A 65,946-nucleotide genomic window follows, 5' to 3' on the forward strand; every position below is an offset into this window, starting at 1 on the left:
GCCTCCTCCGCCTCCTCCTCCTCCTCCTCTCCGGCTGCACAAAGAGCAACAGTGAAGGCCCTGGCTTGCCTTTAAAGGCAGCGGCTGGGAATTTAAGGTGGCCCAGAGCCATGTCTCTCCGCAGCGCTCCTCGCCGCCCTCCGTGGATAAATGGTTGTTGCAGTTCCTCACCTTGTTGGTCTCAGGCGGTTGGGGCGCCGTTAATTGCTCTTGGGTTTGTTTTGGGTAGGTACCTGGCTCTAGTTCTTCTTCGCTCTCCCCTTTTGCTCCTGTGCTCTCCTCTCTCTGCTCTTTAGGGAGGCAAGGGTTAAACTTTAGTTTTTAATATTTATTATGCCGTTCTTTTAAAGTAAGAAACATCTGGGTTACGAGGTGTTTTCTTCTGCTGGGGAGGGATGCTTAGCGCTCAGATTGCATGCCTGCATAGACTGCCAGCAGGCACAAGAAACTTGGTCTTGCAAGGAAGGTTGCTCCCATGGCAGTCTGCGAAATACATAGTTGCATGTAGCTTTATTGAGAACTTCATTAAAAAGTTATTGTGTTCTTGCACTGTGGATGTTTTCCATTAAATAAAATCGTCTTGTTTGTTTCAATATTTGTTTTCAAACCAGGGAACATCATTTACTGTGCCTTACAGTCCTCAAGACTGCAAAAAGTTCCTGGTAGGCTATGGCCTCTGAATCCTTTCCTGTAAAAGTAGGCAGGGGGTGCTAAGCATACTGCAATTTCTAGTTAGATGAAGGAAAATGTTTCCCTTGTGGGGCGAGCTGCTTTTTATAAATTTCTGGAATTAATTAGAATGAAGTGTTAAAAAAGAATGAAGAAAAAAAAAAACCCTCCTTGAAAAGCTTTTGTCTCCCATTTCTGTTGACAGGTTGTTTTCCAGACACTATCTTTTTTTTTTTTTTTTTTTTATTGCAAGTGCTTAGTGTCTTGCATTGGAAGACAACAGCTATGGACTGAATTCATTGCTCATCCAAGACACGTTCTTGTAACTAGAGTTTGGATTACTGCCCGAGCCTGGGCTTTGGAAGATTTGTTTTAAGTAAGTGCCACGCCTCCCAGAGAAGGAGGGAAAGCACTGTGAAGGGGAGTTGGGCTCCACATCAGAAGTTCTCAGGGAGCTTAAAACTTCAATTCCTACAAAGTATATTCAGTAAATTAGCAGACTTAAAGGTTTATGGAACAGACGTACTTGTTAATAAGTGCTGTATAGGGGAAATCAGTTGCACAGTCTGCAGATTTACTTTTCTTACATTTAGCGCTGCCGAACTTGGTGAATACCAGTCACTTGTATTCATTTTTTTGCTTTTCAGCTTAACCTCATAACGGCATGACCATCAGTATCAGATTTTGTCAGCGATGCTGCTGAACTCCATTCTTCTTGTTAGGCAGGATCCTTGCTTTCTAAGAAACTACCGCAGACAGGTCGTTTTTAGTAATTCCTGAAAACTTCTCTGAGAAAGATGAATTGCATTTTATCACAGCCGGTCCTGTTTAGAAGTCAGTGTCTCGGTTAGGCCTCTTATTAGTTTTGGAGTATGGTGTATGTGAGTCAGAGTGGAAAAACGTTCTAAAATTAGACGTGCATTGTTAAGAATTTTATTAAATGAGTTGCATCAGTGTCTTTTTACATTACCATTTTAATGGGCAATTCTCTGTATTCTCAGTATCGTTAGTTGACTAAAAAAGGGCTTGAGAGGCAAGAAACTCTTCTTTTCAACGTTTTTATGCCTGCGAACATACTAAAAGGTAAACTGGCATGTTTGTAGGTAAACCAGTCTGCTTAAATACAGCCTCTTTGTTCTTCTGTTACCTGTACTAACAGAACACCGGGCTTGCATTTTCCCCCAAGGAGAACAGGTGTATTATGGAGTTTTGGCTTCTTACATCAGAACTGAAGCGGAGCCATTATTTGAAAAGCGTCTTATTTTTGAGATTAATATGTTAATGGCTAAAATTATGACCCCGCACACTGAGTCAAGTACAAACAGATATGTCTTCTGAGCGTGTTGCAGGATCAGGGCCCAGGTTGCCTTTTGGAAATGGGCCTCAGTGCTCTGCAAACTATTATTTCTTTCATTACCTCTGTGTTAAATGAGGTTGGTAAGTGTGTTAGGTTCTTCTTTTTTTTAATGAAAAACTTATGCAGCATATCTGGAAAAGAAATTCATTCTCTGATTCGCCTGGCATAGTTACAGTTTTAAATGTTGGAAGTAAGAAGAGGAGTCATTCCTTTGCAGTCTTAGAGAAATGGGTCATGTGAGATGTGCCCACCTGTCTTAACAAGTGAAAGATGATGTTGAGTGCTTTCTCTTTCTTTTTAACTTGCTGTATGTGGAAAACCTGTTGTTTTGCATGTCCTAGGATTTTCTAATGTTTCCCCCCCCGTTTTTTTTTTTTTTGTTTTTTTTTGTTTTTTTTTTTTAAATTAGACTGATCAGCAGAGAAACTGATACCGTTGCTCTGGGGTGGGAAAGGCCAGCAGTCTGTGCGAGAGAACCATGTCTGTTCGGGAGTCGTTTAACCCAGAAAGTTATGAACTGGACGAGAGCTTCCGTCTGACCCGATTCACTGAACTGAAAGGCACAGGCTGCAAAGTGCCTCAGGATGTCTTGCAGAAACTGCTTGAATCTCTACAAGAAAACCATTTTCAGGAAGATGAACAGTTCCTGGGGGCAGTGATGCCCAGGTTGGGTAAGTAGTTGCTCCTCTAGACACATGTGATCTTTCTGTTTGTCTGCTTAGTGACGCGATCTCATTTGCAGTTTGTTTAATCAGTTTGAAAATTGTATGTTGTATAATGCATGCACAGCATCCAGAAATCTGAGTAATGAATCTCACGTTGTCATTTGTTGACATCTGGGATACAAGAATATTATTTTAATTATTTAACATCCTGCAGTGCGCTCAACTACAAAGAAGGAACGGTCAGAAATGGCCATTGTGATAGCCACATGCTTAGGAGTTAGTCTCCTCCTCCCTTTCCCCAGTAGGTGCTTTGCAAACTGAAGTCGTATCAATTAATTTCTGGACTTTTATATTAATACATTGCCTTTGGAAGTTTATGCAATGAATGCAATGAATTTTATGCAGTTAGATGACTCACAGGTGAAGTTCCCCTCTCCCTCCCCTACCCTCCGTTCCTGGGTCAGAGAAAGTGAGCAAGAGAAAACTTTCTCGCTTCAGCTGAGGCTGGGAGCGGATTGTTTCACAGTTGTCGTTTTTCCTTTCAGTCCTTTCGTTGTTCCCCACTCTAACTTTTTGGCTCACCTGTAGAAGCTGCCTGGGAAAGGCTGTCTTTCCAAGACCTCTGTGTTCTTGCCAGCTTCACTTTCTCTTTGGTATTTGCACAATGATGCAAGCAGTAAGGGAAAACCACCTGCACAAGCCACCTACGTGGGCAACAGGGCGAACATAGGTATTTTGATACCAGCTACTCTACCTAATATTGATATAGATAAATGAATGTAGATAATGTGTTTAATGACACTTTTAATTCTGTTTGTCTATTTACTCAGCCCTGCATATTCAATCTCTACTTTGCAGCACAGAACGATTTTTTTTTTTCCCTCAATTTAGGAATATCAACATAGTATTTATTCTGAAGTTATTTAATTATCAATTTAGTGTCCAATAACCTTATTTAAAATCATTTTAACATTGCTAATCATCTATTAGCAGGCTAACAGGTTGCAACCCCTTATTCTGGTAGAGATTGAATTCAGAGAGAGATTAGTAAGGAGCCCGTGTTCTTGCTTAAACAATGACAATCTTTGTGTGAAATATCTAAGCAGCAATTGTGTGTGGAGCTGGGGTGGCACTATAATTTAATATTCCCTAATGAAGGACACTTCCAGCTTCTTTTATGCCTAAATTGCTATTTATATGGGTTTTTTCTAAATTAAATAAGTTATTCGCAACGGCAGTTCAATTTGGCAGATTTCTAAAATCAGTAATAGTTTGGTTTAGATTTAATTATTTAGCTGTTGTGGTTTGGTTTTTTTCTCTTCTAAACTTACAGGCTCTAAACAGTAATGGAACTGCTAATAGATTTTTCTTCTCCAGCTATATGAAAAGGTAAAAAAGTAGACTAATGCCATCAATATGTAGGTGTGATATTATGTAACAGGAAATCTATTAGTAATAGAAGGTGGAGAGTTCAGGTCTCTTAAAAATATGCTTTTGTGGTGAGTATCCCTTTAACAAATGTGTCTTCAGATAAGTTTGGTGTTATTTGCCTCTGATGCCTGTGCTTTAAAAGGGATAGACAGGTAACTTTACAGCGTGTGCATATGCACCATGCTTTTGAGATGCAGTCAAGAGGGAAATTGCCAATAGCAGGCTAATCCTCACTCCTTTTTAGTTCTGCAAGTGGTGTTACCCAGAGCAATCTTAAATATGGCTGTGAGTATATCTGTGGGTAAGAAACTGCAAGTTTTATATTAATTCTTAGAGCTGTTACGGACCTTGAAATCACTGTTTTCAGTCACCTCTCTGAACAGATTCATTTATTTAGTCAGTCCTTTTTTGGTGGAACAGAAACATAGGCTCAGAAGGACCGTCATGGCCCCTTGGCCTGTCTGTCAAGCAGCACTTTTGCTGAAGCTGTGGAAAACCGCACAAATGATATCAGTCTTGCAGCATTACAGCATGAATAGGTGAACTGAGGGCAAAACAGCTCCTGTACATGAGCCTCTTCGCTGTAACTACTTATACGCACTTCCCTGGAGACACTAGACATCATGCAAACCAGCCTGGTAGCTTCTGCAGAGGGTGAGCAACCCTAAATTACTGCTCATGAGCTTCTGTCAGCATCCCTTCTCTTCCGAGGCAAGATCCGCCACCGTAGGCAGGAGAGAGGCAAAATCCTCTCCACCTATATACCTACTGCCTGGCAGACCTTCTGCTCTGTGTCCTCAGTAGGACCTCAGATGACAGCAGTTCGCTCCATCCCTGTACAGGACACTGCCAAATACTGGCTTGTAGCACTTGCTAGGTAGTGTGTTTCATTAATACATGGAGAAAAGTTGCAATGTGGCATCTGCTCCCTGAAAACTGGTTGTTTGAAGACTCTTGCCCTTTGGAGGTATGCAAAGTAATTCTAGGCAGCTTGCTGCCAGCCCAGGAAGGAGGTGAGCTACCTGCCGTTGCCACAAGGCACGAGGATATTGACAGGGAGCGCAGCTCAGCTAGCATGTTGTGATTTGTCACCTGCCACTTTTGTGCAGGCTCTTGCATCGCAGCAAATGCCTGGAGGTTTTAATATCGCTTATTCTGTTTGAAATACCCACCGTCAGGGAAAATGCTGCGCTTGGTATTGTGGTTTTCTCAAAGGAATTTCCCTATCTAGCAGGTCGTCTTGCCGCCTTTCAGCCTCATAGAAGTAAGGTGAGGTTAACACAGTTGCAGAAGCTCCAAGTGGGTGAATCATCTTTCACCAAGGGCCTAGGCTGTTACTTGCGGTGTCTTTTTGTTCTTCCTGAACTGAGAAAATGCCCTTTTTGAGAGGCTATGTCCTTTTAAAACTGTCATTATGTTTTTGTGGAGATGGTAGTGACAGGAAAACCTATTTGCTTTTGACAATATCAATTCACGTAGTTCCTCTTAACTTTAAATGTACATGCCTACAAGCACAGATGTTCTTAAAAGCAATGCACTATTATTATGCTGCAACAAACTAGAACATTGTAGTTTAGTTCTTGCTTTCAGACATTTACACTTCTGTTCTGCTGTAGTCAGGAGTTCTCATTCTTTGCTTGGTTTTCCTCTTTATTCATGCTACATGCTTTCTCTAAGGAAGCAATTTGCCGTGTCTGTTTAGGCAGTATTGTGAGTTGTATTTCACAGACATGTTTTATAAGCTCTCTTGTTAAGAGCAAAAGATAATTAAGGGCAAAGTTACTCACCTCACTGATGGATTTCTGTCTCTGCAGGAATTGGGATGGACACTTGTGTTATTCCATTAAGGCACGGAGGTTTGTCATTGGTCCAGACAACAGATTATATTTATCCTATTGTGGATGATCCTTATATGATGGTAAGTTGGCTAAACTTAATTGTTAGCTATATTGCTGATTTGATTTGTGCTTCTCACTTGCCAATCTGATGGCGATTTTGGCTGTTTCTTCTAGATGTGCAGTGCTAATTGTTTGATTGACTGCATTCAGAGTCTTTCCTAAATACACGTGAAGAGGGAAAGGCATAGTTTCATCCTGTAGTCTTTTCCATGTCAGCCAGGAATGCTGCAGTACTGCTTTCTATAGGTGAAAGTTGGGAGAACTGCCACCTTTAATTCAAATTTCCCTCCATCTGTTGTTCTGTGGGATTTGGCTTGAAAAGCCCAAAAGCAGGGAAGAAGAGCTGTCTGTGAAGCAGCAGATAGTAAACTCCACTTATGAGCAGAACCGCATTGTAATTGGCCTTTTTTGAGGTTCTGAAATAACCAGGTAACATGTTGGAACTGGAAATGCCTAAATGACAGTAGTTGGCAATAGCACCTGGCAACTTCAGAGTGCTTTGTCAACACCAGTTTTCCCGTTGTACTACCTCCGCTTGCAGATGAGTAAGTTGAAATGACTTGTTGGAAGTTGCGTGCGCTTTGACTTCGGCTCCTTCTGTGTCTGTATTTCATTTAGTCCGTCTCAGTAGAGATTCCTCTGTGATGTTAGGTGCGGCGGTGATCAGTATTGACTTGAACAGAAGGTCATGGGGAAACAAATTAACTTCAAAAAAGGACTTGGTAAAGCTGTAAGGACTTCTACAGGAGGTGTTCATTGAATGAAAGTTAAATGCTAGAATTCATGTTTCCTGTGATTTGAATGTGACTCCTTTGCTTTTACTCCTGTTTATATGATTGCATGCTTTATTTGCTCTTTTTGGTTCGTTGTTTGTTTGGTGAGACCTGTCAGGTAGGTTTTGGACATGCAGTTTGAGATTGGGACCGACTCTTTTTCTGTAGCATGTTTGACCAGGTGTTGTGCACATATGCAAGCCTAGCTCTTTTGATTTCTGTTCCAGAAGAGCTCTCTTTCTGCAAACTGAGCAGCCAAGATCTCAGGCTGGCCTCTGGAATACAGAGTTGTTGAGCTCTCCTGAGAAATTTGATTCAAGTGGCTTGCTTTAACAGCATGTGGGAACTTGTCAGGGACTGGGATAAAAAAAAAAATTAAAAAAACAATCTGTGTTGTTGGAGAGCTGTGTAGAACTTCATCAGCTGAGAAACTCTCTTGTCTCACCTTGTAACAAAAACTTGTGAGGGACAGCGTGAGAAGGCTGTGGTGAAGGAGGAAGGTTGTTTTGTTTGGAGATACAAAGGGTTTGAGATGCCGCAGGAGTGGGTAGATGAGCCTGTGCCCAGATGAGGTTTAGGGCAGTGTGGTAGGAATGGAATGTAAATTTGGCCTTAGTCCAGCTTCAGTGGTTGCATCCTAGTTACAGTCTATAGTGTGATCCACATGCACCAGCAGCTGTAACTTTGGTGTTTTCTAATTCTCAAGTCCTCCACTTTTCATTCTTGTCAACATTCATTTTAATGCAGTGGCTTGCCACTTCCTAATCTGTTTACAGATGTGTATTTCTTCTTAAAAGCTAACTGAGAACAGGGATTCTGTCACAAGCCTTCTTGATGATACCTGCAGTGATGATCCAGCAGGGTTGAACTCTTCTCTTGGGGACTGGAGTACCTGGGGGCAATATAGATTACCATTTTCTTGTGTGGACTAACATCAGTTGGAGAACAGTCAAATACAATTTGCCATGGGGTTTATGGATGGTTGTTAAGAGCAGAGGAATGGTGAGACTTAGGAATTTTGTGTCCAGGTTCTGTAAAGGAGTGTGTTCTGGGCTCCTCTGTTCAAGACAGACTGCTGCTGCCCTGTTTCTCCAATGTTTTTTTTCCCTGTTTTTAGTCTAGACTCCCCCTGACCCATGCCTGTTGTTACCAGTCTCTGTTTTTATTATCACTTACATGCAGTACACTCTCTGCTTCTTGCTCTTCTGCTCTGTCTCCTTACCTAGTCAATTCTAGCCTCGTTTTGGGTGGATGTTCCCTGATTTAGAGTCTCTTTGTTTCTCTGTGCACAGTGTCTACCTGCAGCTCCTTATCTGATCTCTCTTCCTAGCTGGGGCGAGAGAAAGCAAGGAGGGAAAGCCAAAAGTGCAAATGGACTCCAAGCTGGGTGCTGTCACAGGAGGGATTAGAAAACAGCTGAGGAAGGCAAAACTGCATGTGGACTCAGCTGAACTTCAGATTTTTGCTTCAGAAAACATCTTTCATTCTGTCATTGCCTATTTTAAAACAAAGTTCTGCAGTTATATGCAAAAAACCCTCTTCCTTCTTTTCCCCTTTCCCCTCCTCTTCGGCTTCGTTCTTGAAAACACTCAATCCATGTTGTCTGAAGTATCCCTAAGATGTACATCTGTAAAATCTATATCCAGCGTAGGACTATTCAACTTAAATGGTTTGATATTAGAAAAGTTACAAGCAATTGAAAATAGGTTTCATAATAAGTATCAAGCCACCAGTAATAGGACTGGTACTGGCCTCTGTTGTGGCCCTGTGGAGACATCTTTTTGAGCAGGAAACTGGCTGGTTTGAGAGTGGACTTCCTTCCCCCTCCATTCCAGGGACCTTTTTTGTGCCCTTTTAAGAAGAACCTTCACTCAAGACTGGGGACGGGGGTCTGATACTCCGTCCTTTGCCCTTATAAATAGTTCTTAGTATTGCACATAGATATTAGTGTTTCAGGGGGACTAAGCAAGCAGTCAGGTAGCATGCGGGACCCAGCTAGGATGACCCCTGTTTGTGAATCCTGTCATGTTTATTGGTGTTCACAAGCCATGTATTGTTCCGTTTGCTACTTCAGACTTGCACTCTGAATTTGTTTCCGTAGTGGTTTTGCCAGTTGGCAAAAGCGGTGTTAGACTGACCTCTGACTACTAGAATAGAGAGCTGTTGTGAGTGTGGTTTTAAAAACTTATCTGTCATTCCTAAGAGGGCATAAACCAGCAGTTTGCTTGGTAAATACTGAAGATAGTGGAGAATGGTTTGATAGTCCCCTTCCAGAAAAGGAAAGTGGCAGGCTTTAGTGTTCTTAAACATCTAGAAATTTAACAGCCAATATCCATCAAACCATGCAGTACACAGCTCATTTTTCTCTTAATAGTTTTAAGATTTAAATGATCAAAACATATTCCAGTTCCAAGTGTAAGGGATTCCCCTGATGCCACTGGAAGCTATTGAATTTATGAAAAACTGGATTATATTTAATTGTGATTTGGGGGTGTTGTTTCATGTCATCAGCAAGTAAGGTAACTGCCTGAAAATATTAATTTTTGCAAAAATCCCGGATGTGTGATTAGACTGTAAGGTTTTAGAGATGGTGGAAATGTGCTTAGATTCCTCCCCCCTCACCCCCCGCCAAATTTGTCTTCCAGCTAAAGCATCTTTCTGTAGTCCAAATTGTGTCAAATAAGCATGTTGTTTTTATCATGGTGGTGTTGCCTCTGAACTTTATGAAAAGCACAGATTTACAATCATAAAACCAGATGTTGGTTACAGTTCTGCAGCTGTAAACCTAAAGCAATTTTAATAAAATGCGTGCAGTCTTCCAGAGTAACAAAACAGAATTTGTCCTGTATTTTAAAATTATCTGGCCATCCCGTAGGGCACATCCTGTATCAAAGTTCTGCATCTTCATCAGGAAACTCGATGTCTCATCTGTGCTGGGTCCACATCCCAACAAACCCTCCCTCGGATCCATTAATTCAGCAAAATCAGAGTAGCTAAGCTCATATGACCCAGGTGATCCCTTCTCAGCCCTGTCAGCTTCTAGACTTCTTAGAGGAATCTTCAACAGAAGACTAGGTCTCATGGACAAATTTTTGTTAGTGGAGATGTTCACACACACAAAAGTCAATTAAAATGTATGTGCTGTAGGAAAATTCAGCCTTATCTTGTCATTTGAGCAAGTGATAGAGTAGGAACATATCCCTCACCATACAAGCGGTGGGGGACAGACATCTTCCCTCAGTAGCTGTGCATCCTCCTAAGCGGTGACAAGGCCAGCTTCTGGATGCCCTGAGCTCCTTAATCCCCAGCACATGCTGTCTTCTGCAGACAGCTTCTTATTGACTTCCTGACAGAAGAAGGACCCCAGTGTGGCTGTATGCTGCCAGCACAACTGTATCCTCCGGGAAGAAGAGTAGTCTCCTAAAAACTTAGGAGTGTAGACGTGGCTTCCAGGGTAGTGGAGAGGAACAAACGGCTTTCTCATCAAGGTCCCTGTCTCCTACATATTCCGATGAAGAAGAGGTACAGCAATATACACTTTTCGGATTAGCTTCCTAGCAGTTGTGAATTACATACGATGGTTGTCTTCATCAGTGTGTACAGTTTTGTGCTGGAATAAAGAGGATCATATCAGATTAAGTAAACTGAGCTTGTTATCAAAGCTAGACGTTGTTGAGCTTAACTGCAGCCTCTAAAATTAGGCGTCCAGTCTAAACTTAGTGTGGGATTCCTATGTAGTCAGTGAGAGAGTATGACCAAGTGACCAAGACAGCTGGGATGAATTCTCTCCTTACCTGTAAAAGGAACAGATATCTGCACTTCTAGATGTGCCTGTTGCACAAAATGGATCGATCATACCACATCTTGGCTGGGTTTCTTAATGCAGGAGCCTGTGGAATAAGCAACTGTCTCAGAGTGCAAACTCATGCTGGAAGTTTTGTTCATGGCTGGTGTTTGTCTGAACATTCACAAACAGTCCTGCAGATTTTTTTTTTGTCTGTCTTTCTTTTTCAGGGACGGATAGCGTGTGCCAATGTCCTAAGTGACCTTTATGCCATGGGGGTCACGGAATGCGACAACATGTTGATGCTCCTTGGAATCAGCAATAAAATGACAGATAGGGTAAGATTTTTGGTACTTGCTTTTGAAGGAAGACCCAAACAGCTAAACATGCTTAGAATGTATTTATCTTTAGTATATTTTCCCCTCAAAGTTTGAACCGTTTTAAAGAAGAGATGGTTTTATTGAATATCTCAGTTCATAGTATGGGTCTTGCCTCGTAAACATTCTGAGGTCACTTGTGCTAAAAGTTTAGTTTTCTGTGGCACTGTAATCTTCTGCTGCTAATACCTTCATCTCCACCAAATGGGGTCCCTGCTTCTGTCAATTCAGGACAATATTGCTCCAAGGCAGCATTTGGTTACCAATTCATTTATCAACCTGGATAGATACTACTGGTTTGCTTATGCCAGCTTTGTAACATCTCTCTGAAGCAGAAGAAACTGAAATAGATTGCTTTTCTTTTTCTTTTTTTTTTTTTTTTTTTTTTGTGGAAGTGACCAGCATGTTTGTTTGTTTGCTCTAGCAAAAAAGGCATGTTTATTCTTAGAAGGAAGTAAGTTGAAACTTTGCAGATTAGTGGAGGCCAAATGCAGCTTGATTTAACTTTGTCATATTGCACTGCACTGCTGTGGCTGTACCTGATTACAACAGCAGGATAGTTGTTCTGAGTTTCCAGAACTCTGATTTCTGTACTTTTATATGGCCTTTTGAAGAATGTTTCTTCAGCATAAAAATGTCTCTTCACCTCTTTTACAAAGATCTGTAAAACCGTAGCTCTGTGGGATAACATGCAATTTTCAGGAAGATAACCTCTTCCTAAGGCTGGCTTTTCTTTCATGAACTATTTGCCATGAGGGCATTTAGCTTGAGTGATTAAAAGCCCTGGACCAGTCTTGAAATGACTAGCTCTGCTGTGTATGGAACTCTGACTTCTGTTTTGATCTCTAGGAAAGAGACAAAGTGATGCCTCTAATTATCCAGGGTTTCAAAGATGCAGCAGAAGAGGCAGGAACATCTGTTACTGGTGGCCAAACAGTGTTAAATCCCTGGATTGTTTTAGGAGGAGTGGCCACGACAGTCTGTCAGCCTAATGAATTTATAATGTAAGTTTTAAATCGCTGAACAATCAAAGGCACTGGTCTGAAGGGATACAGTAAAAAATCCTTTAAATACCATGTTGTGATCTTGTGATCTGTCTCCTGATGGATAAAGCAGTACCTTCTCCTGCTTGCATTTGTCCTTAGCACTCAACAGATGGCACATATCTTTTGTACATACTTGCTTTTTTAAACAGGATGTCCTTTTACTTCTCCCCACCCCCCAGTATCTTTTAATCCTCTTCTCCTTTTGACAGGAGAGTTAAGCTTCTAACCTTTAAAGGTATTGTAGACTGTTTTGGGACATAAATTTCTGTCGTATTTATACATACATTTTAAACCATCTCCCAATTATTCTATTAATGGCTGTAGAGAACTACAGAATTGCTGTGTTTACAGCATTCTGTCCGTTTGACAGCTGATTTTGAATGTCCCACTGTGGCATGTTACACTATACAAATGAATTTGTTCATGATTCTAGTGATGGTTATCTTATGCCCTGAAGTAACAAAGGTGAATTTTTTTCCCTATCCTATCTTATGTCTCCAGTAAATTGAAAGAAAAGATGTAATTTTGTGTGTCTGACTGCAAGCATTGTTATATTCCAAGAAAGAAGGATTAGCACTTTTAAATAAGTTTGCAGCTTTTTGCTCAATAATATCCCGTGGCAATGGATCCCAAAGGGTAGTCTGCAATTAGTCAGTTCTTAACTGTGCAACAAGATACATGGGTCTGTGAAAACGTAATTATCAGCACTTATTCCTAATAACGTGTGTGAATCTCGCTATGTAATTAATATATGAATTCTTTGTTTTCAGGCCAGACAATGCAGTGCCAGGAGATGTGCTTGTATTAACTAAACCCTTGGGAACACAAGTGGCTGTAGCTGTCCACCAGTGGCTAGATATTGTGAGTACACTGCAAAAAAAGAAATAGGGAAGAGGGGTGTGAGTTAAAGGTGACCTTCCTCATTCCCTCAAAACCTCAAAATGACAAAGTTCAGCGGTGTAATAAGTACACTGAGGGCTTAGTTGGGAATGATCTACCACCTCTCTCTCCTCCTTCCTCCTTGGTGTGTCAGCCTTACCTGCTTATGTGCAAAACTTTTTTGGAATTGAGATAGTTTGCTATTTTGTGCTTAGTGAGCCCATCTTAATTGCATCTAATTCTTAGTTAGTTCTCAGGCACTGCTGTAATAAACAAAATTGTTTACTAACAAAACAACAGACTAGCACCCTGGGTAAAATTGTGCCCTACTCCACCTGCCAAAGTAATTGGCAAAAGCTTATTGATGGTAATTAGGCCAAGATTGCTGTCTGTGTTCATAGACTTTCTGCTTGTGTACATGGAAATATATCTACGTTTCACATGTATTACCCTGTGCATTCAATAAGACTATTTCCAGCAGCATTATGTGTGTAGACATACTTCCATCTGTTACTTCAGGCAAAAATGTAACTACTGAACTGAAAAGTGAGTGCAAAATTGGCATCTGCTTATGTTATCTGGTTCCCAGTATGTGTCTTCAGAATTATAACTGCTCAGTTTACACTTTAAAAAGATGCATCTTTTCTACTTTTGGGACTACTGAGCCAATAGACGGGCAGAGGAGTGAGCTGGAATCTACTTTGTCTTGGCTGTTGGCCACTACATTGTCAGATGAATTCTAATTACAAAGCCTGTGTTAGCAAAAGTGGGAGAGAACCAGCTTAAACCTTCATTGGAGTGTGAAGCATGAGCAACAAGAAAAAAATTTTTTTCTCCTTCTTCATAGGGTCTGGCCTAGCAATTTTGACCTCTGCAGAATCCTGCGTTTTCCCATCAGATATAAGGATCAGGGCCTCAGATAATCTTGATATGAAAATGAAGTGAAACAACAAGACACCAATTTTATAGTATGTTTTCTGGCCATAATCTTACTTCTTAACATATCTATTATTGTACTGACAAACAGACTTGCAAATTAAGGATATTCTGAATTACCACATATTTCAAGTACTTCTAATTTCCTTAACTGTCAACCAGAAACACCTTCTGGTCTGAAAAATGAGGACAGCAAGGAAATCAATCCTCCTGTTACGTGTAAACAGCATATATCTTTGATTGTGGTAGGAAAATTTCTGGGTAGCTGTGCTGCCTTTTCTTCAGCTTTGTTTTGTGAAAGAATGGGGAAAGTGAAACTAGAATTACCCATCACAAATCTACCCATAAATCAAATTTCGGTAGGGAATTTGACTTTGTATTGAAAAGTATGTGGGAAAAGGTACGTAAGTACAGCAAGTTTATGCATAGGCCAGAAAGGAAAACTGGAGTGTAGAGATACGTTACTGCAAAACAAATTAAAAAAAAAAAAAACCCAGCCTAAAAGCTGAGGTATTTAAACAGAGCAGTAGCAAATGAGTTCCTGGTGATAAGTGAAAGGAAGATCCAAATGGAGGCAAAATTTGTCCTCCTTGCTTGGTTGCTTCCAGCATTGTTGCAGCCAAGCCCCAGCTGTGTTGCTGGCAGCAGCTTCCACAGGGTGCAAAGGAAGAGACTGCAAAGAGTCCGCAGGGAGCTGGGCCCCATCGGGGCCCCAGGGGACCAGGTCAGGGATGTGCTGGGGGTGGTGAAGCTGTTTGCTGTGGCTTTGGCTGCCATGTGGACTGATTAGGTTGGTCCACAGCTGGGAACTGGCATCCCTTTGCCTTTTCCTCTTTCAGCTGAAAAGCATGAAAGGGGTTGCTGTGATGTGCCCCTTCAGAAGGGGTTTTCTAGCCCTTGCTGTTGTCTGCAGACCCTTCCTATTTGGAAATCTAAGCTTGCTTTTAAAAGTTGCTTGGGGACTTTTGTGAACTTTTCTGCCTTTGTTTCTTCTCTACTAACCCCAGGATCGGATTGCTATAGTGGAGAGGAATTTGCATCTAATTTGTATCCTACCTGTGTTTGTGGCTCTTCTAGCCTCAGCCTTGAGTTCTGCTTCCACCTCATTTGTGATTTCCATTCCCATCATCTGACTGGTTTCCATCCCATGATCAGCCTCAGAACCGTGTTTTTGAAAACTAAGGCAGAATGACTGCTCAGGTTTTTCAGTCATACCCGCAGCAAGAATAATCACTATTCTGTCCCCTCTCTAATAGCCTCTTTTTTTTTTTTTTTTTTTTTACTTGCTCTCTTACTTAATTGGTCAGCCCCAGTTCAACCTAATTTCAGAAGCTCTGATCTTACTGCTGTACTTCCTTGCTCTTTAACAAATGATTTGTTTTGGCTGACCAGTCTCTTTCCCCCTCTTGCCATTTCTGGATTCTCTCTTATACCCCTCAAAGTCAGAGCTCATTTGTTAAGGATAAGAGCCTCTTTGACAAGGTCCTTCCCCAGTGCAGCATCTTATACCAATTCTTAGTAGTTTTTTCACTTTTGATTTAGTAAGAAGTTTGTTCTGTGCATTTACTCTGTGGAATGGCAGTGTAGGCATTGTGGCGTCAAAAATCCTATTTTTGTTTACTTTCAGTTCTCTGTAATTTTATTTCCATTGCAAAAAAAGCAGAAAATTAAACCAGTTTGTAGTGTTGCTCTTAACAGCTAAATGGTTGCTTTGTTTCATTCTGGATCTGGAATTACTTCAGCTTTGAATGAAACAATTGCCCTTTATAAAGGTACCATTTCCTAAAATGTTCTGAGAGCCTTTTGGGATGAAAAGCATTTCTTAGTATGTGATGGAGGCATGAGTCCATATAAGACACTGGAGAATGGGTGGAAGGAGGTGCTTATGAAACTACCTTAATCCTAACTCACTATGGTGATTACATCCTGCCTTAGCATACATTCCTCAGACCTGAACTTGCGGATATCAGTGGCCTTTCTTGATCAAAAGTGTCCAGATATGAAATCAAGAATTTTCTTTTAAAAAACCAAGAAGCCAGAGATTACAAATCTCAACATCCAGCAACAAAGTTCTTTTCATTTGGCTGTGGAGTTCAACCCAGAGAGTTGCCTTGAAGGAGTTCTTTCAATAACCTTTGAAGGGTAGGTTATTCCACTCCACTCTGCTGCTGAAAGCAAGATTTGAGGTGCTTAGTGCCTAACAGATCTTTAAATGAACTTCACTCAGGTACAGCAGAGTAAGGCACACACCTCTGGCTGTTGAACCTTTTGCCTGTCTTTAATTGAGTCAAAAAAAAAAAAAAAAAAAAAAGTACATTTTGGATGAGGGATGTTTTTAAAGTGGTTAGGGTGTCCTTTAAAATATACAGCTGAAAATCTAAAAGAATTATCTTTATTTCATCCATTAGCCAGAAAAGTGGAATAAAATCAAACTAGTGGTAACGCAAGAAGATGTAGAACTAGCATACCAGGAAGCAATGATGAATATGGCACGACTGAACAGAACAGGTAAGAAGACGTGTGTGTTGGGGGGGTGGAGGGGAGGTTGTGGGTTTTCCTAATTCCATACTTAATTTCATTTCACTGCCGTGCAGAAATGTGAGACAGTTGCTTTATCCCTTCCTTCTCCCCATCTTTCTGCTGTTCAGTGTTTGTGAAGCAAGCAAATTAAAATCAAATGCCCCCTTTTAATTACACAGCAAAAACACAAATGCTGCTGGAGATGATTATGACTTGTGAGTGCTGCGAGTAACATCCCAGTGAGTTAGAGGATGTTTTAAAGGGAAATATATTGGATTTGTTCCTCATCTTCTGTGCCTAGAGAACTTGTGAGGGCCTGATTATAATAAGGTTAAAAGAATTCAAAACAGAATAAAAAAGGAAAATCTCTTTATTTTTCCATGCTTCAATTTAATTTTTTTTTTAATTTTGTCATGTTATGTGCTTCCCAAAGTGTGGAATATGTAGCACGTTATCTTTTTTTTTCCTGGTTTTGTGGTGGGTTGTTTTTTTTTTAATTTTAATTTTGGTAGGGGAAGGTTCTGCTTTTACCCTAGAAATTTTAATCCAGGATTTCCCTTCTTTGTTCAAAGTATCTTTGGAGAAGCAGAGAATTGAATGAGGTGTTTCCTTACTTCTCAGTTGAAGGAACAGGGATAGTTAAATATCTCTTCTCCCATTTATTCAGTTTTCATTTGGTATTTGTTATGTCATCCCACTGGATTTCATTCTTTCACAAAGTCTTCCAGGAAAAATAAATGACCAGGATTGTCTTATGGAAAAGAACTCAGGTCCTGCTCATGTATTGGGAAGCACCAAAGAAGGGCAAAGCATTCTTGGTTTTGTTTTTCTCCACTCACTTTTGTCAGGCACCTTTTAACAACACTTAAATATTCTTAACTGGAGCTATTGTCCTGCATGCAGGGGTGCCCTTTTCCCACCCAGGGCTCTGTAGTTGCAAATGCCCAAGAATTTCATGAGTGCATAGGTGGGGAGGCTGGGGCCCTTCCCCCACAACCTGCAGGCTTTGCTGTTAAGCTCTTAAACTTTAAGTTCTGATGTGATAGTTTTACGGAGTGGCAGGGGGAGGAAAAAAAAACTGACCCAGGATGAGTCTGGTCCTTGCCCTTAATGAAGCAAAACTGAGCTCAGAACCTCTCTGGCCCTCAACTTCGGGAAGTTTGAATCTGGAGCAAACCCCCGTTTCTTACACTGCTAATATAAATTAGTAGCACATGTCTAATAGAGCATGCTCATAAATACAACTTTGGTGCTGGATTTTCAGCATGATTTAATACCTTAAATACAAGTTGAATTTTTTAACAGTTACATGCAGTAGTAGTGAATTCCAGTTCCTTCAAGCATTTTTTTAAATTTAAACAGTAACGCAACCTGATTCAAATTAAAGGTATGCAACTTCATTCAAACTGTGCACAATATTGTTGAAGCATTGTTTTTCCTGATAGTGGGGTTTTTTTTTCTGATTTGTTGTTTTTTCTCTCCCTCTCTTGTAGCTGCTGGACTCATGCACACTTTCAATGCACATGCAGCTACAGATATCACAGGATTTGGAATCCTGGGGCATGCACAAAACCTTGCCAAGCAGCAGCGAAATGAGGTGTCCTTTGTTATTCATAACCTTCCTGTTCTTGCTAAGATGGCTGCTGTCAGTAAGGCTTGTGGCAATATGTTTGGCCTCATGCATGGAACTTGTCCGGAGACTTCAGGTAGGTGACAGTTGTACCAGCCTCTTCCTTCCTTGCACCTCCACGTTAAAATTTATTACCATTTCAAATGTATAAATCATGTGCTTTGCATTCAAAATCAGGGTTGGTTTGTTGTATATCCAAGCTACTGAGCATCAGCCACACAACTGTTCACAATTAACTTCTTCAGCCTAACTTCCAAACCACCATTCTATTCTAGTGTTATGAAACACTATTATAGAAACCCTTGCTATATCTAGAACATTATGCAGCTAGAAGTTAGTGATGATTCTGAATTCTTTTGAAACCTATTTTTCTTGTAGCTGTTAACTCCAGAACAGTGAATATCTGAAAATCCCAGCACAACTGACACAGTTTTTTCAAAGGTGAAGCCACCTGCAGTAGGTTTGCCAGTCAGATGAGTGGTGTTTTGTTTCTCATTATGAATATATGTGAAGCTTAGTGCCGAACGGGCTAGTCTCGGCAACTGAGGCCTTCTCTGTCCACAGCATACAGACATCCAAGAATATGGATTTTCTCCCTTACATATATATGGAATCTGACTTTAAGGGACTGTGACTAGCAGGAAAAAAAAATGTTCATGGTGTACCAAGTTCTCTAATATAGTTGCCACTTGCGGTGACAATGACTACAACAGATGTGTACTGAGAGTCAGGCTATGGACCAAAGTTCGTTTCAGATAAGCATTTAAACAGTCATCAGGTGATAAGAACTTCTGATGTTTCAAAGTTGCCTTATTATAAAGTGTAGGCCATTTTGCTGACTAGCATGATCACTGTCTTCTGCTGGAAGTTTCTATATTTCATTTTCCCCTTGAATCTTCTGTCCTGTTCCATCTTGTTTTTCTTTTTTAATCTGACTTTTCTTTCTTTTTGGGAAATGCAGAAGATGTAGAAACAGATCTGTCTTTTCTCTTATCTCATTTCTCCACCCTCTTCCTGCTCTCCAAAAGTATTATCCAAGTTCTCTGCACTTCACAACAGAGGGGGCCCCTTGAAGCAAAACAGTCCGAAGATCTGGAAAGAAGCACCACAGCGAGAGCCATAAACTTTTCCCCTAGCGAATACACAACTTAACCATGATCTGCTGAATTGTTCCTTAGCCATCTGTGTTTAAACAGATGCTCTGTCCTACAGAGACTGTATGGTTCAGATGATGTGTAACAGGATATGGGACGTGAACCGTTTCAAGAGTTCAAATCCAGAGTCAGTCAGCAGAGACCAGAAGTGTCTGGTGGCAGTTTGGCAAGCTGTGTCCACAAGGTTGGTAGCACCAGACAGATTCTTACTACCCAGGAGTCCACATAAACAGAGTGCTAGTAGCTTTTGTTATCAGTTGCAAAGAGGCCAAAAAATAGTGTGGAGACGGAGCTGGAACTGCAGGATGCTCTTTCAGGTGAGTGGCTGTGGCAGAGGTTTGTATAGCAGTTGGCATGGGAATGGTTTAGCTGCAAACTGAGTGCTTGAGTCTTCAGAGCTGCCCATCCTGCACCCTGGGGATATCCAATTCTGTCTCCTCACTGAAGGAATATAAAACGGTGCAGATGTACGCACTGCTGTGAGAGTACTTGGAAGCAGAAAACAGTCGACTTCAGAATCACTTTTGGGACTGAGAGCAAGAGGTGCCTTTGAAACGCTGAACGGGTTATGTTTCAACATAGATAGATGATGATGGAAAAAACAGCAAGACATATCTGGTTATTTGTGAACTTTGGGTGCCTCAAAACATGTATATTTTATTTCATCACAGCGTTGCATTTCTCGCATTAGAGGTGGCTATAGGGATTTGTTACAGGGCAGTGTCTGCCAAATATTAGAAACATCCATAGCCACGTGGACATAATAACTCTGGTCTGAAAGCTATATAACTGCAGTCCTGTAGGCTTACGCTAGATAGCCTGACACATTGCAGCAGTGTGTATTAGCTTGGGCATGGTGTGCTGGGACGGCTCGTTAGCATTCAGACCCACGACATTTGCGCACTTCATGTCCTGGGGTTGATTTATATGAAGGCAAGCGTCTGTCTTGCTGCGCCTGTATATCCAGTTGTGAGGATGCCTTTTGGGGGCTGCTCAGGGCTGTTCATACCATGATATAGATACGCTCTTTCTCTGTTGTCTTAAACTTCCAGAAATGCTCTGTCTGTAGCTTCTTCATTTGTGAACAGATGTTTTTCAGCAGAGTGGGCAGGCAATGAGAAATTCACTGGAAAACGATTTGAATGGATTTTAAGACTGTTGTGTTTTTTCCAGTGCGTATTTGCTGGGCACCTGTTGACAAAAGTCAGTGTTAGAAAGATCTATTATGTCATCTGTTCCATCCTCCAGGCACTCTTGCTTATGGTGTATTTTCTTAAAATTGCAGTTTCACATGATTTTGCTCTCTCTTTTAGATAACTCTTTGGTAAAGGTTAAAGTTGCAATCAGGCATTTAGTTTCAAAACACTAATTCTGTTTATTAGACTGGCTGTTTGCAGAAATAAGTTACAAAGTTAACTCTATATGGGCTATTCATGCATGTGTGTATTTTTGTCAGTCCTCTAATAAACCATTGAGTGGTATCAGCCAACTTTTTTAGTGTAGTAGAGGTATCTCAACAACGCGGTGTTTCTGCAAATTTTGTGGAAATAGGCAGATGGGTAGAAGAGAAGAGCTGTGTTAGTGCCTGACGAGGCAAGGCTCATGATCTCATCCTTTTGTTAGTCATTGTGGGAGAAAGCCATTAGCAGGAGCAAGGACACTTGGTTTCGATTCATGAGCTGTTTGTATCTCTGCTCTTAATTGCAAAGCTTTGTGTAGTCTGCTTTTGAAGTTTTCTGTCCAGTTCCCTGCTTGCACTAGAACAGTTAAAACCAACAGTGTTCAAAACCTCCTACCAAAACAACCCGTGGATTTTTAGAAAGGTAAACCAGTACAGAAAACAAGTATCTGTGTCCTTTCAACCCCCAAAAGAAGCGTGCAGTGAGCTCTCAAACCACCATGGCCATTTGTTCATTCCATCTGCAGCCCATTTGCTTTGTCTTCAGCGGTGGCTGACGCAGACCTCGGAAACTTGGTACACCATGAAATGCTGCTTGCTTCAGTGCAGAGTGGCACCGCTGCTTCATTTTCCACAGGCACGTTGCAAGAACTTAAACTCCTGGTGGCTGTGACCTTGCACAGGTGAAGACTTCTTGTAGTTGTCCATTGTACAAAAAACAGAGCAGCTGGGAACGCCAGTAACATAGAATAGAGTAGAGTAGGATAGAATACATAGTGGAAAACCTTAAGGAGTTACCAAAAGGTTAAAGAGACTGGTCAATCTACCAGAGAAATAATTATAATCCCTGCAGACAGGAATCCTACTAGTGATCAAGAGTAGCCTATAGCCTCTATTAAGGGTTATTGATCAAACTGGGATGCAGCCAGAAGTGATTTTTGCTTGGAAACTGGGATTTTGTACATTTTTCTGATCTTGCCAAAGAATGTTAACAGGGTATGCGTACAAAATTACAGAAAGAGAGTGTGTGGGGAAAAGATAGTTGAGTGAAGATTATTCTTGTGCTCTTTCTTACTTCCTTTTTCACCACGCTTCTACTCCTCTCTTCTGGCTAGTTAGCATGTTCTTTGCACTACCACTTGTAAACCTCTTCCCTGAATCGCTTGCACCATGACATAAGTTTCTCTTCAATTTGATTTAGAGTGTTCCATGGGAATGGCACGCAATTTCTTTGCAATTGATTTCTCTGTAACATCTGGAGTAACTTAAACACCGTCTTTCAAGTTTCTGGGGTTTTTTTGTTGTTTTTGATGGAAGTACCTGGATGTTATGTTCTGAAATGCCTGAGAGAGGTAGGCGTTTTTCTGGATGGCACACTCATTTGCTTCATATAGAACCTAAAAAATAACTTTCACACTTCCACTTATTCTTATAAATAATTCCTTATGTTCAGTAGCTACTTCTTTCTCATGGCTTTAAATTAAGTGTCTTTAGTCACCACTGAGAGGACTGTTTGCTTGGAAACGCAAATATAAAGGTCCCCAAGGTGCTAAGAAGCTGTCCAAGGGCCATGGAGGAGGAGGCGGCACCGAGCCCAGGGTGGCCCTTCACCCCCAGGGCTGGCTCAGAGCTGGTGGTACGACTTGTGCTGCTGGCTGATGCCCTTCGCCCAGACGAGAAGACTTTGGGTCAAGTAACCCTCTTAAGAGTAAGCAAGCCTCAGCATGTGCCCAAATTCCTGTTTGCGTGAATATACTCTCTTGCCTATGTTCTCCAAACATTTTCCAATGGGAGATGATATTTTAACATCCCTTACAAGAGGCTGCTGCGCGTCAGAATACAGCACAGTGTACAGACTTGCTGTGCAAACTGCATGTAGCGTACAATGCTTTGAGGTTTAATTAGGCACCTGCAGATGAGTTTGCTGCTCTGTGTTGCAGTGCTTCACACGTTTGCAACATAGCATAAATGTAGAAAAGGTAAGGCATATAGAAAAGCTGAATACTCTAGTAATAAAGGGTAGCACCAAAACATTTAATGATTTGGTCAGAGCCCCCTGGAAATTTGTGCCAGAGCTGACAATTCACTTGCCAAGCCACCTTTTTCAGTGCTTTGGGATTCTTACAATGGAAGTGTTCTTAGGTTTAATAACTGAATGGCAAGCTTGCTAACTAGTTATTGTGCTGCTTCTGAAAAACATTCATTAGTAAATCAAATATTTTTGAGTTGTCTCTGAGAAAAAAATCTCATGGGAAAGGATAAAAAAGGTTAGAAAATTCCCTAACAAAGGGGTCAAAAGGACTGTCACAGGGAGCACTGGATCAAGCCTATGTTTAATTTTCTACCTCTTGCATTCTCTGGTAATAGCCCCTACTTTGATGAATGATTTCATTGCAGGCAATGGGATTACTTGCAGAATCAGCTGCTACCAATATGTGGTTATAGATATCTGAATATGACCTTTATCCAAAATGTTTCTGTGTTGGAGGCACTTTGCAGTCCTCTGTTGGAAGTTTACAATGCTGGTGGTGTTTCAGTATGTCATTTATTGGCATCAGTGTGATGTCCTTTTGCCAACATCTTTTGTGTGTATTTGGCTTCATTTACATACGCACTAAACACTGAATTCAGGCACAAACTTAGTTCTGTAAAGCAAGAGCTCAGACTTCCACCATGTCTCCTCTTGGAGTCCTTGGAGTTTGACAGAAGTCACTAAGTACTTGTCTGAATAGGGATTGGGCAGATCCCTTTGCAATCAGACATTTTAATGCTCTGCTTTTTTTCTTTGCAGGAGGCCTCCTCATCTGTTTACCACGAGAACAGGCAGCACGTTTCTGTGCCGAGATCAAGTCTCCAAAATACGGCGAAGGTCACCAAGCATGGATTATTGGCATTGTAGAGAAGGGCAACCGCACGGCCAGAATTATAGACAAACCACGAATCATTGAAGTCGCACCACAGGTGGCCACTCAGAACGTGAACCCGACGCCTGGTGCCACCTCTTAATATAGATGAAATAGCTGTTTGTTTTTAAATAGATCTATTCCTTTATCATCCTACAATTGAAAGAACTGTAAAAAGAAAAGAAAACTTGTTGTGTCTGCACATCTGGTGGCCTTAGGTCAGTTTATGAGTGGATACAATTAATAAAATAAAATCCATTGCCTTTTTTTCCTGTTACATTAACTGAAGATGCACCTAATCTTGAGGCAGCTTCTGAGTTGAGAATTATATTGTTATCCAATACTGTTGATTCATTTTGAATCTTTAGACACTTATCTCTTGCCGCATAGGCTCTTTTTAAAGGTGCTTTCACGTAGCACAGACATTACCAGTAGTAGTGTCGAATAGCAGTTTGTGTCCTTTCATTATATGTATATTTATCATAAGTCTAATTTTGATGCCTTGAGTGATATTCCAGAAAGGCAATAAATTGATAAGTGACACAGTGGGTATACCCCGTAGTAAGAGGGTTGCATGATTACATTCAATCTTTGATTTTTTTTTTTTTTTTTTTTTAAATTTTTTTTTTGTAAGGTTTAGTCTTATCAAGAGCATCTACGACCCTGGACATTGCTTGGTAGTGCACTCTGTTTAAACGAGCAAGTGCTGACTTTGCATGGAAAGCGCTTCAGAGTCGAAGGAGTCATTTTTAATTTCATTATTTGTAGACCTGACAATATTTACTGTATTATCAATGATTGTTTTCTTTATTGATAGTAAGAAAAAATAATTCATTTTTTGCAATGTGATTGGATGTGCTATAGTGCAACAAAGGTTTTGCAGACCAAAAGGAGGTTACTGTATAATATTCATTTACAATTCACTATATAAATAACTACACAAATAATTTTTAAATATAATCAAACTAAAATAAGCCTCTGTTCTGTGGATGGTAGTGTTTAATACATTTTATATTTTGTATAGTGATTACAAGCCTTTTTTGTTTCCTTAAAATCAGCAGCAGTTTAGTATAATTCTTAGTATTATTTTGTTCTTCGCTCAAATACATTTTTGTGCACGCTTTTGTGATCTGTGTTTAAAATCTACGTTGCCAACATTGCAGCTTGAACTTAAGCTTGTTATTCAAAATAAATATTTAATTTTTTTTATTGCTCTTGTATAAGTGCATGAACTTTTTTGATTCCTAGCTGAATTACAAACTGGAAAGAGGAGAAATCCTCCTTTTTTTATTTTATTGCAAGTGTTGTTATTACTCCTTTGATCAATTCTGCAAGCTGTGATGTCCAGTGGTAATCTAGAATATCTCGGCCTGCATGCCAAAGCTGGGGGCAAGTAGGTTATCTTCAAGTATATTATCCACTTGATTTTGTTTATTTTACTTATCAGCACAAAGTATGCAACGGTTTTGTATTGTTTCCTCTGCAAGTCCTCCTGGCTGTGCCTGCTGTAAGCTAGACGAGGGTTCGTGAGCAGCCCTGTCAGTGGAACGGATGCTGAAACCCATCTTTTCCCGGGCGGCGCAGTAAGCTGCCCCGTTGCCGCAGGCTCGCTGCTGACTGCTCTGCCTGGCTCTGCTCTGCCGAGACACACCGTGCGGTTCTTCTGCTGAATGGGACTGAGTGCGCTTCACTGAACCAGCTCTTTTTAAGCCTTTCCCAGATTGTGGAATTCGCTCCTTGATGTTCAAACCAGGAAGAAGAAAATCTTGGATAATTGTTACTGCTACCAGCACGAATTACAAGGGCTTCTGTCTATGAAAAATGAGTCCCTAGAGATGAACCAGTCCTGCGCATCATGCAAGGTCTAAATTTTCTGTCTTGCTCCTAGTGAAGACTCTGGCAAAATGTGGCTCATCTTTCCACTCAGTAGTGTTCTCAACAGACACTTTTTGCAAAGCTAGGATTTTTTTTCTTTTTTTTCCCTGCTTGTGAGTAGCCTAAACCATGCAGAACCTCAGGCTCCTTTTCCTGGAGAAGTTGTCTGCAAGTTGTGTGTTCACCACAAGACCTCAAAGCAGTAACTGAGTTTTTTACTTTGCTTTGGGGGAAAAAAAAATTGTTAGGATTTTCACAGCAGTTCTGAAAACAAAGCATTAAAAACCAGTTGTTTGTGCAAAAAAATACTGATTTAATTCCTCTTTTTTTCTGCCATTTTGTGAAGTTTGTTCTGTATCCTGATACAAAACTGTGGAGCTCGCTTATGTTCGTTTTCTTTATGGTCACGGACAAGATTGTCATTACATAGGTTATTTTATTAGATTAAAAAAAACCTCTTAACTAGATCAAATGCGTGCAAAACGGTTGAGTACTTCTGCGTGAAAGTACTGGTTACAAAGATTTGTTGTATTTTAAACTGGCGCTAGATGTGTGTAAGCTCACCCTGAGCAGAAAAACGTACTAGCTGGTAGATATTGGGGTTTTTTTCACTTAGGTTGATTAGTTCATCAGCCAGGTGTGAAACCAAGAATTCTCCTTCCCTAGACGTGCCTTGGATGGTAGAAGGTTCATCTTCAAGGGGAAGGGTGTGCGGAGGAATGTTCGCTCGCCAGCAAGGTGAGTGAAAATTCACAACCGTCTTGCCAACCTTTCATGGCAAGAACCTTTTGGATTTTCAGAGGAAGACTTCCCTTTGCAGCCGCTGAAGCCAGCCACAAGCACAACCCCTCTCGGGTAAACTGATGGTGGAAGCCTCTCCTGATGTTTCCTGATGGCTGGAATTTACATCCCAAAGCGCTTCCTGGCTCGGCCGGCTGAAATGTGCCGCTGAGTGGGTGATTATTGAGTTGGGAAGTCCTCTGTTAGAATCACCTAATCGGTTAAGGAGTGCGGTGATTTGTAGAAGATGTTTTATGATTTGTTTTGCTAAATAAGAGATTGCAGATCAAGCATAAGCCGTAGGAGGGTATATTGCACTGTGCTAGCAAGTCCAAAGACATGCAGCTTTAAGAAAGACACTTAAAGATCTCCTTTAAATGAAGTTTTTTGAGATGCTGGCATCAAAAAGCTAATGAGAAAGCAACAGCGAACAGTGGTTTTTATTATCTATATCCAGTCGTTTATACAAATGTAATGTACTTTTGTTTGCATACACAGGTACCTCTGCAGGCACCAACTTCCATCCCTCAGTCTGTATGAGAAGGCTGCTTGTAAAACTCCCATCAAGGTTGTGAGAAGAAAGAATTTAATAATTGGAATATTCACTAGCCTAATCAATACATTTGATAAGTAGCATATATTCTTGGAAAGCTACTACCTGCTATCTCTCTTTAATATGTTGGTTTCCTCAGCCTTTTGCTTTTGCCCCTGCATCAGGAAAAATAACACTCTTAAAATTATCTGTGGCAGTATATAAAGTCAGAATAGTTTTGTCCTTTTTTTAGTATTGTTTTGATTTCATGTTTTGCTAGAAATTCAGGACTGACCCTTTTCTACTTAGGAGATACAAAAATTAGTGTGAATGCTGCAGTGAGAGGGCAGCAAACCTGAGTGACTGGGGGGGGGGAACGGATGGGCACAATGGCCAATACTTACTGATTTAGTGCTTTTTTTTCACTGAACGTCTGGCAGACAGTTGGGAAGAGTCACCTTCTGGGGGTACATCTGCATTCTGACCACAAGATGTGATTGGCAGCCTCTGTGGTTGTTGCTTGAAGAGGGGAAAGGTAATAAAATATCCTCTTATTCAGCTTTTAGATAGGCGTTTTTCCTAGGCTGGGTGGTCATGAGAGAGAAGGGCATCCCTTTGGGAAGCTGTAGGACCTCAATAGGAGCAACATCTCTGAAGGAGACTTCTGCATGTCAGCTTGCTGACTGCTGAGGTCAGCTGGCGTTGCAAGAGCCAGCCATGTAGGAAGAGCTTGGGATTTTTTAAGCTCTTAGTGCCCAGAGCTGGCTATGATGGAGCCAGCTGTCTCTGGTACTTCTGAAGGCATCTGTGTCTTTAGGAGTGGGTGAGCACACACAGCTCAGAAGTTAGGGACAGCTGTAGTCCTGAGACCTTGTTTTCCACGCTGGAGAGAGAAGCCAGGCTGCAGAGCCTCAGTAGGTGGGTAGAGGTTGCCCAAAGCTTGAAATTCAGCAAAGGCCAGGACTTTGCTTTTGTGGAAGGCAATGCTGTTCAACTTGGTGGCAGCCTGTCTCTTGACAAACTAGGATTGCACCACAACCATGTGTGCATGGAGGACTTCCTCCACGTGTGTCTAAACTAGCTTTAATTTGGCTTGCTGTGCTTCCAGCAGCAGCAGTTAGACTTCAGCACTTCAGCACAGGCTTTGCTGCTCCAGACTCTGATTCCAGGTGTGTGCCTCGTTGCTTGCCCTGTCTCCAGACCACGATACTACGTCTTCCCTTCTGTCACCCAAGATATACTTAAGCTAATGCTGATATTCCAACCAACCAGTGATGTTCTGTGCTTTTGCTTGCAATGTTGACATATTTTCTGTTGTATTTTTTAAGGCATGAAAAAGCTGTTGCCCTACATCTCCAACCTTCAGAGAGGGGGAAATAGTAACACCAGAAAAATGGTCCTGATATTTCTAAGGTAAAAATAGATTTATGTTCAGATGCACATTCCTGACCTGTAGTAGGTCAGTTGGGGGATGCTCGTACCACCATAGCTGGACTCTTAGAATAATTTGGTTTGGAACAGATGTCTTGCGGTCTCCTGGTCCAAAGCAGGACAACCCTGAGGTCACATTAGGTTGCTCAGGCCTGTGTGCAGTCACGTTTTGAATATCTTCAGGGGCAGAAATTTCACAATCTCTCTGCACCCTGTTCCAGTGTTTGGCCATCCCCATTGTGCAGAATTTTCTCCTTACATCTAACAGAAATTTTTCTTGCTGCAGTTTGTGCCTATTGTCTCTACATTTTGCTGTAAACCTTCAAGAAGAGTTTGGCTGTCTTCTCTATCCCTCCCCATTAGGTACTTGCAGACAGCTGTAGGATCTCCCTGCAGCCTTCTCTTCTTCAAGCCGAGCTATTTTCTCAGCCTGTCCTTGTGCATCATGTGCTTCAGGCCTCGTTTTTGCGGCTCTCCACTGAGCTTGCTCCAGATGTCAATGTCCATGCTGGGGAGCCCAAAACTAGACACGGTGTCCAGATGTAATCTCACAAACTGCCTCATAGAGGGGAAGAACCACTTCCCTTGACCCTCTGGCCGCACTCTTGCCAATGCAGCTCAGCATGCGGTCAGCCCTTTTCGTTGCAAGCACACACCGCTTGCTCATACTCAACTCGTCCATCAAGTCCTTTCCTGCAAAGCAGCTTTGCAGGCAGGCAGGACCCAGCTTGTCCCGCAGCACGGGGTTACTGCATGCCAGGTGTGGCACTCTGCCTTTGCTCAAATTCCAGGGGGTCCTGGCTGCTGAGGTCCCCCCGAGTGGTAGGGAATTAGGAACTGCTTCCCAGCTTGGTGTCCTCAGCCAGCTTCCTAAGGATTAATTCTTGTCCAGGTCAGTAACACAGAGATAAACCAGCATCGGTTCTGCTACTGAATGCTGGGAGATGCCACTAGTAACCAAGTGCACTTCGTGCTGCTGATCACAGCCCTTTGAGCCCAGCAGTTCAGCCCATTTTCCACCCACGTTATAGTCCGCCTGTCCCAAGAAGGCAAAAGCCTTCCTAAGGTAAAGGTGTATGTTGCCTGTTGCCCTACCCGAGTCCACAGAGCCATTCCCTCGCAGAAGGCAAAGAGGTTGGCCAGGCCCAATTTGCCTTTGGTAAATCTGTACTGGCTGTTCCAAATCATCTTGTCCGTGGAGTATGTGGACATGGCAAATCCAGGAGGGCTTATTCCATAACTTTTTTGGAGGCTGAGGTCCCCAGATCCTTTTTGTTGCCCTTTGTGAAGGCAGCTACGACATTTGCCTTTTTCCAGACATCAGGAACCTCCCCTGGCACAGGAGAAGAGCAGCTTTGCAGTTATGTTGGCTCCTACAGATACATCCCACATGGTCCCATGGACTTGAAAACGCCCAGTTTGCTTCAGTGGTCTCCAACTCAGTCTTTTGCAGTATGGGTGAGGCTCCATGGCCTGAGACTCCGCTGCTTGGTACATGGAGGCCAAGAACAGACCATGCCAGCAGAGCCCAGGGCAGAGAAGATATCGAGCCCGTTGACCTTTTCCATGTCCTGTGTCACTAGGTCCCCCTATTTTGTTCTCCATTGGGTCCACATTTTCCTTTGCCTCCCTTTTGCTGCTAACGTATCTGTAGAAGCCCTTCTTGAATCTTCTGGTGATGAGAAATGAACCTCTGTGTCAGTGGTGGATTTTGTTGTTGTTCTTGTTATTGTCTCATCTACATCTGTTTTCCCTGGCATCTAAGTTAAAAAAGCTAATTTTGTTCAGTTGCAGCAGCTGCCACTTCCCACCACAGTAAATTAAGCTTTCAGAGGACCTCATCTTTGGAATTACAGTTCTGATCATAATGTGGATTTTAATAGTCAATTGAGATGCTTATTAAATTATAACACTGTGCATTAGGACCATTCCTGTACTGCTGCAGAAATCTCAATCGTTTAGTTTTTATTAGTTTTGTGATTTAATGAACAGAAAACATTAAAAGCCAAATACAAAGCGGCTGTATAAAAATGTTCTATAAAATTCAGGAAACTGACAGACATAGCTGTAAAACTTTGCAAAGACACATCATCCCCTCTTAAATGCTGTTAATTTTAATAAAAAGATGAATGCCACCATCAGTTTTCTTAAGGAAGAAGATCTCTCCCTTGTTTCTTTTCCTAGGTTCATGAGATTCAGTCTGTACTTCAGTGAAGCTTATCAACAGATTTGAAAATTATTCACTCTGGAGTGTTTTGGGTTTGGGTTTTTTTTTTTTTTTTAATAAAAATCAGAGTAAGATGCAAAGGACAGGGTTTTTCATATGTGTCCACACACTTCTCCTGTTTTTAGAGAGCACGGCTACACCACAACCAGCAGTCGTGCCACTGATGTCACTGCGTGGTTCTCAGCGCTGCAGCCCGGAGTGGTGCCAGCAATGCCTGAGATCGATCTTCTGCTGTATTAAAGTTTGCTCGTGGACTGTATTAGCGTGAGGGTACAAATAAAGGGCAGTCACCTCAACTGCATCCTCCCTGCCAAGGTGGATGAGGTATCCTGAATCATTTTGGGGTGTGATATAACAGGGTGGTCTAGTGACGTGGGAATTACTTCACAAGCCAGTATTACTGGGTATTAGCAAGATTACCAGAGAAGCAGTAAGTAAAAAGGAATAATTGTATTGAATACACAGAGAGATTAGTTTTTTGAGGCTCTTCTTGTTTAAAAATGCATATATATATATATATATGGATGTAAGCGTGTATTATGTATGTATAAAAGCATCTTAGTTCTCAAACTCGTAAATAGTACAGCAAAAGCACTAACTAAATATTCTTTTTGTTTTTTTTTTTTTCAGCTATGAAAGACACCTTTGCATAAGATGCTCTCAAACACAGACAGTGGAAGAAATACCTACATTGCAAACAGGTCTTTGTCAGAATTGGCATGTGTAGTATTGTTCCGCTTTATCTTTTCAATAGGACTCTTACCTGAATTTTGAAACAGATGAAGATTTATTGAGGTTCCTGTTTCAGTTTGGATTGTGAAGGCAATTGCAGCATATATCTGAATTATAAATAGACTGTTCAGTGCAGTTATAATTAGGACTTCAGTAATAAAACTATTACTCTAGTTGCCTTTTTTTTTCTTTCCCTTCCCCCTCACTTGAATTTGATTTGAGGGACTTTTATTAACTTTCTGTTTACCTATGACTAAGAGTTTTCCTACAGCTCAAGAGGCAAAGGTCTGATTTTGTTGGCAATAAAGTGCTGGGTGCTGTCACTGCTGCTGCTAGTTGTCCCTTCACGGTGCCTCTGACTACACAAAATGTTTTTGTCATATAAGAGGGGGTTTTGGGTTCCCAATCTTCTTTGTCCCATTTTTGTGAGCAGCCTATGTTTTGTTGTAGCCCCGAAGGGAGTGACTAACTGCACGGAGCATTCGTGGAGCCATGAGAACCACAAACAGGAATGCGCACCCCATTCCAGGCAGCTGCCACAAACGGAGTATGTAAAACCTGCTCTGGTACATCTTTACTTTAATCATTGGGAGTTTTGCCACTGAGTTTTAAAGGGAATCAGCTTTTAGGACACAGGTTAAGTTCAGAAGCACTTGGCTTCTGTTTATCTGTAGCACTAACATGAAGCTTAGTATATTGACAGCTGAGGTTTTGATCCATCAACATGTCACCTCGGCTTCCAGCAAAACCTGTTGCAAAATGGAGTTAAGCTTCATGCAGTAGCTGTGATGCAGAGTTTTGGTGCACACCCTATCATCATGAGACTGCCTGGAGCAACCAGGGGACTTACTCTTGATGGTGCATCTTTGGGAGCAGGGCCTGGCTGGATTGCTCATGCAGAAGGGGTTTGTGAACAAACCGGGCAGGTGTGAAGATCTATTTGCATAAGTTGGGTTGGCAAAATAATGCAAATTCTTAGTATAATTTCCTGTCACACCAATGGCACGAGCTAGTCTGAACCGTGACTGAAGTCCACTTTGCAGGAGCGGTGAGGCTCTACAGTGCGGTGGCAACAGGGAACATGTACAAAGATGACAAAAATCGCCTTCTGAGCTGTGCTGCAGGTCTTATCTACAGGCTGTTTTCAGTCCCTTAATAGTCTTCTCGAATGTGTCAGTTGATGCACTCACAGTATTAATTAAGGCAGATGAGAGTGTGCTAAGAACAGTATATATTGAATATGCCACTTTTAAGCATATCCCAGCTTCAGAGGAATACCAAGCCTTTAAAGCTTATTTTTTGCAACCTCTATTTGCAGCTGCCCATTTTTTATGCTTCTTCCCCCTCTCCCTACCCCAGGTTTTCCGCTCCGGGCTTTTTTTTTATCTCCCTCCCCAGCTCCCCAGGTGCTGCACTGCTCCTTTTGCTCCTTCCCCTCTTTTCTTACTCAAAAGCACCAGAGCTGTCCCAGCAGGCTGGACAGAAAGGCTGCCCAGCACAAGAACAGCCTGGGGTGCGGATTTGATGCAGTCTGCAGACTTCCCAGATCTCTATCAGTGCAAATGAGGTACTTGGGAAACACACTCTGCCACCACCCCCGGGTGACAGTGGGGCCAAAAAAATCTCTCCAAACTGATTCATGGACGATGAGGCAAGCTCTGACAGTCTCCTTAGAGACAGGAGATAAAGAAAATATCCGTGCTGGCCTCGGCCGTGGTCTGTACCCGAAAGGGCCAAGCGTTGCTCTCTGCACAGGGCTGATGAAATCCTTGCAGCTCAGTAACTGCTGGCAGAGAAGGGAAAAAATACGGGAAGGGGGAGAACATGCAAAAGCATGCGCTGAGCCTTCCCCACGCACGTCCCAGCTGCAGGCAGGCCCTCCCCTTTGCAAACCCTGCCAACCCTTGGCTCCCGGCAGGGTTTCTGCCACCTTTCTGAGCATGCACGGCTGCTGGCGCATGTGCAGCCGAGGCAAAGGCAGCAGACGCCAACGGGGCCCTGCTCCTCCCCAGCTGTGTTTATAGGGTCAGGCTGGGGATCAAGCGCTCCAGTTGTCCGGGCACGATGGAGCAACTCGGGAAGCGGTCGGGGCCGGCGGCTCGGCTAGATGCTATCCTCCGGCACCTCTCCCCGCGGCTGGGAGCAGCCCCTGCTCCTGTATCCTTTCTGATGTGGGGTGGGAAGGGGCAGGGGAGAAGGACAGTTGGCCCCATTGGGGTCAGGGCTCTGCTTCCCCCGCCCCAGCGAGCTTTGCAAATTGCTCCCCGTGCCCTGCGTACTTGCGCGTGCATGGGCACCGAGGTGGGGTTCGGTGGTGGTTTGCCCTACAAGGACACCCTGCCCGGGAAGGACACGTGGGCAATGTCCCAGCCTGTGCCCTGGTTACGGGGTGGTGACGTGCAGGGGGGCTGTGCCCCACGCAGCCCCTCGGTGAGCAGGGGTGCACCAGGGCAGTGCTTCCCCTGGCAGCCCTCACTGGTGTTTTGGGGGTCAGCACCCCTCCTGGCCCAAAAACCTCTTGCTGCCCTGGTGTTTTCTCCCTGAGCTTCAGCCTTGCAACCTGTCAGGCGTGGGGATGGGCCAGCTGCCTCTTGGCAGCCCCCCCGGCACATCTCCCCCAGCACGCTCAGTGGGGTTACCTGCAGAGAATTTTCCTCCTAGAGATTCCTGGATTTGGGGGAGAGAAACTCTGCAAGGCTTAGCAATTGCACAGCGAGTCTCGGATTTTGTTGAGAAGTACAGGCTTGGCTGGTAGACCAGCAGCAGGAAAAACATAGAGGTTTGGTTTGTGAGTGGGGAATGAGGTGGAAATGTTGGAGGCTACCAGCTTTACAATAGATCAGAGAAAGGACACCGGGGGAGAAAGAAGTTTTCACGTTGGTCTGTCCCACGTTTCCAAAAGTTAAATGAAGACCGCCTGCTGATAGTATTTTTAAAGCTGCTGCCATAAATCTTGCTTTTTAAAAAAAAAAAAAAAAGATTTTTAAATGCTGCTGATTCTTGGTGAGAGCTGAATGCTGACAAGTTACCTCTGAATTATAATAAATTGCCGAAGAGGATGCGATCAAACAGCATGTAGAAGTCTTCAAATATATTAAACATATGAAGATAGATGGATAGTAGTTGACTCAGATTGCCATAAGACAAAGGTGCAAGTAGGAACACAAAATTGGAAATAAATGCTAGGAAAAGCACCCTGGTTGTAAGGAGAGAGTAAGTAAGTAAGGAGACGTGCTGCACAAGCTCTTTTGTTTTTAAATCGAGCTACAATGGTCCTGATGCAAAGAGCTTTGGACAAAAAGATGACTAAATTGGGCTGGAACAAGAAAGATGTCTGCATAAAGTAAATGACAGAATCTAGTAAGAATAGATGTTTGAGATATGTTACCTCGGTGCAGTGGTTTGTTGTAATCTCTAGCTTGGTGAATTGGGCAGGACAGTCAATTTTCCTTCCAGAAAACGTCTCTCCTTTTATGAAAGGAGAAATGTCTTAATAGAAATGTCTTGATGGAGACATAAAATGTAAAAACAACCTGAAGCCCGCGGGGTCTCTGCACTGCCCAGCTGGGGTGCAGATGTGCACACCCACTTCCCTCTGCTTAGTGAGCCTTGCAGCAGGGGTTAGCTGCCTTCTGCTGGCTCAACCCAGGCTCTAACCTTTCCAGCCCAGAGAAGAGAGCATCCTGATCCTCTCTGTTTATTTAAAATTAAACCTGCATAATAGAGAGTTTAATACCATCTTGTACATACCTAGTTTTCTCCTAGTTGCTTTTAGGGATCGGTACGTTAGAGATTGGTGTATGTTGGTTGTACTCGTTTATTGGAAGATGAGCTATTTCTACACAACAGTGGAAAAACTCTGCCTTTGCAGAGTCCTCCCATGTGGCCTCAGGAAGGAGAGTAAGCAGCAGAAGGTGAGATATGGCAGGGTTTTCTTGGGAGCGTGGTGTAGGAGCCAGAGGGAAGTGCTGCGTTGGTAACACCAGCACTTATCTCCTGACAGGAAGGCAGCTGAGAAAAAGCCACATCCACAAGTGCCTGTAGAAGACCTCCATTCCCACAGCTGTGAATTCAGCTTGGGTGCTGCCTGGTTTGGGACACTGGGAAAAAAACAGCACACCAACTGTAGAAGTGAAGGTTTCTTCATACAGCTGTGAATTCAGCTTGGGTGCTGGCTGGTTTGGGACACTGGGAAAAGTGTCTACACCAACTGTAGAAGTGAAGGTTTCTTCAAAATGCAGGCAAACGGGAGATTCAGAAAGCAACTGCTCTGCTTGAGTGGTTTGGGTGGTTGGCTGCTTCTGGTCAAACCCTGATGGCGCTGGCAGAGCGGTGGCTGTCAGGCCAGGACCATCTCACCAGGTGTCTGTGAAGTGGTTTCTAAAAGAACTACACAATCTTATGGTGCTTGTCTTAGATATGCAGTAGTTGGTACCATCCCTTGAGACTCTGTAGGGAGATGCTTTGGAAAAGCTGCTTGATCCTTGATCTTGAACCTTGCTGTGCCTGCTTCGGTCTCTGCAAAAGTATTATATTGCCTGCTTGGTTGGCTAACATGTCTGTGAATACCTTATTCCCAAAAGCGTATGTGTGAGGGGAAGGGGAAGGTTTAAATACTCCATGTCTTCACCAAAATGAGCATCTGGAGGTGGCAGCTCCTTCCCAATCTGGGTGCCTCTTGTTTTCAGTTGTCCAAGCAACCCAAACTTGTACTTTGGGCATTGCAAGGTGGCAAGAGCAAAACCAGTGAGAGGAAGAGACGCTGCAAAGCCCAGGAGCAAGGTGTTAAAATGGCATCCAGTGCTTGGTAGACTTGTCCACTGTCCCCCCATTCTGGGAGGTGGAGGTGTGCTGAGGAGGGCACCACAGCTGGGGTTCAACCAGTGCCTGTGTCTCCATCAGCTGTCTCTGGACATTTAGGAGCCCAAATGGACAGGAGTCCCATTGTCACTGAAAACGGACCTGAAATGTGGTGTGTGGAGCAGTAGTGCCCTCGGTTGTGGAATCCCTTGCTCTGGGACTTGCTGTGGTGGTCTCCACCTGGTCTCCCCATGTCCTCTTCCTTCCCACTCTCTTCCATCCAGTTCTCAGCACCTTTTCCTCCCTCTGGCTCATAAGTTTTACTACACCCCTGTCCATGTGTTGTGTTTCTTCTCCCATCGTATGTGGCTCTTGACCAGCTAACGTTTAAGCTTCCTGGTGTAGGGACCATAGACGCAACTGTTCTGATGAAACCTATTTCTTACTCCAGAATCATGCACGCTTTTATGGAACATTTAAAAGGTAGTGATGAGCAATAGAGGAAAGTCTTCAGTTTACATAAAACCCCGAAGCACAGGGATCTCCAAACATGCATGTGCAGACTCAGATCTGCATGAAAATGTTCTTTTTTTTGTCCTTGCCCCTGGGTGAGCTTCAATACCATGCTCAAAGTTCTTGTGAGGCTTCATTAGCGAGTGGGGTTTAATTGCTCTGTGGATGAGAATGCCTCTCTCTGCATAGGAGAACACAACTGTGTTTATTTAAACCTGTTGAAATGAGTTTAGGTGGAGGACAAGCCCATAGCTCTCCTCTCTTCGTGCTCTCCCTATCAAGTTTGGGAGGGACCTAATCTCTGCAGTTACTGGAGAGAAGGTGAGGGTTTGCACCACCGCATGGGAATGTGAAGTCCCAGGTTCACCCCATATGATTTCTGGCTCTGAATTTGGTGCACTGACATTAGGAGGGGAGAGATGGAGGCAACACAGGTTTTGGGTAGGTTTGGCTGCTCTCTGGAGCATAGGGAGGGAAATTGGGCAAGTAAACATCTCCACTGAGCATCTCATTGAGTGTCTTGATGTTCTGGGAGATGAATCGAGGCCCGTGGACCACTCTGGAGTCTCAGGCATTTTGTACTGACTTTTCTATATCCATGGACAAGGCTGTACCATGCTGTTATTTTGTACTTCTCTGCCAGACGTGCTACTCTGAAGGTGCGAAAGATATTTTTAGAAGCAAAATAAACAAGAACATGGATTGAATGTCCAGCACAGCTCTTATCTTTAAGGTGAACCGCATTGTAGGATTCAGGACACATGTGTATAGATGTTCTTCTACTCTATTGTGCTTGAGTGTATATTCCTTAATTTCCATCCCAGACAAGCGTTCCTACTTCAGCCCAAGTTAGTGCTGTTCCTCAACCAGGGAGTTTTCAGTAAGCTGTATCTTCCTTTGTAGAGTTAAAAAAAAACAAACCTGCAGAACTCGATTCTTTTTTCCACCCTAGCACACGTGCTGATCACCAGACATTGTGTAGCCTTTCATTTTGCAAGGGTATATTCTCCTTTGTTTAACTGTAGTTTAATAAAGAAGCTTAACCATGCATCTTGAAAATGTCTGAGTGGATAATCTGACTGCAGAGACTATTCTCGTGTGCTTCAGTATCTCTGTTGAGAATAAAGCTGCTGAGGACCAATCCCAGCTTTCCTGCTCGCTTCTCCACTTTGGGAGGGCACAAGAGGGATGCTTTGAATTCTGCCGCAGAAGTAGTGGGTGGCTGTGGGCAGAGATGCTGCACAGCCACGGACACACTGCGCTGGCTCTGCTGGGGCATGGGAAACACGGCACGCCTGCAGAGTCGAGGTGGACATGCAAGTGGGGAGGGTTTCTCACCGATTCTCCCCTGCATGTCACCACCTTCCTGCCGGGTCTTGCCGATACTGCTCCCGTTGTTCTGCCCGGTCCTACTGACGTGTTTCTCCCCTGTGTCTCAGCTATACCCTGGACAACGATGTCCTCACCACAGAGCAAAGGCAGTTCTATGAAGACAATGGGTATCTGCTCATTAAGAAGCTCGTTTCTGACGAAGACATTGAGCGCTTCAGGTATGGGGCACTTGCCTAAGGTGCTGGGGGGTCCTGTGTGCAGCAGCATCCCAAGGGAGCTCTGGGAAGCTGGGTGAAGCCGGACTCTCCCAACATGGATGTTCCCTCTGCTTTGCAGGAAGGAGTTTGTGAGGATCTGTAAAAAAGAGGTGAATCCACTGGGAGCTATGATTATGAAAGACGAGTCCCTGAAATCCCAGTATGGTCAGTCTGAAGAAGTAGTTAATAAAGTGCAGGACTTCCAGGAAGACAAAGAGTTGTTCAGATACTGTACTCTGCCAGAGGTAAAATAAAAAAAAAAAAAACAGCAAAAAGGGGCATGATGGGGGAAAAGCCTGTATGAATGAATCTATGTTTTAATGCCTCTGTGAAGAAGCTTTTTTTGGTTCCGCTAAAGCTATATCCTTTGTCCATTAGAGCCCCTGTATGTCACTCCCATAAGTATATATGTGAGGAAGGAATATCAAGCTATCTTTTAAGAGTGTCCTGCATGAACACGGGATGGATGGTGGCCAGGGTAGAAGACTTAAAGCAGTGCTCCTCTGCTCCTGTGGTGGGTGAGCCAGTCAGGAATGCGACTAGCCCAAACTGTGTCGGGCTAGTAGGACAGATCAGCAACATTTGCTGAATGTCTTTTATCCAGGCAAAGCATCTGCTCTCTGGGCAGGTCCAGCTTTGTAGCCAATATTCATGTTGTGGTGGAAAGCCAAAGCTTTGTGGAAGTGACCCTCCCCATCTTTTCACTCAGCAGCCTCCTGCACCATCTTCTGTCTTGGCCTCCTACCACCATGCCCGTTTGTGTGCCATGCCGGATCCTGCCTCCTGTCCTGCATCCCTCCATCCCAACCTCCTCCTCCTCTACCCTAGTCCTCAGCCAAACGTCCAGGTCCCAGTGCTTCCTCAGCAACCTTACCTCTCGTCTTTCATGTTTCTAATATTTTTTTTCTAATGTTTTCTTCCCTGTAGGTCCTCAAATATGTTGAGTGCTTCACAGGGCCAAACATTATGGCAATGCACACCATGTTGATAAATAAACTTCCAGATTCTGGTAAGGAAAACTTGGATAAGAGGAAAATAGAGAAATTGTTGTGTATATGCTGTCTATCCAGCCAAAACTGAACTTTGTTTTAGAAAAGCTGTTTGAAAAAAAAAAGAGACAAATTAAAACCAAATAACTTTGAAAATTTATGAGGCCACTTTGGTAATAGTTTGTTTTCTTTTAACCTGGGCTTGATGAGATAACGTTTCTTGTCGTTCAATGTTCAGGGGATGTTTGTTTGCTAAAGATGGCTGCACCACTGACGTGTTCAAGTGGGCAAGCGAGCTTCCTATTCAGCCAGCTGCACTTGCATAAAGGGCCAGGGCTTAAAACATGACATGCTTTTTAAGCTCGACTTTTCCAATGTGTTGAAAATGAGTGCTTCCGTGGACCTCGGTAAAAGGCAATAAATACAGACATCATCCTTTGCTTGGAGTTTATAGGCTCCTGACCTCACTGACAGTTGTTGCACACTCAGCGCTTTGATATGGAGATACTTGAATAGTTGCCAAAAGATGGATTTTGAAGCCTGGCTTTGGCTCCTGCTGCTGGAAATTGAGATCATAATTTATACAAGGGTGATGGGCAGGGAGAGAGGAAGAGAACCAGAGACTAACCATATTATGGTTTTTCAAAGTAGCTTTGACTCTGCATAAGCTGTTTCAGTTTAGCGAAGTGGAGACCTGAGCTATGTTTCTTATTCTCAGGTGTGCAGCTTCTGAGCAGATACATAGTACATTGAGTTATTAAAATACTGAGTTTGTTCAAGTCCTCTCCACTTGTCACCTTAAATACTCCACAGAAAGCTGTGTCATTTTGGTTTGGAAATTCAACAGGAGACCATACATTTTTAAAGTAAAACAATAACGGACAAGAAATGGGAAGCTGCTTCATATGTGCAAGGTCTCCATTCAATATCTTTGAGGAGTATTTTAGGAGCGGTGCAGATCTTAGGAGAGTTTGCCCAAAGTCTAAATAATATGGCAGATGAGGCAAGTGGAAACATCCTAACTATATCTATTTGAGGAACAAACTCAATGGCAAAATAAATACATAAATAATACATAAAAGGCTGTTTTGGTGTGGATGATCTGTTTCCATTTCCATAGTGGAAAAGAATTAACAAACAAAACTTCAGAAATATTTATTTTTGTTTAGACTTCATGGAAAAAAGTCTCCAGGGCGAAGGCTAATAGAGTGCTGGGTAGGCTGTCTGGGGAGGCTGCAGTCCACAACTTGAGATTTTTTTTTTTTTTTTTTTTTTTTTTTGAGAAGGCGGCTAAATAAACATGTGTTGGGTGCAGCACAGACAGGGTTGATTCTCTTGCAACACAGTGATAGATCAAGTGAGTACAGACAGCACGGCTGTTTGAAAGTCTTTGTACTGGGGAAGGTTTGTGCAACGCTGTGCTGGTTAAAGTTCACACAACTGGAGAGCAGCCAAAGTGAACGGTGAAAACTTGGCAGGGGGTTGTTGGTGGTGAAGGTCAGCAAAAGGAGTCTGCTGAGGGATTGCACAGCCAGGCAGCCTCCTGGCACTCACTGTATCCCCATGCCATTGCTGAACCAAGAGCCACCACTGTGCTCTTGGTCCATCTTGGGATGGGGTGTAAGCTAACCCATTTGGCTTCCAAGTCAGTGGTGGGCTGGAGCAGACACCGAGTACACGAAGTCCTCCAGTGGCAAGCAGTAGCTTCTTAGGACACGTTACACAGGTGCAATGGTTTAACGGGAAGGAAAAGGCTGTGTCACGTTTGATGAGGTTGAAGGTTTTGAACCTGTGTTGCAGATAAACAGACTTTTCTCCACCCCATGCATCAGGACTTGCACTATTTCCCCTTCCGGCCTGCGGCCCGCATCGTGTGCGCCTGGACCGCCATGGAAAAGGCCAACCAGGACAACGGCTGCCTGGTCGTGCAGCCAGGGACGCACAAGGAGCCCCTGAAGCCTCATGGCTATCCCAAGTGGGAGGTAGAGCGTCATGGGGGGCTTGGGAAGGGCGTGCATGAGAGGACCACGTTTTGGCTGGGGAGAGCTCACCGTGGAGGGATGATGCACAGGTCAAAGCTGAGGTTTTCAGTGATAGTTTTTCTGTTTGCGCAAACACTGACTTGTTGCTTCGTTGACCTCATTCCATGTCACCTGGGTAGATTTGCCTCTGTTCCCACTTTCACCTAGAAATTGTCCAGCACGGCGTGGCATAATGGCATAAACACACGGAACCATTTTCCATGGCCTTTGCCAAGTCTGAGGACTCTTTCTCCTCCTGTAAATTTGTTCCTGCCTGGTGAGCATGTGTACTGTCTCGAAGAGGAGAAATTGGATAGTAAACAACTGGATGCAATTATATATCAAGCGGTATCTTCCTCTTAAGAACAGATGTTTCCTGACCTGGCCTGGCGTTGGTGATGGTTATACTGGGAGCAGAAGGCTGGACCCCAGCGGTGGCATCAGGCCACAATTGTGGGATTCCCTGATGCTCTTCTCTGTTCTCTCCAGCCGAGAAAAGTTCTTAATTGTCTGAATCCAGCTTCAGAAAACAGAAAAAGTATTATTTTGCTGTACCTCAGGCTTGAAGTAGGAAGACTTGTAGGCAAGGGGGCAGGCTCTTAGTTGGGCATACCGAATACACTGCCCAGAGGAAAGCAGATCAGAAGCTGTCCCTGCTATCCCTCGCACCGAGAATTGGCACTTGCTCTAATTTTAACCGAGTGGTTTCAACTCAGCCTTTTTTTCTAGGGTAAAGCCAACAAACTTTTCCATGGGCTGCTTGATGAGGATGAGAAGACTCCCAGGGTTCACCTTGTCATGGAGAAGGGAGACACGGTGTTCTTCCATCCCCTGCTCATTCACGGCTCTGGGATAAACAAAACATCAGGTTTCCGAAAGGTAGGAAACCATCTCTTGATACAGCTTTGACATTTTTGATTTTTTTAAAACTGATCCAACTATCCCCTCCCTTTCCAAGCTCATGAATATGTGGGTAAACTTTTTAATGAGTTTTTAGCTTCCTAATATACTTTTACACTCTCTTTTTTATGTTTTATTTTTAAACATCTCTGTCTTTTGGGAGAAGAGCATGCTGTGGGGCTGCTTGAGAAAAACAGAGCAGGAGTAGAAATTAGATGTTGAATCTATGTTTGAAGCCTGGCCAGTTGTACTTGCTTTTCCAACAGCTCCCTTTCAGCTGTCCCAAGTATCAGGAGCTTCTCTACCTTTCTTCCCCCTGCTTTCTTGGTATCTCATCTCTGGATAGCAGGAGCCTTCATCATCCAATAAATAATATTTATTTATATGACAACACAACCCATTTTTCTATTAAAGATTTGATTACACATCATGTATTTGTTTTGCATCATGATTATTTAACTGAAACAGGCAAAAGTGCCCTCCTTTGGGGCCGTGATCTTTTCTCAGAAGTGGATTCATTGAGGCGCGTAAGGGAACTGTAGCCTCTAATGTAGCTACTAGTAGCAACGCAGGTATTTCCCCTCATGCACTGCAACACGGGCTGCTCTATTTTTATTTTGTTTTGCCTGCATCGACTACTATATGGCCCATTCTTTCAGCCCCAGTAGCAGTGTACTGGTGTGGAATTCCTTCCTCCTGCAATCCTGAAAGCAGAGAGGACATCAGGTACTGAAAGTCTCATCTGCTGGCTCTTTCCTGGCTAGTGGAGCAATAGTTAGGTTTAGCATCCTGCAGAAACACAAGAGCTTCCTCATACTGTGCCAAATCCCAACATTTGTCTGCCTTTGGGGTAAATCAGTGAGTATCCTGGAGCTCTCTGAGCCAGGTTATGGTCCAGCACCCTTTGAGATCTGGCATGATCTCGCTTGCAACTGGCGTAGCTCGTGTAATGAGAGAACAGCTTTTTCTGGTGGGGCATTTCTATTTATTTCCTCTAGACTCTGCTTAAGCAAGAACTGATTACAAAATGAGTGGGTTGATGTGACTGTCTGGGTGCAGAAAGTAAGAACCCTTACTGGACACACAGGTCTGCTCCAGCTCTGACTTCCCCTATTCCCACTCTAGTTGCTGATATTCTGAGATCAAGTAGTACAGTTCATGCTGGGGGAGTGTTTGGGAGGAGGGAAGGAAGAAGAGCAAGCAAGAGTATTTCTCCAGCAAGAGTATTTCTCCAAGGAGACACTCTCAGGAGAGCAGGAGTGCTCGGAAAAGAGGAATGAATTTGCTGACATGATCTGTAAGGAAGGGGTGGGGTGACCACGATCTGGGATGCACGAGATTTTTTTCCACCATTGATTTGTAATCAATGTGGTAGTGAGTGATGCCCGATTTTCTCACACAGAGTATAAGCTGTCACTTCGCCAGCTCAGAGTGCTACTACATTGACGTCAAGAACACGATCCAAGAGGACCTGGAGAAAGAACTGGTAGAAATGGTTCACAAGAAATACAACGCGACTTCCGTGGAACTCAGGGTAAGACTTGGCTGTATGCCCTTTGTTACAATGTAGGTCAGTTCCCTTTCCTAAGTCTCTCGTGATACAGATTTGTGCTTTTTGCTATGCTCAGTTTGGCAGATCAAGCTGGGCCAAGCAGAGGTGCTTGGCAGAATAAAAGATCTGATGTTTGGAGGATGACCGGCAGGCTTTTTTGGGGCCTTTTTGCTCATAAGGCTGCTTCTTGCTATGCTGGAGAAGTGGCCTTGCTCCCTGGGCAGCCTCTTCACATCCCTTGAGCTCTAGAAGTTCCTCCTCCAGCTCTGCTTGGCAAAATGGGTTTTGTGAGCACGCCTCGATCCCTTCCAGGGCCGGCTGAGTTGGTGGAGATTAGATCAGCACTTCTTTATGTGACTGTGACTGATGTTGTAGCATAAGTGAGGAGGAGCCACAGACTCTGCTGTCATGATGGCTCAGCTCTGAGGCTGCTCACATGCACTTCTTACACCATTCGAGGGGGTCTAGGCTTCACCCCGCTGGGTGGGAGTGGGGAGGTCTAACGTAGCAAGGCAGGAATGGGGTGAAGTCTATGCAAGCTTTGCCCTTCACTGCATCTCCTGGTTCACGGTTTGTTGTGTGGAGTGTGTGTGAACCAGAGCTCTTTGCGGTTGTGTTTGGACTGCACGACGTAAATAGGAAGATGTGGTCATCTCTTGACCTGAATTCGCAAGTATAAGAAGGTGCAATAAATTCAGTGCTCGTCCACGGTTTGTATGTCCACAGTTCTTACAGTTTCCCCTCCTAATGGCGGGTGGATTTTCCTTTTAAAACAAGTAGCCACATCTGACTGCAATAGTAGACTGAATTTTTTTGGTTAAATAGAATCCCACATCAGTTGTTTAGACTTGAGGCTACAGCGGGTGTGTCAGCAGCAATATACATCTGCCTGCAAACAAAAAAAAAAAAAAAAAAAAAAAAGAGGAGGTAATGCTCATGGGCAGCAGTGTGCAAGGTGTAGTCAGCTGGTGAGTTTTTTGATCACCCAAAGGCGGCACAAGGGAGGCACTGTGTGCACAAGCAGGCGAGGGCGACTTCTGCAAGGGTAATGTTCTCTGTGCTGCTCATGTTTCCTCTTCTGCCGCCTTCCAGAATTGAACCATGGGCATCTTGCAGTCTGTGTCACACCTGCAAACTACCTGTCTCCTGGGGGTGGAGGTTGCACCTCTTTCTTAGTCAGTGCTGCATTTTGGTTCTTGATATTTAGGATTTGAAAGGATATTCAGTAAGTGTTTTGGTATGTTTTTATGGGGACTTAGCTAAGCTGAGAATGCTGTATCTATTTCCATTTCTGTAAAGTGGAATCCTGGTTACTGTTTTTGCTGGCCCTTAAGGATTTTCCTTTGTCTCATTTTTGTTTTGAAGGATATTTGGAACTTCCGAGCGCGGCTTGTGCAAGGGGAAAGAATTAACCTGTAGACAACCTCTGAAGAGCAGGATGGAAAACACGTGCCTGAGAATGAGCTTCTCTGATCGGAAAGTGCAGGCTCTGCCTCAGCAGGCAGAATGGTGTGTGCTTTGTTGAACTCTGTATTGGTAACTTAGCCAAATGCTGCACTGCAAAATCATTTTCTGCTAATACAAAATAATTGCACTGAGGCTGAACAGCTGATGCACATCAAAGAAAAGCTAACCTAGAAAAACAGAGATTTGCTGTGGTTACCTTAGACAATCAAAGAATTAAAGTCTTGAAAGAAGATCTTGATTTTCTTGATGTTTTCATTCTTGTTTTTTAAAAGTTTCTCGCATGACATACTTTTGGAATGATGCTATACTAACATAAGATTTTATGCAAGAATTTATGCAAGGGTATAAACGTTATACATTTCCAACTTCCTTTTCTACGCAAAAGAAATAAAATGAATCAGAGTTTCATGCAAGCCCTCAGTATAGCTCACGTGGGAAGTCATTAGTACAGCTGATGAAGATGAGGATATTGGTACCAGCAGAATTAACAGCGTAAGGAACTGGATAAAGGGGAAGCAGCAACCACTTGCGTAAAAAAATGGGATCAATGGGCTGGCATATGATCGCTGGTAGAGTTCCTTAAACATGACCTGGTGTGGCATCATATCTTACCGAGCAGCGCTGGCACAAGTGAAATATGTAGATGACAGGGTTGGGAGCTACTGGGCCAGCAAACCAGCCTCCCATTGGCCTTGCACAACTGATCCCAGGCTGTGTGAAATGAGGGAGTCCTCCTTTGAGTCTGGTGGGTCTGGGAAAAGGTGCCTTTTGGTGCTGCCAGGTCAGGGAGGCGGTTGGATGCTCCTCAGGATGCACTGCTGGCAGGGTGGAGCGACATGCACTGAAATGACCCTCTCGCCTTTCACAATATTTTTCTTTGCTTTCTGAAAGATTCCTTTGCTTTCATAATCTATTTTTTGAAATACAGATTAAATCAGAGCAAAACCATGTTTGAGGGCTGTGTTGTATTATTTCTGCCGCTCGGAAATTCTGGCGGTGGGTGTGTCATTGAATACCCCAGTGCAAACCCTCAATCTTCAGCTCTTTTCCACCCTTTCCAACTGAAGAAGGTGCCAAAACAGCACCAAAGGCTACACTGATGGACTCTTGTGGCTTCTTCTGCTCTGTTATCTTGCGGCTCAGGAGGTCACTCAGGCAAGACTGGAGATCAGGTACAGTCCTTCCTCAACCCACAAGGCTCAACGGTGGACTGCCTAGAGAAGCGGCTGCAAGTCGAAGCTGTTGCAGTCATTTCATCCATGACAATGTAATGCAGAAGAGGGGTTTGTGCTTCTTCCTTTTCCTGCAGCATCTATGGGTTTTCTTGTTTGTTTGTATGCTTTTTAAACGAGGCAAGGTCTGAGCACAGTTATTGCGTTGGTCCTAAACCCTTGGTGGTGTGGTGAGGTGTCTGGGCTGTGGTTCCCACCTAGAGACAGACACATCCTCTCGGTAGCCTCTGGTTTGACCACAACGCCAAGAAATCTGACGAGAGGGAGACTTCAGGACAGTCTCCCAGCCCTGCTCAGTGAGTGGGTTCCTGGTTCCTGCACCTCTTCCCTTGCCCTCTCTATAACCCTGGCACTGATCCTGCTCTTGGGGAGACGTGCCGTGATGACTCTCCAGACTTGGACCTTCTCAGCCTGGTGCTCTCCTTGGGATTTTTGTGAGTATCCTGTCTGGTTCACAACAGGATTCGCGGAGAGACTTCACTCTCTGGCATTACTGGTGTAGCTGAGTTGACTGCAGAGGGAGCTGTGACCACAGAGAAGAGCTACAGGTGTCCATCAGATTCCCAGGGTTTCCAGACTCTGAATTTCTCTTACTACGGCGGGGAGAGAGAAGGAAAGGAAGAACTTTGGCTTCGTTTTTAAAAACTTGTGCATCTCTGCCTACGGATTTAGGCTTAAATTTCCTCTTTCAGAAGAACAAACCCATCAAAGACCTCACAGACCATCTAAACTCGGCAGTTTTCCCACCTGATGAGAGACTCATGTCCTCACTCCTTCCTACAACAACAGGTTGAGGATACTCTAGAGCCTGGGGAGGACTAAGCTTAGGCAAGCTGTCCTCGGCTGTGTGCAGGGCCAGCTCAGTTGCATCCTAGCAATGCCAAGGAGTCTGATCCTTGCCCCCTGAAATGACCCTGGGCATAGCGAGATCCAACAGGGCTTTTTGGCTCCTTCTGAGCAGAGCTACATGCTCATGGGTGCAGGACCATGTCCCTGGGAGAGTAAGGATCTACAAGCACTTCCTCACAGGCTATTTGAGCAAGGGCTGGATGCCTCATCAGTTCATGCAAATGTGACCTCCTGTGTGAGGGATCTACCTGGTAACTGCTTTCTTGTTCCTGTTCCCACCCATCCCAGTCAGCAGAGATTCTGCAATCACAGGTTTCCAAAGCACATGCCCCACCAGTGGAAATTCAGCACGAGAAATTCACCTCACTCTCCAAAACTGCGCTTTTTGGAGAAAAAAACAAAACCACAACAACAATGTATTTCTTAGAGTTTGGTTTCCTGGCAGTACAGTGCAGCTGATTTGGGCATGTCAGGCAGGTGACTGCAGAGGGAGCTGCGGCCACAGGAGAGCTGCAAGGTCTTACCAGCCTTCAGGTCCAATAATTAACCAAGTCACTCGCTGCACTAAGCTTCTATTTTTCTAGGAGGAAACCTGCCCAGCGTGCCGTGGCCCCATGAAGAACAAGTGCAGAAACCCGAGTGCTGTTCCCAAACACACTGCCCACTGCTCAATGATTTTTGCAATCCCAAAGTATCGAGCTATTTCCATTAGAAAGGAGATTTTTTTTGTTAACCTGTGAAAAGCTCATGTGAAAAAAAGGAAAAGCCCTGCTAAAAGAAGGACCAAGTTCAGCCTGTGGCCTCCACCTTTACTGGAGTCAGAAGAGACTGAAGGAAAGCTGACCCCCATTCGTAATGAGGACATGCTGCATTCAATCCACTCCTGGTCATTGCAGCAAGAGCCGTACCTCCACCTTCCCTCCTGCAGCAAGTGTCTTGACCCGCAGGCTGTGAAGTCGGCCCAGGGAGAGGGGAAAGATGAAGGGACAGCAAATTCCAGCAGGACAAACCCCACCTTTCAGTAGTGTCTGCTTCACAAGGTAGAGCTTGAGGGAAAAGTGAGGATGAACTGACTGTCACACTAATGGCACAAGCTAGTCTGAACCGTGACATTGTGGGGCTGAAGTCCACTTTGCGGGAGCGGTGAGGCTCTACGGCGCGGTGGCAACAGGGGACATGTGCGAAGATGTCAAAAATAATCTTCTGGACTGTGCTGCAGGTCTGTTACGGATCCATATGCAACTCAATATTTATCTCCTCTCAAATACCACTCACGGAGTTAATGCAGCCAGACGAGAGTGACTAAGCGCACTGCTAAGGACAGTGTACATTGAATACATAATTTTCAAGCATGCCCCAACTTGAGAGGAATACAAGGCCTTGGCAACCTCTGTTTGCAGCTCCCCATTTTTAAGCTAGCTTCACTTGTCCTTCTCTCCCTACTCCAGGATTTCCCCTCCAGGCTTTTTCTTTCCCAGCAGGGCCCTCTTAGAGGATGGGAGCCATCATGCTGTTTAACTTGGCAAACCACCTATGCCAGCACAGATGTGGTGTGTGACTGAGCGCACCAGGCGCTGGGTTCTGCACGCTTGTTGGCTATGTCCTTGCAGCCATCACGGCAGCTGCTGGCAGCTGTGAATGAGCAGAGTACAGGAAAGGGAGCATGTAGAAGCATGCTTGAACTTTCCTCACCTCCTTCCCAGCCTCTGGCAACAAGCCCTCCTGTTCCCAAACCTTCCCATTCCTTCACTCCTGCCCCTCGCCGAGCCAGGGTGGTGAGACCCACGGCTTCTTGAGAGGCTCCCGGGCATGCACAGGCACCAGCCCATGTGCAGGGGAGGTGAAGAGGAGCAAACCGCACCCAGGGACTGTCATCTCGATGCTGCACGTGCTGTGGTTGAGCTTCGCGCCAAGCGCTGTGCAGACCTTATAAGTGCTGGGCGGCAAGCTGGGCTCTTGGTGCTGTCTCCTCAAAGTCATCATGGAAAAGCCAAACCAACTGCTCCGCTGGATGCCGTCCTACGGCACTTATCCCCACGTCTGGGATACACTGCTCCTGTATCCTTTCTGATCTGGGGCTGGGGTGAGAAGGGAGGAGGGGGGTGAGTGGAAAGCAACAGTGGTCTCCACATCGGCCATGTTGTGAGCTGGATAGCGCAAGGCATGGTCTTCTTCCACAGCATGAAATGGGGCATGGAGGATTCCGGAGATGTTTCTTGGATGCTTCATGTAAGAAAGCAGAACGTGCTGCACTCGGTACCCCCAGCCTCCTCTCTCATCAACTGAAAGGTGTTAACGGAGAAGAAACCTCATTCGCAATTGTCTTTGCAAGACCTTTGCTCTTACACTTGTGAATTCATCTGCAGCTCTGAACTGAGCTGGCAGGAAAAGCAGCGTTTGCACTTGGCGACTTGCCTCAAACTGCAAGCACACAAGGAAGCTTACTTGCTGCGTTATTTGAGAGTTTGACTTTCCCAGGTTGATGTCTGTCTTTTTCTTGGATGGCTGGGTGAGGAGGTTTTATGGAGAAGTCTGGATTTCTTGGCTCCTTTGCAGGTTTGTGTTGAAGGAGTTTCTCCTGAAGAGCGCAGGTGCTTCCCACCCTGCTCTCGCTGACTGCCTGCACCCTGCATGTGCCTCTTCCTCCTCACTCCCCCCTGAGCTTTTCCCTTCTTGCATCTCCCTCCTCAGCTGCTCCTCTCACCCCTTTTGCTTCCCTCTGACTTGCCAGTATCAATTGCATTTGCATGCACGGGCTGTGTCCAGGCTCACACCTCATGTGACTTCACCAGGTAAGGTTTAAACTTTCTTTGGGTGAAGCTTCAATACCATGCCCAAAGCTGTTGTGAGGCTTCATTAGCAAGGGGGGGTGACTGTGCTCCCCTGCCTAGCACAACACAGTCATGTTTGTTTAAACTCGTTAAAATGAATTGGAATCTCCTTTGTATGTGCTTTCCCTGTGAGATGTTGGGAGGAGTGTCATTTCTCTGCAGTAATGTTTTCATACTCTGTTGTGCTTGAGTGTATTTTCCTTAATTTATATCCCAGATAATGGCTCCTGCTTCAGCAGCAGCTTGTGCTGCTGCTCAGCCAAGGATGTTTTGGTAAATTGTACTTTCATTCATACAAAAATCAAAAATTAAACATTGAATTTCAATTTCAATTAATTTTAATTATTTTCTTCCAAATGCCCTTGGTGTCTGCTGTGGGGAGGGTTTCTCGCTGATTCCCCCCTGGAGATGCCTGCCTCTCCGCAGCAACCGCTGATCCCCAGCACAGCACCGTCCTCCTGCCGGGTCTCACTGACGGTGCTCCCGTTGTTCTGCCCGGTCCTACTGACGTGTTTCTCCCCTGTGTCTCAGCTATACCCTGGACAACGATGTCGTCACCACAGAGCAAAGGCAGTTCTATGAAGACAATGGGTATCTGCTCATTAAGAAGCTCGTTTCTGACGAAGACATTGAACGCTTCAGGTATGGGGCACTTGCCTAAGGTGCTGGGGGGTCCTGTGTGCTCCCGAGGGAGCTCTGGGAAGCTGGGTGAAGCTGGACTCTCGCAACATAGATGCGTGTGGTGTTGCTGGATACCTTCCTCTGTAGCAATAGTGTCTTTGAGGAGAGTAATCTGGCTGAACATGGCTAAAATGTGTTCTGGCTTCTCCGGTTCCCTCTGCTTTGCAGGAAGGAGTTTGTGAGGATCTGTAACAAGGAGGTGAATCCACCGGGAGTTCTGATAATGAGAGATGAGATCTGCAGACCCAACTTTGTTCAGCTGGAAAAAACAGTTAATAAAGTGCATGATTTCCGGGAAGATGAAGAGTTGTTCAGATACTGTATTCTGCCAGAGGTAAAAAGCCAATAGGGGGATGGTGGTGGGAGAACCTAGTAGAGATTTGTGAACATATATATGTTTTAATGCCAAGGTGAAGGCAAAGACCAGCCTGGGCAGGCCAAACTAACCCTTCTGGAAGGTTATGTGATGCTCTGTTCTGTACAGCCTACTTTAATACATGCTCCATCCAATATCAGATGGATTTGTACTTTGTGTTTGTGTTGGGGGAGTTAGCAGCAGCAGATTCCCATCACTTTTCATAACATAAGAAAGTATATTAATGTATGTAATGTGTAGATACAGTTCCTCATGTATTGGCTTGTCCTGGATACTGGAGTACTACAAAGGTCAGGTTATGTTGGAGAATCAGAGGTGGACATACGAGATTTTGTAGAGCTCTTGAGCTGTTGCCCTGGCAGTCATTCATCTTTGGCAATGCCTCGGCATATACTGCAGCAGGAAAAGCGCTGGTGAGCATCGCGCCTACGGCAGCATCTATAGGTGGTTTGTTTGTGCTTGGTTTTTATTTTGGATAAAACTGCTGATAATAGGCCCATCCTCATGAACAACCCAATCAACAGTTAGTTTACGGTATACGTCTGCCTAGCTTTTTTTTGTTTGCAATGTATTACTGTAGCATAAAGCACATCTTTTTTTCTATTGCTTTTTCCTCTGTAGATCCTAAAATATGTTGAATGCTTCATAGGGCCAAATATAATGGCCATGCAGATGATGCTGATAAATAAGCTTCCAGATCCTGGTAAGCAGAGCTCCAGGGAAATGCAGAAGTTGTTACGTATGCCTGGGTTGCCGTGTATTTAACTGAAGCGGCACCTACCCTTTTAGAAAAGTTGCTTGAATTGAATTAAAAACAATTCTGAAAATATATAAAGTTATTTTGGTAATAGCGTGTTTTAGTTTAGTCCTGGCTTGGTGGGATGCGTTTCTTATCGTTCGGTTTGCTGTAGATGGTTGGGCTCACATGTTGGGAGGTATGTGTGTGCCTCCTAAATTGAAGTGCTGTTATATCTAGCCGCATGTTACATCTAAAACATTCTTCCAACTAATTTAATATGTTTCCGCAGTTTAGGTCTTTGCACCATGTTAACTGTCCCTTAACTATTTTTTTTTAAAAGCAGCATTCAAGTTTCAAAAAGGAGCATGCAAAAATCAGACACCGAGCTGCTTATTCAGCCGTCTGCACTTGCATGAAGCCCTACTGTTTAAGACACTTTTTTTTTTAGGCTTGACATTTCACATGTGTTAAAAATAAGTGCTTCCTGGAGCTTGGTAAAAGACAATAAATACAGAGAAGATCCTTTGCTTAGAGTGTATGTGCTATTTTCCAGACTAACAGTTCAGACGTCAAATTTAGTCTGACTCCTGACCTTGCTGACAGTGGTTGCATGCTCAGCGCGTTGATATGAAGACACATAAATAGGTGCCAAAGGAAGGATTTGGAATCCTGGCTTTGGCTTCTAGTGCTGCAGATCAAAGTCTTACTTCATACAAGAGAAATGGGGGGAAAAAGGAAGTTTAATTGCAAACATCACAGTTTTTTCAAAGTTGATTTGACTCTTCATAAGCTTTTGCAGTTCAGCAGAGCTGAGACCCAAGCTGTTTCGTATTCTGAGGTGTCCAGCTTCTGTGCAGGCACAGAGTACGTTTAGTTATTAAAACACTCAGTTTGTTCATGCCATTCCCAACAACTCCGCAGAGCAGCTATGGACCCAAGAACAGTGTTTGGAGTCTCACTGTGCCATAGAGTGAGATTTAAACTCATTTGGCCTCAGAATTGAGTGCCAGCAAGGAGCACGCTTAGAGACTGCAGTGCTTCACCTGCAGCTTTGGAGCAGCTTCTTGGGACACATTACCACCATAAGTGACGTGATGTTCCCCAGGACAATTCTATGTCACATCTAAAGTGCATGAAGAGTCTTTTCAGCGCAACCACCTGCATTCCCCGTGTTTCAGGTAACCTGAGTTCTCGCTACCCCGTGCATCAGGACTTGCATTACTTCCCTTCCGACTCACGGACCGCATCGTGTGCTCCTGGACCGCCATGGAGAGGGCCAACCAGGACAACGGCTGCCTGGTCGTGCAGCCAGGGACACACAAGGAGCCTCTGAAGCCTCATGGCTATCCCAAGTGGGAGGTAGAGCAGCACGGGGGGTTGGGGAGGGCGTGCATGAGGCGACCACATTTTGGCTGGCGGGTACACTCTAACAGTCTGTGTCTGGGAAACTGTCTGTTACAAATTGGTCTCTGTTCACACTGATCAACTGTTTTTCTCTAGTCTTGCCAAGTCTGAAGATGCTTTCTCCTTCTCTGAATTTGTTCCTGCCAGGCAAGCATGTTTATTTTCCTGTAGAAGAAAACTGGATGATAAACAATTGACCAGAGTTTAATTTCAAGCAGTATTCTTCTCCTAAGCAAGGATGCTTCCTGACCTGGCCCAGTGTTGGCTGTGCTTGGAGCTGGGGGCTGGACTTGACACCCTAGAGGTGGCATCAGGCAACACTTGTGGGGGCATCAGGCAACACTTGTGGGGCTCCCTTGTGCTCTTCTCCATTCTCTCCAGTGGAGAGAAGTTCTTAATTGTTTGAATTCAACTTTAGAAAGCAGATGAAGAACACTTTAGTTGTGAGATGAGAATTTCTCATAGGGGTTTGCAGGTCAAAAGGGAAAGTGAGCAGAGAAGTCCTGTTGTAAGTGTGTATGAGGTGCAACTGGGGAAGCTGAGCTGTCTGTGAGATATGCAAAGATGATCCAGAAAGCGGAGTGGACCATTCTGGTTCTTTACAAATGAGTCTTTACAACTGATTAGCAAGGCTTGTAGGCGAACATGCAGACTTTTCATCAGGTATATTGAATGTACTACCTTCAAGAAAGAAAATGAGTAACTGCCTTTGCATCTCTTCTTCTACACTGAGAAACCGGTGTTGTTCTAATTTCACTGAATTATTTCCACTCTTCCTTGGTTTCTAGAGTCCGCCAATCAAATTTTTCCATGGGCTGCTGGATTACAATGAGAAGAGTCCCAGGGTGCACATTGTCATGGAGAAGGGAGACAAGGTGTTCTTCCATCCCTACTTATTCATGGCTCCAGAGCAAACAAGACATCAGGTTTCCGAAAGGTAGGAAACCACCTCCAGATACAGCTGTCAATATTTGTTTAGCTGCTAAACACCATCAAAGTCTTCTTAACTAAGATCTGATTACAAAATAAGTGGGTTGATGCAACTGTCTGAGTGCAGAGCAAGAACCCTTACTGAACACACAGGTCTGCTCTGACTGACTTCTCTGATTGCCACTCTGGTTGCTTGTAATCTGAGATCAAGCAGGTGAAGTATTGCTTTAGGTCGTGTATGTCCACGACCTGGGATGCATGAGCTTTTTTCCACCGGTCGTTCGTAATCAATGTGGTAGTGAGTGATGCCTTATTTCCTGTCACTTCGCCAGCTCAGAGTGCTACTACATTGACGTAAAGAACACGATCCAAGAGCACCTGGAGAAAGAAATGATTGAATTTGGACAGGCAAAATATAAAGTGACTTCTGCCTCAGACCTTGTGGTAATCTTAAATCATGACCTTATCTTGTAACTGGCAAGAATTTTTGGCTTTTTAGCTGATAAGGCTGCTTCTTGCTGCCTGTGCTGGAGAAGTGCCCTTGCTCTCCAGGCAGCCCCTTCACGTCTCTGGAAAGCAGCGGAGGAGCTCTGCAAGTTCCTCCTCCAACTCTGCTCATCGCCATTCCCACCTCTGAGCTGCCAAAATTGATTTCATCCACGTGCCTTGGTATCTTTCCGTGCAAATCAGCCATGCTAGGGCAAACTTACGCCAGCAGCTGTTTGGGTGACTCTAACTGCATATGCAAGAATAGGAGGACACAGTTTATTCAGTACCCATCTGTGGTGTCTCCTCTGCATACCACATCAATCCAATGAGCCTTTTGGCTTATTTCACGTGTGGTTTTGTGCGTTGGGATTTGTAGCTTTTTATTTCATTTAGTGTTGTCTGTACTTTTCTCTTGGAGACTTTGAAAAGACAATGAAGAAGTTAATGGGTATTTTTATGAATACATGGCCAAACAGATAAGCTCATGCCAGGAATAAGCAGGAAACACTGTATCCAAAGATGGTGGCTTCTAAGTGTTTGTTTGTTTGTTTGTTTGTTTTTTAATGCAGGATATTTGGAAGAAGCGAGCAAAGGTCGTGCAAGGAGAAAGAATTAATCTTTAAAGTGGCCTCTGAAGACCAGGATGGAAAACATGTGCCTGAGCATCAGCTTCTGAGTAGCCACATTTATGTGCTTTTGGCCCTCTTTTTACCCAAATACTGCATTACAAAATCATTTTATGCTAATACAGAATAGTTGCACTGAGGTTGAACAGTTAATGTACTTCAAAGAAAACCTGACCTACAAAAACAGATTTGCTGTGGTTATTTGAGGTAATCAAAGAAAAATGATGATGATAGATGTGCTTTACTTCCTGATGATTTTTTTCTAATCTCTCTCTTCATATACTTTTGGGCTGATGGTCTATTAATGTAAGGGTATTAATAATCTTAATAGAACTATAACAATTATTATAGTTAGACGAAATTAATGTTATTTATGTAAGAAGCTATGCATGATTATGTTTTTAAGTTTTCTAACATCCTTCCTCCATGCAAAGTAAACACAGTAAATCAGAGTTTCATGCAAGTTTCAGTATGAACTCACATGGGAAGTCATTAGTACAGCTGACGAAGATGTGGATTTTATTTTTATTTTTGAAATAAAGATTAAATTAGAGCAAACACATGTTTGGTGGCTGCGTTGTATTTTTTCTGTGGTTCAGAAATTCTGCTGATGGGTGTGTGGTTGAATAACCAAAGAAGTGAACCCTGGAAAGGCAGGTGTTTGGTCTGAGAAAAACGTCAGGACGCTGCAGCTGAGAGTCACCCAAAAAACAAGTTACAACTGCCTGTGTCCTGCCTGTCTGGCAGGATGTTTGGGCGACAGGGTGCAGGGCAGGGCAGCTGAGAGCAATCCCAGTGCTCCTGCCGCTGAGCCCTCCTGGTGTGGTTTGTAGGACTGGGGAGCAGTTCAGGGATGGCTCTTCTTTATTCCAGGAAATCCTGCTGCAGTTCAGCTCGATGCTCTGGCATGCTGGGGTGTAGTTTTGGTGTGCGGGGCTGGACACCCTCTCCCGAAGGCTTCCAGCCCAGTAGGAGTTTGGCTTTACCACGATTACTTTCTCCAAAAATCATCAGGACATCTTAATGAGTCCGGAGCTGGTAGGTGCTTCCTTGGCACCATATTTCAGTGCAGTTATGAGTCGTCTTGCAAACATTAAAATCAATCTCCTTGTGGTGAGCTAAGGCCATTTTTTCTGCTTTTAAATCCTAGCAGACACTTCATGACTCTTTATTACAGCCTTTGCTCATAGATATGGTAATGCCAAAACCATTTTGGAAACAGCTTTGGGCAACCCACCTGCCAGTATCTCCTCATTTCCTCACTGCATGACCATCCTAGTCCCAGCCCACATCCTGGCTTCCATGCTGTTACAGCCAAATTTTCAGAAATCAGGGTATCGGTGCAGCAGTAGCTGAGTTATGCTGTGTCTGTAAAAGCCAACTGTCATTAAGGAATTATTATGTGAAATATAAAACAAGCTGCCTCTGAAGGCCTAAGGACAGCTTGTGTAAGGAAAAACGGCGTGCATGCTATTTAGGGAGAGATTTATTTTTAACAAGGAGATTTACTTTTAATAAGGACTTCTGTTGAGCAACAGGCATGAAGCAAGGTTTCATGCAATCAGTTTACGCGCATGGCATGCATGTGGAGCATAGACAGCTTGTCCATGGGGTGTGAGGCAACCGCAGTTGAACTAGAAGCTTTCAAGCCCATCGTCTCCTTGCAAATATCTGGTCACCTGCACCATCAGGCAAGGTGCATGATTTCATGGCTGTGAGTGATGCTACAAGACTTAACATGGTGCCTGGTCTTCCCCACGTTGCTTTGCCCTGTTGTGCTGCGTGAGGGTGAGCAGGAAAATTCAGGACCTGAGCATCAGGCACGTGGTACAAACAGACCTGGCCCTGATTTTGTCATTGCTGCATCCTCCCATTGGGTGTTTGCCCTCCTGATCATAGTTCAAAGGTGACAAGTGAGGGGAACATAGAGCTAAGGAAGATTTCGCGGAGAGATGGTATTTTCTCATCCAAGGCAGTGGGTGAATCTCCTCTCTGCACCCATGCCCAGCTCCCCTCCTGCTGGGGCTCAGGGTGATGCTCTCTGCAGGAGAGCAGGACAAACACCTTCCCTCAGCATCCTCCAGCCCTGAAACGCAGGGGAAATGCTCTCTTCAGGGGTGTTGTCAGTGAGCTGGAGAGATGTTTTCCACAAAACAATTTTGAGGAAGGTTTTTTCCATCAAAAAGTAATTTCCTGAACATCCTGATTTGCACAACAGCTAAAATGTTGTTCATGTAATTTTCAGACCACTTCTCCCCTGATGCATGCAGTCCTTCCTTTCCTTTTTCCTTTTCCCTTTCCTTTTCCTCTCTTTCTTTCTCTTTCTCTTTCCTCTTGCTCTCTATCTTTATCTTCTTCTTTATCATGTACCTTTATCTTTCTTTTTCCTTTCTCTCTCTTTCTTGCTTCCTTTCATTCATTCTCTCTTTCTTTCTCCCTTTCTCTTTCTCTCACTCTCCTTTTCTGTAGATTTTTCTTTCATGCATTTGGTCTCTAAGCACCATTTTCTCTCTTTTTTTAAAATAAAAAAAGAAATTAAGTGTTTCCATTATATATTTTGCCTCCCCTACTGTTTCAAGACTCACTAAATTTGCGCATCCCCAGAACACCAAAGCTGCATTTCTCCTGGGAGCGACAGACACCCAAACGCTTGCAGGGACACATGCGCTCAAAGTCAAAGCCCCAGTTCTCCACCGAAGGGGGGTCACGGCTGTTCCCGTTGCAGCAGGTGCCCTCCTGCCCCGGCTCACCCCACATCTGCAGCCCCAGAGATCCGTGGTCCCCTTCTACCTGCAGGATCACTGGCGAACCCAAGGGCTAGCAGAGCGTGACTGGACCAGAAGAAAAATCCCATTTCATTGTAGTTTTAGCCCTTGTGATTCTTTAAACTGGTTTCATTGATGTGATAAGGTCCGTTCATAATTTTCAGCACTTGACAAAGCTGCTGCTGGCCAGCTTTATTAACAAAAAGCATATGCCCTCTCACACCCAGGCTTGTGGTTTGGCTTGGGAGCTTTCCAGATATTCAGCTTCAGTGTTTGGCAATTGTTTCTATTGCTGCATGAAAAACGATTTTCTCAAAGACTTATTCCATTCTTAATCTCAAAACTAACGGAAAAAATTCAGCCCAACCTTTCCAAGAAATCTCCCTTCCAGGCTAAGATCTGGCATGGGAAATTTCACCCCCAAAAAGGACTTCTCAAAAGCACCAACAGCAAAAAAAAAAGAAAATGAGAAAGCATTTATTGCCACTGTTCCCAAGCAATTTCTGGACTAAGAGACCCCCACATTCAACTGCAGCCTTCTCTTAGGAGTGGAGCAGCAGTTTCAGGGATGAAAGAGCATGGAGATTTTTAGGACGGATTTACATAACTCACTGAATCTAACTAGTGTGTTCAAGTACTTTATCACCAGGATCTCCACGGGCCTGAATGAAACCAGACTGACAGCATTAGGCAGGTTTAACACACAAGGCATAAGAGTCTGGCAAGCAAGTAACTGAGGCCTTAATTTACGAAGGTAATTAAGACCCCCATGTAATTACTTCCCGTGGCACACGCTGTGCTGCTGGTGTACAGGATGGGCTCAGATACAGGAGCACCAGGCACTGTGGTTCGCCCATGATGTGCTCCCACCCAGCCCCTGACCTCCTCTAAGCCACCCTATTTACTCCAGCTCTACAAGGGAAGGAGGAACCTGCTAATTTTATGCTTGTTCATGTTCAGTGTCATGTGTCCTCACCTAAAATCAGCACAGCCAACATGTGCCGAGTTATCTGGGGTTACAACGCAGGCGCTTGCCCGGTGAGTACTCCCTGTCAGGACAGCAGCCTACACCAAGGTCACTTATTTTCGTGTTTGCACATGTATCCTGTCCCCTGCGCTTTTCCCAGCCCCTATCAGTGCCTGCCCAGCCCAGACATGTCTGTTCTCCAGCCCTTAGCTGCTGTGGGGAGAGAGAGGGAACAATTACCTTTTCCTACGCAAAATATCCCCCTTTCCTTGCTCTGATTACTCCCCTGCTCATTGTCTGTGTGCGGTGTGGGTAGCCTGAAGCCAGAGCTCCTCCTCCCTTGGCTCCAAGTCTGTGAAGACAGAACAGCAAAATACAATATAAGCAGCTGTGCTGGAGAGGAAGCCGCATGACATGTTGATAGAGCAGCAAGTCCGGCCACCTGTGCTGAGGGCTGCCAGGCAGCCAACAAAAGGCATAAGCAAATGCCAGGGCAGGTAGGAAAGTCTGGAAGAAATCTAACAGCAAGGTGCAAACTTAATAGTGAAAATAATTGTCCTGGAGAAGCCATGTCCCCAGAGACACTAGGGATTTCCCTTCTCTCTGCATTTGCCTGTCATTCTAAAAGTCAGGTTTTGAGTTTTTTGTCTAAGGGACCATGAACAAAGGTTATTGTGCCATTTTTGAGTCACTGTTAGTCATATAAATAGAAAAGAGCACTGATCGCCCAGGCTGTTTTTTCAGCCAGCAGTGGAGGATCCCAGTTGCACCTTGAGGCTCTCCCGTGTGGGCACCACAGGGCTGTTTTCCGGGCAAAATGAAATGGGATCTGCAACACGGCTTTGCACAGGAAATGAGAATAAAAGAACAGGAGAAAAGTTTTGCCTGCACTCTCGTCCCACACATACTTAATTTTGGGAAGGAAAAGCCAGGCAGCAAGTGAATGTGAAATGGCTGGGTGAGTCCAGCTTGCTGGGAAGCTGCATAGGATGACCCAAGAGACCATTGCACGAGCTCTGCCATGAAAAACTGACGGGCAAAAAGGAAGGTCCTTTAGCAGTGTATTTATTGTGAAAGGGTGTTAAGTTTTGATTAAGCTGATTTTACTCTAGAGTTAACAAGCCTAAACCGGTTAGTGCAGAGGGAAAAAATGCTGAAGGTTTAATTTTTCTTCAAAGTGTTTGTAAAACTCCAAGGAAAGACAATTTGTGGCAGCAGGGCAAGGTGTTCTAAATTATCATTTCAGCAGTAGCTGAAGGCTGAGGAGGGGCAGGATGCTTAACTTATCTAAAAACCAAGGCTGATTTTGTAGGAGGTTATTACGAGAAAAGCTGGATATCTTCCTGCCCATTTTGTAGGGCATTTTGTAGCTGGAGAAAAAACCTTGCAGACAGGTGAAAATTTGGCTAGGGAAAGGGCTGATTTATCAGCTTACTACTCTGCAAATCTTAATAATGTCTCTGAGACTGCACATTCAGCATTTTATTTCCAGTGTTGCTTCAGCAACAGCGCTGTCTTGATTCACCAGCGATGCTAATGGCAGAGGTTTGTGTAATGTTAATCCAGTTTAATGCCTTATACCCACTGGTAATGTTAGGGCAGACTCACATCCCTTGACCTGCTGGCTGCTCTCTTGCTAACACAGCCTGGCATGCAGTTGGGCTTCTTCGTTGCAAGGCTGGAGGTCTTTGTATCATGTTCCCAAAATTGGGACAGCTTTAGTGACAGCACAGATACCCCGCAGGCTGCTCTGGCATGGTGCTGGGGCTGTGCGCTCACGTGGCAGCATGCCCCAGCGGGTAGCTCCCCTCCTGCCTGCTTCTGCTGGCCTGGAGCCATCTCTGGCACAAGAAAAGTATCTCCAAAAATAGATTGAGGCACATAAAATCCATTACATCAATCTCCCCCACTCCTTGTTTACTGCTGGGGTTTAAGCAAAGCAATGGGCCTTGGTTTCTTCATCCTATTTTTGCATACAAGAATGAATTGAGTATTGCTTTCATTCCTTGGCTCCCAAGGAAGAACACACCTTTCCTATCACAGTCCTGGGGGCATTTATGAAGATAAAGCATTACCCCACCTTTGAGAGTTCAATTTCTGCAGAAATCTCCTTTTCATTGGCCAGAGACAGGAACTGGAAAAAGGCAGAACGCAACGTGCTGGCTGAAGGCTGATACTGATGTGGAATTTCATGCTGGTTTTGTGGACTCCAGGTGAGAAACTCCTGTTGGTCTGCATGAGAAAACCGCATGGCAGCTGGAGTTCTAGACCACGAACCAATTCCTTATGGTGATTCAGCACTGAGCTCTTGGGCAAATGAAGATGTTGAGCGAGCAACTCATTCTCTTCCTCAGAGAAATGATAACATACAAACCCAGGGAGTGCTTTATTGCGCACTGTATTTATTCCGAATGAGGAATCAACAGGAGACATTGCCAAGCAATGTCACAGTTATATATTTAGTCACCTACCAGTGACACCCCACCCATCAAATGCAATCTACACGAGACTGAAATGCATGTAACATGCTGAGCAAAGCTGCCCAGCAAAAGCACCAATAGGAGATGAGGGCTGCAGAATACTGAGGTAAATCTGTCCGGTTGCTTCAAATGAAGTAACTTACTTCTCTTCCAGCCCTTGTGCAAGCAAACAAAAGAGGTATTGACAAGGCCACTGGGACATGTGAGACTGTTGGTGGCAGTTTCATCAAATCACTGAGGTACTAGTGGTTTTAGGCACTTAAAAATACCCTGTGATCCTACTGGGCATGAGCTAGGAACAGCAGAAGGATGAGGTCCAGGAAAAGCTGGCCAAATTCCACAGACATCCCTACAGAGATGCGATTTCAGAAAAACGCTTGTATGAAGACAGCCCCTTCTCAGGAGCCACCCCTTGGAGATGTCATCCTGCTTGGTCTGAGACAGCTACTGTCCCCCAGGCAGCTGTGCCAGCAGCCAAGGTTGACATGGTGATGACTGGGAAAGATTTCAGGAAAATCTAAAATGCCAGAAAAAGGGTAAAAGCTATTAAATGTAATCACTCAGCTCTTTAAAACCACTCACAAAACAGTGCCAGATTCTTTAAAATGCTTTTCAAAGTGGGAGCTGCAGGTTTGTAGCTGTAAAGGTGCTGTAGTGTGGGTGGTGCTGGGAACCCAGTATGGGCTGTGGCATAGGGAAAGGGCTTTCAAAAGAGCTCCTGATAGTCTGCAGTGTAAACACCGCTGGTTTGCAATGCCAAAGCCACCGAAGGGTTTTTTCAACTTGTAAGCTAAGGAGACAACTCAGGAACTGTTTGACATCTCTTCTTAAGGGTTCAAAGTGAATAATTTTGGACCCAATGAAGACTGCTCTGTGGCTACAACCCTCTTGCACCCCTTTTCAGCCAACAGCTGAAAAACCTTGACAGGCTGGCATTTACGCACCACAGTATTAACAGTCCTCACAGTTCATGATGATTTGTCACTTAAAATTCTGGTGAGGTCACTCTACACCAGCCATTCAACATACATTGTAAGATTCCTAGGGATTTCTTGGTACAAATTCCTCTCTAGATGTCTCTTTCCTAGGTTAAATCTTGTAAACAGGTTGTTAGTAAGAAAGAACAGGCATGAATGTATATTTCACATGCAGCCTTATTCAGTCAATTTTAAAAAGATCGAAGCTGAATACCCATGCAGTAGCCTGGTGGAGACTTTGTGGATGTCCTTCTCATGAGGAATTGATTCCCCTGCTCATTCATCCCTAAAACCAGAATCCTCTTAGCATTCCAGTAAAGAAATGTGTGGTTTAGACACAGAAATCCATCCTTATGTTGTGAAAAAAATCAACTCCAGGTCACTTAAGACTATTGAGAAATTTTGGTTGCTCCTCCCCTCTTGGTAAAAGTGTTTCTCCACCAATCTTCGGACCTTTTTTCTCCTAGAAACATGAACCATGGGAGAAAAGAAGTTAAATGTGTGGTAAGATGTCTCCCAACCATTTCTTTGACAGAAGTTGTGGTAGGGCTATCTTATCTGATTAAATATTGACAGGCACTCTAGGAACCTTGACATTCTGAATTCTTACAACTTTGGTCAAAAGCAAATTCCCCAAGGTTAAGTAAAAGCTTCAAGAACAAAAAGCAAGAAGAGAAAGTCCACTAAAATACAGCCTGCAGGTATGTGTATGTACCTGACAAAATGCAGAGCTGCTTGGTTTTGCTGGCAGCTGTAAAGGCACTAAAGCAAAGTGTGGGATGAAAGTACCAAGAGAAGCAGAGTGCTGAGGCGCTCAGAAACTGCTGGCTCACGCTTACCTTTAGCATCCCGTCTCGCTCCCACTTGAAGAGGCCACAGGTACTGAAAGATGAAGATCGCAGGTGAGGACCACTCTGGTGTGTGTTTGCTGCACAGTATGAAGAGGTCTAAAACTAGCCCCACACCCTTCCCACACTGCTTAGCACAAGGGCTAACGATCCCATTTTAGGACATGGTTATGTGACTCCCAACACGTTACTTGTGAATGGACAGTAGAAAAGCCCCAGCCACTACTTCAGGAGGCTCATTTCTTACCTGCAGGGCTTTTTTGGAAGCCTGTCAAGGGAAATAGCTCGGTTTCCACAAGGACATTTGAAAAATCGCTTGATGGCATCATGCCAGTGGTAGTCGTGGTTATCCTGCACACACGTCTCCAGAGGCTTGAAATAGGTATAATTACACTGTCAGGGAGGAGAAAGAGAGCTGTGAGCGCTTTACCAGCATGTGAGACTGGTGACAGCTGAACATCCAGAGGAAAGCACCTCTGTCTTCTCCCATCCTGAGGAGCCCACCAGTCTGAGATCATCGCCCCAGGCTTTGCCATTTTCCTTCTAATGCCATCCTCCCTGCTCTGCCACCACCCTGTGGCCCTGCTCCCAGCACCTCATGAGACACACAGTGGCCCTCTGTGCAGCCCCAAAACAGACAGGAAAGGCAGCGAGACGGAAAGTCCAGCATGGGCTGAAACTCTGGGAATGGGACATAACTCCTCTCTTTCTCTCAGCACATTCAGGATAGTAACAAAGCTCCACTCCTCTTCCTGATGGCAAAGTCCCTGGAAATCCAGATAGAGGAATCCCACCCAGTGTTACGTTTTCAAGGCACTTCGCTTATTTTGTCATCTAATATGGGGAACCGAGGGTCTTGGTACAAAGCACTTCAGGGAAGAATGATAAATATTTTCAGGACACCAACACACAAGGAACCCACTGGCATAAACATCAAGTTGAGATGTTCAGCACAGCATTAAAGCCTGCCTTGCCAGTGTCTTCATGTCTCTCAGTGCATGGGCTGCTCTCAGCAACGGTCATAAGGAATGAAACTGTCTCCATTTGATCCCTGCACTGGACTACGGCCAATAGAGTGACTAATGGGGAGTCTGCAGGATGGCCCAGCATCATTTTGTACAATCCATGCCCCACTCCCCTGCTCTGGGGAGTTCCTACTCTGGCTCCCCTTCACTCACCGTTTTACATGTCACAACTCGACATTTCACTTCTTTAATGCTCTTCATCTTCTCTTCCATTTCTTCCTTTTTCACCAGGGGCTGAAAGTATTGCTCCTGCAGTTCAGCCTCAGCCTGTGGGGGCACACAAAAAGGGTTGTGGGGAGACAAAGATGGGAGAAACCACTCCATAAATGGCCTTCAGGCAAATTACTACCAGGCCTGCTTGAAGTAGACTGCTGTCTGGGAGCCAGAGAAACACCAAGTATCTCTTGCTTCAAAAAATCCATATAGTGCAGATGCTGTGCTTCACCAACACTGAAATGAGCCACCTCTGAGATGTATGAGGGGAGGGTTTAACAATAGCATCTACTAGTGAAATAAGCACACACCTATGATAGTGCAGGGGGAGGTCAGGTAGGCAGATGTAATGAATGGAATTTGTTCTTAGCCAAAATATTACTCCTCAGAAGACCTTAAAACAACTAGGATGTCATACCAATACAACGTGTCCAAGACAAGAGCCCTGTGCCACTGGAGGTGCTGTATCCCTGGGAACATGCTCAGCAAAGACCCTGATGGGAGAAACCCAACCTTTTAGCTCTTCAGGGCAACTGCTGGCATTTCACAGGCTCCACAACTTATATAAGTCCCAGATGAAGGTGGCAGCTGTCTTTATGTGGCCAAGATGTCAAGAAATGAGGGACAAAATGGGCACATGGCTAATTTGGTTTTAAGGTGGAAGGATTTCTTTGACCATCCACTAACCAGAAAATTTCACTGATTCTTCCAAACACAGCAAAAAAAGATGATGGCAACTTGACCTTACCATGGCTATGGCAGCAATGCTGACTTGCAGACACTGTCCCCTCTGTGCTCAGAGACCCCTGACCCTACTCATCAGGACAATTTGGTGCCTATGACATGTTTGGGTGCCTGCTTCCTGGTGAAATCATTATGAGGAGTCCAGACAGCTCCCTAGTTCTGAGCCCTCAATCATGGCTGGATTGAGGCCATACCTCTTTCAGGACATCTGTGTGCTTGGACTTGGCATTCAGGATTTTCTGGAACTCTTCTGACTCCAGATAGGCCAGCTGCTCACGCCGTTTCTTTTGGGCAGGCTCCAGTTCATCCATATCTAGGGAGACAAAAGGGCTCAGTCCTACAAAAGCCAAGTTCAAAACAAGGTTGTGATCTCTAAGCGTGACCACTGTAGGAGATTTTGGAAGTCTCAGGTCTCTCAGGCAGATGTTCAGGTCAAACAGCAGCCTTTCATAGTTCAGGAGAACATGAAGCCAAGTGCAAATATGGCTTCAGAAAAAATAAAAGCATTTTTTAAAATAACATTGCATCTTCTCTCAGAGTACTGTACTAGGAATTTTCACATCACTCCCAGGGGAGAGAGCAGTGTTGCCTCCCTGACTGATGGAGAAGCTTTAAAGGGAATTAAGCAATTCATCCAAGATCACACAGTAAATCGCCAGCAGGCAAACTCAAGTTCCTACAGAAAATTCAGATACCTTCACAGGTGGGACTATTTCTTGGTTTCCCTTGGCTAAGTCAGCCATGCATTGCAGATGCTCAAGTGGTGGAAGAAAGGGAACAGAGGCGAGGACAGGGAGCTATCAGAGATTACATCTCAGGCTCTCTCCACAGAGTTAGAGATTGTTTAAGCCTTTGCAACAAACCCTTTAATTGCCAAACAGACCTAACGTGGCCTCTCTTTGGCACAGCAATTAAGTCCTTAACCCAGCAACTAGTGTTCC

The 65,946-nt window shown here is 44.1% G+C and overlaps 4 protein-coding genes across 6 annotated transcripts in view; 3 read left to right on the forward strand and 1 right to left on the reverse strand.

The window, feature by feature from the left end:
• Positions 1 to 2,434: 2,434 nt before the first annotated feature.
• Positions 2,435 to 24,688, forward strand: SEPHS1 (selenophosphate synthetase 1). Of its 3 annotated transcripts, none has more exons than XM_009578188.1 (8): positions 2,435 to 2,697; positions 5,937 to 6,040; positions 10,808 to 10,915; positions 11,804 to 11,958; positions 12,771 to 12,861; positions 16,224 to 16,323; positions 17,829 to 18,041; positions 23,310 to 24,688. In XM_009578188.1, the coding sequence occupies exons 1-8, from the start codon at positions 2,505 to 2,507 to the stop codon at positions 23,522 to 23,524; spliced, it is 1,179 nt and encodes a 392-aa protein (XP_009576483.1). In that variant the 5' UTR covers positions 2,435 to 2,504; the 3' UTR covers positions 23,525 to 24,688. The 3 variants fall into 3 exon arrangements, with proteins under 3 accessions (XP_009576483.1, XP_009576484.1, XP_009576485.1); XM_009578189.1 differs by having other exon boundaries at positions 11,837 to 11,958; positions 17,829 to 18,045; positions 23,313 to 24,681; XM_009578190.1 differs by lacking the exon at positions 17,829 to 18,041 and having other exon boundaries at positions 23,310 to 24,681.
• An 8,374-nt stretch (positions 24,689 to 33,062) lies between these two features.
• On the forward strand, positions 33,063 to 44,781 carry PHYH (phytanoyl-CoA 2-hydroxylase). Its single transcript, XM_009578191.1, has 9 exons — positions 33,063 to 33,155; positions 37,136 to 37,191; positions 37,751 to 37,861; positions 37,980 to 38,145; positions 38,828 to 38,909; positions 40,690 to 40,871; positions 41,640 to 41,789; positions 43,213 to 43,344; positions 44,728 to 44,781. The coding sequence occupies exons 1-9, from the start codon at positions 33,063 to 33,065 to the stop codon at positions 44,779 to 44,781; spliced, it is 1,026 nt and encodes a 341-aa protein (XP_009576486.1).
• A 3,938-nt stretch (positions 44,782 to 48,719) lies between these two features.
• LOC104077082 (phytanoyl-CoA dioxygenase, peroxisomal-like) lies at positions 48,720 to 54,983 on the forward strand. The gene is given in 10 exon segments (XM_009578193.1): positions 48,720 to 49,012; positions 50,273 to 50,383; positions 50,591 to 50,756; positions 51,420 to 51,501; positions 52,716 to 52,757; positions 52,760 to 52,896; positions 53,730 to 53,829; positions 53,832 to 53,878; positions 54,175 to 54,315; positions 54,930 to 54,983. Coding segments are annotated over 10 exon segments (1,173 nt in total).
• A 7,529-nt stretch (positions 54,984 to 62,512) lies between these two features.
• MCM10 (minichromosome maintenance complex component 10) overlaps positions 62,513 to 65,946 on the reverse strand; it is a 17,240-nt gene continuing 13,806 nt past the window's right edge. Inside the window, exons 15-19 of the mRNA XM_009578192.1 lie at positions 65,200 to 65,318; positions 64,202 to 64,315; positions 63,271 to 63,416; positions 63,015 to 63,057; positions 62,513 to 62,638 (exon numbers count right to left, since the gene is read on the reverse strand). Of these exons, the coding sequence (XP_009576487.1) occupies positions 62,555 to 62,638; positions 63,015 to 63,057; positions 63,271 to 63,416; positions 64,202 to 64,315; positions 65,200 to 65,318 (506 nt within the window). The 3' untranslated portion in view covers positions 62,513 to 62,554. The remainder of the gene's footprint in view (positions 62,639 to 63,014; positions 63,058 to 63,270; positions 63,417 to 64,201; positions 64,316 to 65,199; positions 65,319 to 65,946) is intronic.

Source organism: Fulmarus glacialis, unplaced genomic scaffold (genome assembly GCF_000690835.1).
Source record: "Fulmarus glacialis isolate BGI_N327 unplaced genomic scaffold, ASM69083v1 scaffold3115, whole genome shotgun sequence".
Taxonomy (NCBI): domain Eukaryota; kingdom Metazoa; phylum Chordata; class Aves; order Procellariiformes; family Procellariidae; genus Fulmarus; species Fulmarus glacialis.

Excerpts from the sequence above, each read along its gene's own strand:
- SEPHS1 (XM_009578188.1), top strand. The coding sequence starts at position 2,505 with ATGTCTGTTCGGGAGTCGTTTAACCCAGAAAGTTATGAACTGGACGAG. Across the intron at positions 2,698-5,936 it reads GGCAGTGATGCCCAGGTTGG|GAATTGGGATGGACACTTGT; the intron begins GTAAGTAGTTGC and ends CTGTCTCTGCAG. Across the intron at positions 11,959-12,770 it reads CAGCCTAATGAATTTATAAT|GCCAGACAATGCAGTGCCAG; the intron begins GTAAGTTTTAAA and ends CTTTGTTTTCAG.
- PHYH (XM_009578191.1), top strand. The coding sequence starts at position 33,063 with ATGGAGCAACTCGGGAAGCGGTCGGGGCCGGCGGCTCGGCTAGATGCT. Across the intron at positions 37,862-37,979 it reads GAAGACATTGAGCGCTTCAG|GAAGGAGTTTGTGAGGATCT; the intron begins GTATGGGGCACT and ends TCTGCTTTGCAG. Across the intron at positions 41,790-43,212 it reads AAACATCAGGTTTCCGAAAG|AGTATAAGCTGTCACTTCGC; the intron begins GTAGGAAACCAT and ends TTTCTCACACAG.